Genomic DNA, 72,089 nt, shown 5'->3' on the forward strand with positions numbered 1-72,089 from the left:
CTGCCTAACACTATTCGTGCTTCATATGGTTCATGTTTCGTGGAGTACTGTAGCACCGTACTCTCCGTGCGCTGTAGACCTAGTTCTGTTAACATTGATCTCACCGTTCATTCTCGACCGGACAGTCGAGAAAGCGGTACTATGTTACTACATTACTATTCATATAGTTGACATGCGCACAACATCATTTGTCGTCGTCATATCTTACTACACTAGCAACGAGATTATGTAGTACTGACGTATGAACCACTACACATGCCTAGTAGTAGGAGCACTATGTATGTTCGAGTGGCTACCGTGTTTCGCACTCCTCCGTCGTAAGAGTGGGAACGCTTGCTGTAATCATTTTTTTTCTTCAGAAAAACAGTGGACACGCTCTACCGTGCGGATAATCCTCGAGCCATGCACTATTACTCACTTTCGCTGACGTGTGGGACAGCCAGCATCGGGGTCCACCAGCCATGCACTAAATTACTCTGTAGTAGAGTGACGGTAGACTACCCCGATCGAAACGCCGCAGTAATGCCCAATGAGCCGTCAAATCACAAAAACCCCTCCTTTCCAGCAGTAAGTTGGACGGACGAAGCAACCATCATTTCACTCTTCTCTCTCAGCTTCCTCTCTACCCAACCCTCGCTTCTCCCTCATCTTGTTCCTCATTTCTTCAAGAAAACCCCGACCTGCTTCTGCCATTGTTCTTCTCTCCCAAAGAAGGAAAGGTGAGTGCATCAATGGTGTTGATTCTGGCCAAGGCCCGGTCTTGCAACCCCGAGACTGATCCTATAACTCCCTCTCTTTTCTTCTTTTGGGTTTGTGATTATGGTTTCTTTTCTTTTATTTCTATTTGACAGTTTCTTGATGGACGCTGGAGCACCGGCCGAAGTGATGTCTATGGCTCTGGCCAAAACCGTCGAGGCTCATGGTACGAAGAAGCGCAAGCACCCCGCCGAGACTACCGTAGACAAGCTCAAAGCCATCGCGCTGTCCAAGCCCCCCTCTCCGGGATCCCTCATTAAGCAAGTCCAGGTAATATCTCTTCTTGACGATCTTTTCTCGATCTTGATCGTGTTTTTTCATCTAACACGCAGTACTAGTACTAGTAGTACAACTTTCTGGGTGATCTGGCATGTGATTTTTGTGTGCCAAATGACCGTTCTAAATTCCTCTTTTAACCAAAACATGCGAGAGGTTGACACTGATTTCTTATAGATTACTTTCAACTACTCCCTCTGTCCCAAATTTCTTGTCTTAGATTTGTCTAGATACGGATGTATCTAATACTAAAATGTGACTTGATACATCCGTATCTAGACAAATCTAAGACAAGAATATTGGGATGGAGGGAGTACTTTATGAAATCAATGCTACCTTTGAAGAGGGTGTATTTGCCTCAGTAACTTGTGTTATGGATATTGCAAGTAATCCCTCTGCTCTCATGCCTTTGAAGACATGTTCTAGTGTCTTTCTTCACTCATTTTTGTGCGCATATGTAGTCATATATGGAGTATAATATCGAAAATCATCTTATATTTCTGAACGGAGGTAGTAATAAAATATGGTTTCTGTTTGAATTAGAACCAGGTCCGCGGTGGAGATGAAGTTCTCAAAGTCATGCCGTCTGAACTGGAAGACCTGAGGATGAGTTCTACTGCTACACTATCCAGCTGCTGTGTCCTTGTCGCCACGTGTCCTGAACTAGTGTTTTCCTGTAGCATTGTTGTCAGGCGTGTTCTCGAGTCTGTACTTGACCACAACAATTTCCTGGATGTGCCTTCGATTACGAAGGGTGTGGTTCTTGTAAAGCTTCCCAACAAATCTGATGCGGCCTATCTTCATGATCATGTTTATGAGTAGAAAGACCACTCTGTTAGGTTCTCCAAGGTTGACAAGATGGTGATGGTGCATGTAGACATCTCTCATGAAGTCCATGGCCTAGTCAGTATGCGGGGTTCATCCCGTAGGTTGGTGGCAAGAATAGTCTGCAGAGTTTAATTAGTGCAACTTTGCTTGTCCGTAGTAAGTACTATTGTTCACTACTTGATTTGTGTTTGTGAACCCTGTATTGTTTATTAGTACTGCCGCTTTTGGTGTGTGGTCAGTCCTGAGAACGGTCTATGTTAATGTCTGTCCACTCAATTCAGTCTGTATATTTTGAAGTATCCAGATCATCTTTTTTGTGAGGACTGTTTATCAATTATGGTTACACTCCAATATTTGTATGCATTGCAGGGTTTATCGCACCCACCAGGATTTCCAGTCCCATGGATGTTCGGTCCATACGATTTGTCACGACCTTTGGACTGTCCTGCTTGTGGGAGTAGGCGGGGCCCCTGCATGCCACCCGTAGTTGGACGATCAATCTTCTGTTTAGTACTTCAACATAGTGATTTCCTGGTAAGGATTCACTCGTGTCACATCAAGTAAATCTTATTGATTTACTGTCTAAATCTTATTGATTTAATGTCATGTTTTCTTTCTTTTCCTGCAATTTTACGATGCAGGTTTTGCCATGTGACATTCTTCACAGAATAAACCGTTTGGTTTGCTCTACGATGGCTATTTTTGCAGGTTTCACTTCTTATGTCGTGTCAGTAACGAAGGCACTGTCCATCACTTATATTACTGGAAAAAATTGGATCAGTCTGTTGTCTGAGTACAAGCTGAATCCCTGTGATGAACTGCAGTTTGGTTTAACAAAAACGCCACAATTAGTCCTTCTCGCGTTTAAAAGAAATGAAGAAAAAAACTGGATCACAGTCACGAAGCCTAGTCAAGTTAGAAAGCTGATCATACCAGACCAGACACGATCGCCGCTGTCTCACACATCGGTACCATCTTCAGCAACAGATCAAGCACCGGCAGTTGCTCTAGCACTGACAGCGGCAGCAGCTCAGTCTGATCCAGCTGAGGATTGGGCACCGACTGCGTCAGCGGATCAGGCTGATCTACCGGAGGATCGGGCATCGACACCGGCACCAGCTCTACAAGGAGCACCATCTCCGGCAGCAGCAACGGCTTCGGCACCTGCACCAACACTTGCACTTGCATCTTCTCCGGCCCGTGCAGCGGCAACCGAACAAGCAGTTGCACCGGCAACAGACTGGGCTGCAGTTCGCACTTCATATACCAAAGTCCTTACAAGAACCGACATGTCCACCTTCTTGGTAAGCATTGGCCGCCCAAGTGTTTCGTTCTTTTTTATTTCCATGTTGTTTCGCATGATTCACTGTGTTGATCTAACTGTTTGGGTATGTCTTCTTGTTTGCAAACAGAGAATTCCTAGAGCAACGAGGGAGTCGTTCAACAATCCGGGCGACAGCGGCCAAGTTTCTCTTACCATGCGTAGCCTTGGTGTGAATGAACCTGCTCAATATACCGTAAGTACAAAGGATGGTCACATGATGATTGATGCTAAAGGATGGTCAAGGTTCAAATCTAAATCATATCTTGCGGTAGGGGATGATGTCAAAATCGAACTTTCTCGGCAAGGAGAGCTGGTCCAAATCAACTTTGAAATTCTTCAGTACTGCCGAACTGATCTATCCGCCGAGAGATTTTGATGTAATAATCTGGCATGGTGAAACAAGTGTCATGTGTGTATAAGTAGTACGACAGTATCATTGATAGAATTGCAACTCTGATTGCTGGTTAGGAACTGTCGTTTGATTTCATTCCAACAGCTGTTGTGCTTTATTCAATTTTGTGTATTCGCCTTGCGACAGCATCTAAAACCAGCGCCGTACCGACCGCTTGCAATATGAAAAGCGCTGAGGTAGAACACATGGGCCCCCAAACATGCAGGCCCACCGGCCTATGGCCCAAAGTCCAGAACCGTGAGCCTGTCTGAGTATTTCTCAGCTGAACCCCCATAATGCCCGTGCGTTGCACGTAACATCAAGATGCATTTGTATGAGTATTTTATCTTGTGAGAGAAAAGGATGAACGAGGGAAGGCCTTATTTGCAAATGCGGAGAGGTGTGTGGGTACCTTTTTGCAAAATTGCCATAGTTTCCTTCCTATCCGTCAGATATAAATCGGACGGCCTATATTGCAGGATGACAGGCACACCATCATCACCAACTCGTCTATACCATGTTAAAAAACTCTGTTTTTTATAATTATATATGTTATATATATTCCCCTTGATTTTTCTTATGTATAAAGTTGTGATATGAAAGATCTTTATATTTCCTTACAGAGGGAATATCACTGTGTCAAAAATATATTTATGTGAATAACTAGTTACTCCTGTCTTTCTACTTCCTTGCGCTGATATGTGGGGCATCCGGCAACGGGGTCCACATGCCATATGCACCAAATTAGAGTGCACAACTGCACGGTAGACACACCCCGGTCGTAGCGCCGCATTAATGCCCAATGATCCGTCAAATCACAAAAAAACCACCTTTCCAGCTTTAGCAGTAAGATGGACGGACGAAGCGGCAATATTTCACTCGGCCTGAATCCCTTCTCCCTTGTCTGCTTGTTCAGAGAAAACCCCCGCTCGGCGATTGCATAGGGTTTTCTCATGGAGAACCTGGTACGAATTCTTCATCCATCCCCGATAAATCCAAGTCCCTTGGTCGCGGGTACTCCTAGGATGGCAGCCGCCGCCGTTGATGCATTTTTCTTCCTACTGAATCTAGTGTGTTTCATTTGCAGTGCCCAAAGTGCGAGGACCCTACAGGTTTCTGCGCCCTCGGCGAGACGCCACACTTGTTCCTTCTCATCCTAACACAGGATTTTAAAACGCGCACAGTATGTTCCTAGAATCCTCTTTTCTATCCGGGAGGGTGGGGTTTTTTGAACATGATGTCGACTAATTTGGAAATTTGGATTGCTATATTTGGATAAAAGGTACTAGTACCATGGTCAACACTGACGTGAAGGAGGAAAGTATTTCTAGATTTGGATATAGGGAATACATTGTGTTCTCATATTATTTTTCCTGCAGTGCATTCCTTGCTCTGCCAGAACACATGTACTCAAGATGCTCGGCCTTGCCATAACTGAATACACCAGTTTAATGGTAACAGTGAAGACAAGCCATGGATATAAGTTTCGAGTTGGGTTCATGAACCAAGAAGATCGCTGCTTTTTTTATGGCCGAACTTGGATAAACTTTCTCAAGTGTTACGGACTGAAAGTTGGCGCACGAATGTTGATGGAAATAGCAGAACCTGGTCTCATCTTCACTGCGATCTTCCACCCCGACGTCGTTCCAATTGTTCATCCATGTTAGTTTTGTATCTGGTTCTTGCTTGTTGCCTTGATTACTTCTTAATCCACCTATTCTGTCTAACTGATCACAATTTAACTTTAGAAGTAGCAACGAATCTCTCACGAAGATGCTACTTCTAACTAATATTTTCTTATAATTGGTGGCACGTGTAGGTTTTTTCAGAGTTAAGCAGGCTGCTCGTTTGTTATTCTGTAACAACTCGGCTGTTACTGATGGCACTGAAGTTGACTGGGACGACATCCACAAGTTCCTACACTTTATTGATCGTCTTGAGGTCCTTGTGGGGCGTTTCAATGGTGGAAGGCCACGTGGGATATGTGTGCCACTGCTGCACTCGTTGAACAGGTCCAACTGTGTCGAGAAACTTATGGTACGAGCTATTTTCTGTTATATATGTTGTTCATAAACTATTGCTTATACACAGTTTTACAGCTGTGATCTTCTTGAAACAGAAACTGCCCAGTTCTATTGTTCCTATACAGATGCCTGACCATGGTCGGGTCAGACTTGCGCTTGGTCACAACATGATGTTTATGTCGACCTACTCCATTCCCCTTGGAGGTGAAAAGATACTTATTCATTGGTGGTCTCAAATAATGAAGACCCGTCCATCTTGGAGAATAGGACAGAAGATTATGTTCCTGCTTTTCCATGGATCTAAAGCGAATTTATTGACCACATTGCGAGATGAAGCCGCTTTCAGAAGGTTGTGGATGCGCGGGGTGGTGCCTGGGCCTTGTCCTGGGGCTTGGCGGCCTCACCCTTGGTTAACTGTAGGCAAAGTAGCACTGTTCGAGGCGTGCTTTGTACGGTCGAACCTGTATAAGTACTCATACTGCTTTCAGCTATGGTTGTTAAGTGCCCCTGCTGGTTTCAGTTAAGGTTGTTAAGTACTCCTGCTGCTTTTACGGTCTGTCGTGTTTCTTCAGTCCTGTCTTCCTCCAGCCGCCAAAACCAAACCAGCGCCGGCGAGGCCGCCTGCTTCCGCCTCCCACGGCTGGCTGTGCCTCAGCGCACGCATCGCCGCCCCACCGTCTCCTAAATCGTTAACGCCGACGTCCGAGGCCTCGACGTCGTCCTCCGTGCGCTTTGGTGCACTCGCCGCGGCGCCGCCCTCTCGCGTTGTCAACATGGTCAACAAACAACAGGAATCAGCAGAAGTACGTGGAGAGGATGACATTAGGGCCCACCATGTCAGCGTATGGAAAAATAAAATGCTTCCTCCTAGTGTTTTCCTGACATCTGGGACCCACGATATTGTGAGCGTATATAGTCAATAGACAAGAGAACAGCACAAGATTGGCCGACACCTGGGACGTGGCAGCTCGAGCAGTATTTTTTTTGTTATTGTTGAGACGGAGCAGGGTTTGAACTGGACTGTGGCCCGTCTAGCCCAGGTTTATATTTTATGTTCACCATGTGACCAGCCCAGCTATTTTTTCTTTGTGAAAATGAGCCCAGTTTATTTTTTCTGAAGAATACCCAATCCAGGCCTACTTATTTTTCTACGCCCTGATGGGCTGCAACTCTTTCAAGACGCCTGCAAATCTTGAAAGTAATATGAAATGGGTTGTAAATATAAAAACAGATGACAAATTGGCAATTACTTTATAATTTCTGAATTTTTTCACATTTTCAGATTCCTATTTCACTGGGCATTAACCTAATTTAAATATATCATCAAAGTACTTTAAATCTGGCTTGACATTTCGGTATTAAAAATAGTTTGGAACCCATAGAAATATGCGAAATTGGCCCTGGCCAACCAAAAAACGGACTGCAATAAATTGCATAAGAAGTCGCAATGAGCTATATATAAATTATTAAAAAAAGAGGGAATGGTCCGACTTATGGGCCTATTAAGTTGACGCGTATGCAAGATTTTTTTAGTTATTATATACGTCAACAAATGATTCTAGCAGACGTAACCGTTGGATTGACATCCAACGGTCGTCGTGTTTCTTCAATCTCTGATCTTCTTGCTACAGCCGCCAAATTAGCGCCGGCGGGACCGCCTGCTCCCGCCTCCCGTGCAGGCCTCACCGCCCCCTACTACTTCCACCGCTGGCCAGGGCATCCCTCTACTCACCCACACCCCCTGTTATTCTGCGGCGACGGCAGCCTCACACCGCAGCCGAACCAGTGAACCCTCATACTCCTCTCCGCGTGGGCATCCACTGCCACGTCTTCCCCGGCTCCGCGTCGTCCCCTTCCTAGGCCTCGCCGTCGTCCACCGCCCTGGTGCTCTCAGCGCGGCGTGGTCAACGTGGTCAAGGAACGACTTCCATCGAAAGAGTACTGTCGTGGAGAGGCTGACAGTTGGGTCCACGGCAGCCGCAAGGAAGTGCCTCCTTATTACGCGGAAAATAATTATTCCTCCACCTGACAGCAGGGACCCACCGGACGGGCAACTGTATTTTGCAAAAAAAATGTTTCCCCCTGACTGCTGGGACCTACCTGCTACATCTTCGCACGCAAGGAAGTGCGTCCGGGCAAAAAAACGATTCGCCCCCCTGACTGCTGGGACCCACCAGCTACATCTTCGCACGCAAGGAAGTGCCGGTAGTTGGGACCCACCTGGTCGAAGCGTACGTAGTGTTGTCAGTCTAGTCGCGAACGTGTACGTACATACTGGTTGATGTAGAGGCGCGCACGTGTCGTAGTAGAGGCGCGCACGTAGCATGTACACGTATGTACAGCGGCCAGTGTGCAAGAAAGAAAATACGGCCACGTACGTACATACGGGCAGGGTCTCAAACGCCTACTCGCGCATACGTACGGCCAGGGCTCGTGTACATGGCTGGGTCAGAACGGAGAAACAGCGTCGTCGTCGTGTTCATGGGGAGCCAACCGGCTGGGTCAGAACGGAATGCGTCGTCTTGTTCATCGGGAAGGCTTGGACGGAACAGCCGATGGAAACAAGGCCTGGCGTACCGCGGAACGGAGGAAACGACCTTGTGTTCGACCGGCCACATTCAAAACGGGATCCTGTTCATCGGGAGGGGTCGGGCGTACCGCAAAATGGAGGAAACGGACCTCCTACGGTCGAAACGGGGGACCTGTTGATCGGGAGGGGTGTGGCATACCGCAAAACGGAGGAAACGGACTTGTGTTGGAGCGCTACGGTCGAAACGGGGGTCCTGTTCATCGGGAGGGGTGTGGCGTACCACAAAACGGGACTCCACGGGATACTGTTCATCTCCACCATCGACCCCCTCCAGCCTCCACGGGCTACTGTTCATCCACCGTCGACCTCCTCCAGCCTCCACCTGCGACTGTTCATCCATGGGCTCCTGTTCATCCAGCCTCCACCGCGCGCTACTCCACCGGCTACTGTTCAACCAGCTCTCTCCATGGGCTCCTGTTCAACCACCCCTCCACGGGCTACTGTTCATCCTGCCCTCCACCATCTACTGTTCATCCTGCCCTCCACGGGATGGTCCTGTTCATCCTACCCTCCACGGGGTCCTGTTCATCCAGCCCCAACCGGCTCGAACGATCGGGGTCCTGTTCATCTAGAGGCAACGCCACGGGGTCCTGTTCATCCACCCCCACCGGGAACTGTTCATCCAAACCCCCCCCCCCAGCAATGCTCACTGTTCATCCAAAGGCAGCATCGATCGGCTTCAGTTAGCAGCAGTAGCGAAGGAATCGCTCGATCGGGTTCAGTTAACAGCCATCGATCGATCGCTCGGGTTCAATAACGCGTAGCCTGCAGTGCAATCGCTCGGGTTCAGTTAGAGCCCAACGCCTCGCTCGAGTTCAGCTAGAGCCCAAAGCCTCACACACACGCGCGTACGTACGAGAGAAACGCGCATCGCTCGGCCCCCGACCACCCACCGTAACCGGGGACTCCGCGATATTTTCCGCGCCCTCGCTTCTACCACGGTTTTTTCCGTCATGGGTGGCCCAAAGAATGCCATGCAGCTGCGTCTCCGGCCTGCCCAGGACGAAAAGCCCATTTTCTGTCATGATTTTTTTTCATAGAAGTAGGACCCCACCACATCTATGATGATACCGGGTTTTGTCACAATTATCGTCATAGAAGTGTCATAAGTATGACAGAAAAGATTTTCGTTCGCCCCAAAATGTCACGATGTGTCTTTTTTTGCAGTGTAGGCTTTGCTTGTCCACTACATGGATTATGACAAGTCAGTATAATTATCAGAACATAATAAGATGCAGAAGAAGAAGTGATTATTGTTACCTGGGGGCAGTCTTGAAAGCCGGCAGCTCAGTTTGTGATGAGTCGCCAGACGAAGAACGGGTAAGTTCCTGGTCAATTGAATCAACGGCGTTAGGAAAAAGACAAATAAGACCTGCAAATGAAAAGGAAAGGAGTTTAAATTAAAAGGCACCTCATTTCGACGTTTCCGAGGAACAGGGGTGTTCGGTAAGCCGAAGGATAATTCTTCCCCTTTACTGGTCCGGGTCTGACGACGGCTCTCATGTTGCTGTTGCTTCAAAAGAAAGTGAGGATCTAAATAAGCCAAGGGATGTGAAAACCTTACTTTCCGGGTTACTTGTCGAAGTTTCTGTCTTGGCAAAGAGTCTGAGCCGGAGGAAATAATAGTTACCTCTTCTTCAATTGCTTGGTTGGCTCCCGTGTCATCCTGAGAGTAATCAATGTCAATAAGGTAATTGAAAAAAGATCCAAGGGAGTCAAAGGCTACCTCCGACTCAGAGGTATCATCCAACTTGAGCAGGTCAGAGGCGCTTTGTTTCTTCTTCTTCTTGGTGGTCTTCTTGGCGGCTTTCCTAGCGGCCTTCTTGGCAGCCCAGGCTTTCTTAGCAGCCTCGTGATCATACTCCACTTTCCAGAATTCCGACTTAGCCTACAAAAGATGTCAAAAGTCGAGTTAATAAGATATTTAAATGTGACGTGAAGATAAGTGAAGTTCAGAAACTTACATCTGGCGGCGGGTTAAGCTTGCAGAAAGGGGCCAGACCCACTTTGACACAGTCTTCCGGGTCTTCGTTCAGGAGGGACTTAACCATCTCATTGATGGCTTCATTAGTTAATGATGCGGAGCTGTGGCGCAGTGAATCTTTCTCATCACCAGTGTAGGTACACATTAAGCCGGTACGACGGCTCAACGGGATGATCCGCCAAGAAACCCAACACCTGACTAAGTCGACACCCGTCAGTCCATTTCCTAGCAGAGCTTTGACTTCCACAATAGTAGGTGCAATCTTCTTCTGTTCAGCAGTAGTAAGTTTTTCAGGAAGATTGTGTTTTGGGTCCAGGCGGTCAACATGATAACCCGACAGCGGATTCTCATCAGCCGGAGACGTATCTTTGCAGTAAAACCATGTCTGGTTCCAGTCTTTGGGGTGACTCGGCAAGCAGGTGTAAGGAAAGATGGCATCCCTTCTATGTTGAATGGAAATTCCGCCGAGTTCCAAGCTAGGACCATTGGTGAATTCAATCTGGCGGTTTAGGTAAAAATACTCTCTGAAGAGTTCAACACTGGGTTCCTCTTGAAGGTACACCTCACAGAATACTTGAAAGTTGCAAATATTTGACACGGAATTGGGTCCAATGTCTTGAGGGTGGAGCTGGAAAAAGTGCAGAACATCTCGGAAGAACTTAGAGCCGGGCGGGGAGATGCCCCGGTTCATGTGATCAGTAAAAACGATGACTTCGTCGTCTTTCGGCTGAGGTTTATCCTCTCCCGGGTCAGGAGCACGGTAATGCATCACACTCTTGGTGGGTAGATACCCGACTTTGACAAAATCTTTGAAAGTGCCCTCGGTGACGATGGAAGGGACCCAATTGCATGTGTACACTATTTTTGGCGACATTGTGAAAGAAAGCCTAAGGGAAAGAAAAATTGCCGGTTCAAGTTAATTGGTGAAATCACAGTTTAAATGCTGACAGTATACATTCAGAGTTGCGACTTAAGAGAGGGCTAATGGTATATGAATAATGGTAAGCCGGATGTGTAAGCCGCCATGAAGGGTACAGGTATTCAAAATCAGACAGAGGGTAAAAAATTCTGCTAAGTGTTGGACGAACAGGTTTCACAGATTACATTTATGAATTCGGATCTGAAAACAGCGCAGGAAAGGGAATAAATTCGAGACCTACAGAGGCGACAGCGGAAAAACAGCAGTGCTCTGGAACGGATCTATAGCGATGAGGGTATGTTCTAATATTAAAAACAGGTGCGAAAGCTACTGGCCCACCAGATTCATGTGGCTTTTGGATCTAATCTGCGAATGTAGACAATGAACACTGACGAGCACCAATGAACACTGAAGAACACCGAAACCCTAATGCCAGATCTATGGCGGAGGAAAGAAGGACTTACCGGTGGTGATGAGATGGCGGGGAAGTGCCGCAGTTCTCTGGTCCGTTCAGGCTGATGCAGTGGCCGGAGTGGAAGACGGAGGCGGAGATCGACGGCAGCAGAGCTCGTGCAGGTCGGCGCGTCGCAAGGAGGAAGAAGAAAATGAGAAGGAAAGAGAGGGGAATGAGAGGAGAGCCCGAGGTCTTATTTATAAAGCCTGGAAGGACAAACGACAAGCGCGAAAATCGAGGAGGCAAAAAATGGATAAGTGACGATGCGGGCGCCTCGATTTCCGGAAAGACAGTAAAATAAGAGATTTATTGGGTTCTATGAAGCATTTAATGACACGTGGCGTCATGGCGGGTTACCGTAAATTCGGGTGATGACGTCATGGCGGGTTACAATATTTCACAGTCAAGATGAGGAAGGACTTTTCTAAATATTGAAGATTGACATGAACAAGTTCAAATCAACCTGGGGCCTAATGTTGGGGATATGACTATCAGGCATGACCCGCCAGGAGGGGCCGGGTCATCCTGATGACAATCCATCTCAATGAAGCCCAAGAGTGTAACCAGAAGGGCGGTTCATAGATAGGCTAAGTAGAGGGCCCAAGCCCAGAGGCGGCTTAAAGCCCATGGTTATAAACCGTCATGTATTTATAGACTTGTGTTGTAAGGCATATGAGATAAGTCACCGAGCCGGACACGTTGTATGAGCCGGCCGGGACTTTGTAGACCGTGGGGCAAGAAACAACAACTCGAGAGCCGGGCAAAGCGTATTTGCTCCCTGGTCATCGAAACCCTAGCAATACCACCTCAAACTGGATTAGGCCTTTACCTTCATCGCAAGGGGCCGAACCAGTATAAACTCCTCGTGTCCTTTGTCCCGTTTAACCCCTTTAAGCTAACCTCGTCGCAATGGCTCCACAACTAAGTCCTTCCATGAGGACATCTGCCGTGACACTTCCACGACACACGGGATCATGCGTTACGGAACGAGTAAAGAGACTTGCCGGTAACGAGATTGAACAAGGTATAGGGATACCGACGATCGAATCTCGGGCAAGTAACATACCGATAGACAAAGGGAATTGTATACAGGATTGATTGGATCCCCGACATTGTGGTTCATCCGCTGAGATCATCGTGGAACATGTGGGAGCCAATATGGGTATCCAGATCCTACTATTGGTTATTGGCCGGAGAGATGTCTCGGTCATGTCTGCATGGTTCCCGAACCCGTGGGGGTGCGGTGACGCTAGAGTTGTTATGGGAAATTGTATGTGGTTACCGAAGGTTGTTCGGAGTCCCGGATGAGATCCCGGATGTCACGAGGAGTTCCGGAATGGTCCGGAGGTAAAGATTTATGTATGGGAAGTCCAGTTTCAGTCACCGGAATGGTTTCGGGGGTTATCGGTACCGGGACCACCGAAAGGTGTCCGGGGGTCCACCGGGTGGGGCCACCTGCCCCGGGGGACTTAATGGGCTGAACAAGGGTGGGAACCACCCCCCTAGTGGGCTGGTGCGCCCCCCCAAGGGTCCAAGGCGCATAGGGTTGGAAACCCTAGGGGGTGGGGGCGCCTCCCACCAAACTTGGGGGGCAAGTTCCCCCCTTGACCTCCGCCCTCCCTTGTACATGGGATCTAGGGGGCCAGCCCTCTCTTCCCTTCCCCCTATAAATAGTGGGAGGGAGGGCTTCCATACCCTTCCCCTGGCGCAGCCCCTCCCTCCTCCAACACCTCCTCCTCCGTAGTGCTTGGCGAAGCCCTACAGGAGAACCGCAAGCTCCACCACCACGCCATCGTGCTGCCGGAGCTCTCCCTCAACTTCTCCTCTCCCTTTGCTGGTTCAAGAAGGAGGAGACGTCCCCGGGATGTACGTGTGTTGAACGCGGAGGCGCCGTCCGTTCGGTGCTAGATCAGATCTTCCGCGATTTGAATCGCCGCGAGTACGACTCCATCATCCGCGTTCCGTGTAACGCTTCCGCTTAGCGATCTTCAAGGGTATGAAGATGCACTCCCTCTCTCTGGTTGCTAGCATCTCCTAGATTGATCTTGGTGACACGTAGGAAAATTTTAAATTATTACTACGTTCCCCAACAACCTTCCATGGCGTGGTCATGGTGGGGAAGGAGCAAAGCAGGGTGAGACCATGGCGTCGTCCTGGCCGCTGGCCTCCTTCCTACAGAGACGAGACCGCGGGTGGGAGAGGGACATAAAGAGAGAGGAGAAATCCATGGAAGAAGGAGGAAGAGGAGAGGGATCCGGTGTAGTGCCTCATTCGAACATCCATGGCGGCTCGGTCCCCATGCTAGGATTTGGGGCGTCTCCGTCCATGGCTGCTGCCGGGTCGGACCCCCCCCCCCCTCCATGGCCGACCTCGAGGACGGTGGCGGCTCAGGTCGACGACGGCGCGCCGATGCCGCCGTGGATCTGGGCGCTGCCTCACCTCGTCCCTCGATCCTCGATCTGGGGCATTCCCTTCCCTCCCCTCCCCTCCCATGGGATAGAAGGTGAGGGACGCTGGAGAGGGTGGGGCGGCGGCGCTGGAGGGAGAGGAGGCCACCGAAGTTGGGGTTGGGGCGGCACAACAACGGGCGAGGGAGAAGATCTGGTCGCCGGAGGGACGCCGTCGGTTCCTGTGCTCCTCCTGCTCCTTCCGTCGATGGGGATGCTCCAGGTCCGTCGGTCGCTATCCTCCCGATGACGGCAACGGCGAGCTCGCTGCGCTTCATGGCCGTGAGAGGCTAGCACAAGGGAGGGCAGGGCGCGATCCTGTGTGGAGGAGGAGGGAGGCGGAGAGGAACGACGACTGCTCGTGCCAGAGAGAAGAAGGAGCGGCGGCTGCTCATGTGCGAGAGATGCGAGGGAGAGAGAGGGAAGTGAGACGGGGCGACAGAAACCCGAGGCGTCTCGCCGATTGGGGACGAGGCCACGAAAGGGCAAGCCGCACGGGCCAACCACCATCCACCACGCACAAAGCCTGGACGCGAAAAGACTGAAAATACCCTCGGCGTGGGCATGATATTACCTGCGGTGGCGCGGGATATTTACCCGCCGGTGCGCGCGACGGGACGCACAGGCCGCACTCACAGCCACAGTTGATGACAAAGGGGGCCCACACGCGAGCGACCCCACACGTCAGCGGGATCCGGTCGAAGCCATGGAGTGAGCGAGACCGAGGAAAAATGGTAACTATTCATTGCTACAGGAAGGGGCTTCGATCCGACGGCGCAGCTCCCTCCACCTCTAGATCCGACGCCCGGAATCCCATCAAGCATCTGGATCCGACGGCCGAAAATCCTTAATCGCTGAGAACGCCTCTAGCTCCCTTCCGTTCTTGTTTCTGGATACTCATCCCTAAAAAAAATAGTTTCTGGACCCGTTCGGCTTGGGCCCTCCGGGGAAACAGAACCAGGACCTGATTTGCTCTGTTTTTATGCTTTATTATGCTTTCGTTACTTCGTTTTTCTTCCGCCATCCGGATAATCTGCTCACCCGAACTACTGTCGGGCGTGTCCTTCAACTCATCCGGTGCTATAGCCATCATCATGCCTTCCAATACTAAAAGCGCCTTGTGTATATTTACCAGCATATCTGCACGCGTATGATTCTTCCTGCCACGAGACTCCATAGTCGTTTGGCCGGGAGGTAAAACGATAGACTGCAGCCCCGCGAGCTTCCCGGATGCCCCCTCCATCTCCGCCTCCACCCTCAAAGCTTCCGCGCTCGTCTTTTCCCCCGCCGCCACTATCCTCTTTTCTGTCGAGATCATTCTAACTGGGCGCCGCCGCCGACTGGTGCTTAGATTAGGGTTTCTCTTCTACCAAAGAGGCGACCGAGCGAGGTAGGACGGTTATATAAACTCTCAAGCTCACACTGGGACTGGGCTGGGCTGGGCCGGCCAGAGAACAGACTTGGATCGCGGTGGTTTTAGGCCCACCGTATCTGGTTTTCCTAGATATAGGGTCCGGTGGGGCTCCTTTTATATTAGAAAAAAAAAGGGTAGTGAGAAATTGGACAATTAAAGGGTACCTTGCATTCTTTTTGTCTTTGGCTAGAAAGCACACACTTTTTTTTAGATGCCTAATACCAAAGGTAAAATACCTAATAACAAAGGTAAAATAGGAATTGCACAAAACAATCTGCCATCAGCACAGGACGAAGCTATATGGATTTTTAGTTTGCTTTCTTTTTTGCGGAGAATGGATTTTTAGTTTGCTAACCACATGTCCCATGAGGTAGCAGAGGACGTAGCTCCCGAGGCACATCCGCAATCCAAGTCTGGTCTTTCTTGTTGTCTAACTCTAGCCGCTAGCTCGTGAGCCAAAGTGTTTCCTTTTATGTCGATATTTTTTTGAAACGGGGACAAAAGGCTTGCCTAGTATATTAATTAAGAGAGAAGAATAGTTTGCTTTGGTTATGTTACAAATAAACACCCCTTATCTCTACTATTAAAGGAATTACTCTCCCGACATGATCGTCCTTAGTTTCTTTGCTCCCACGACCACCCGAATCAAGGCCTCCTTCTTGATGTTGTCTAGTAAGATCGACGGTGGAACTCCATTTTTGCGGAAAACAAGTGTGTTTCTCTCATTCCATGTAGACCATGAGATGAGCATGGTTGAGGATGCCATGGCCTTGCTATTTGGTAAGGGGCTTCGAAAAGACCAATCCACCATTTTTTTATGGAGCATCGCAACTGTCAAGTGGAAGTATCCAAGTGGTGAAGTTTTAGCCAAGACTTGATCATTTACCAAATCCCAATGGCGTATCGACACTTGAAAAGGTGGTCGGTTGATTCTTCATCCTTTTTGCAACGGGTAATTACCACTACTGGGCCACCCTTGCTTGGCGGTCCGTTTTCTGCCGCTAGTGGAGATGTTGTAGGAAGCAAAGGTTGACAACACATATTTTATATCACTGGTGAGAGGAAACATAGCAGAGTGGTTTGACGTGCCATGTTTCAGCTCATCTATAGTATTAAAGTATAGTTGGCACGTCGTCATTTCACACGCAAACATTAATGCAAAAATAATTTGGAAAACAAACACTGAGTTAGTTTGGAAATCAAGTCATTAATGCACTTAATTAACTAGACAATTAATTACACATGCAATTAATTAGGTTTGTTTAAATAGGGATTTTTTGCACCAAATCGATTTAAGAACTGAGCCATTAATACATTTAATTAACTAGTGAAGCATTTAATTAGTAGTAGCAGGGGTTATTTCCAAACGTATTTATCCTAATAGTGGAGATTCTTTCTGAAACATCCCTTAATCTACCGCTTCGGATGCACCCAAAATAGTTAGGCACCAACTTCGTCACAACACAGGAATACGTTAGATCATGCAATGCATTAGAGTCATCACAAAGAAGAATTGCAGTTAAAGCTATGATCTTCTCAACGAACCAATTATTTCCCTGGTCGTCACGACCCACAGTCGATCTAAGTTTTCATGTGTCACAACTAACATAATCCATGAGAGGGAGAGGGAGAGGATTGACGGCGAAATAGTGGAGAAAATCAACTTATCATCGGTGCCTAAAATCCTAACCAAAATGAGGCAAAAGAAAAATAACTTTCAGAACAATTTCCTCTTTGTACTCCCTCCATATCCTTAGACTTCGCACATTAGGTTTATCTTAAGTCAATATTTTTTAAGTTTGGCCAAGTTTATAGGTAAACAAAAACATTCACAACACCAGATCAATATCATTAGATCCATCATGAAATACATTTGTGTATTGTAGATATTGATAATTTTTAATGTAGATTTGGTCAAACTTTACAAAATTACTCAGTGATCTAAGCGCTCTTATATTTCTTTACGGAGGGAGTAATTCGAATACCGAAGAGAAATAAAAAAAGACAGGAAGTGTGCACTGTCCAAAAAAACAGGAAGGGTGCACTGTCGGAAGAAGAAAAAAACACGAAGTGTGGCCTCCTGGGCTGGGCCGGCCCGGCCTTTTGCTTCCATTTACCCACCTACACTACGTGTTTCTTTTCCTTTCCCTAAAATAATCGTGTTTCTTTCTTAAGCCCCAGGAAGAAGAAGAGGCAGACGCACGGCCACCGCGCGGCCGCCGTCGACACAGAAAATCCGCCCGCCCACGGCGCACAGACCAAAGACGGCAGCGGCGCTCCTCGGTTTCGTCCAGGCAAGTAACCTCTCCTCCCTAGTCCCTTCAATCCCCGCATACACCTCTGTTTAGTCGCCGCGGTTGGGCGTACTTGTGGTGTGGGCTCTGCAAAGAGCAGCGTGAATCGACGGCTGATCCGATGCTGTTATGCGCGTTTAGGATTAAATTACTCGGTTTTCGTGGTTATCCTTGCTCATTCCAGCAGTGGAGCAAGATTTCCTCCATGATTTGGGCCTTCGGGAAAAGAAATTCAGATAGCCGCCTGCTCTGTCATAGATTTATCATAGTTGTCATCAAGATGTGACATTTAGTCTTGTGGTTCCACACTTGAACCTTGGTGCATGAGTTCGCGCTATCTCATATCCCTGCTTCATCTCGCGCAATTCCTATTGCTGCACCGAAATGATCAAAAAAAAAATTTGCGGGTAAACCTATCAGTTTTTGTTCGTCAGTAAGTTCAGAGAACACTGCACTGTTCCAATATAAGCTTGTCCTGTTATCCACTAGATTGTAATCAAAGAACGACATAATACTATTTGGTTATTACCGTTGTAATGTACAGATATCTCATGATCAACGGAGGCTGAAGTGCTTTGTATCGCGCGTCGTCTAAGCGAACCCCTCCTCCCCCTCCTTCCTCTCCTCCGAGGCGACCCGGGGGTAACCCTAGCCGCCACAGCCGCGCCCCCTCCTCCCCCTCCTTCCTCTCCGCCGCCGCCTGAGGTGTGCTCCAGCGCGCGCTCGACACCGATGAAGGTGTCGGCGGGGATTCGGCGGCTGCTCATCTCGGGCAGGGCCTCGGCACGCGGGGCGGCGGCCCCGGCAGGTGAGGGTGGGGTGGCCCTGGCGGCGGGCCGCCCTACCGATGCGAGCTAGGCGCCCCCTCGGTCTCGCGGGTGACGAGGTGGCGGCGGTCGGCGGTCGCTGGTGTGCATCCCTCCCCGTAGGTATGCCACTGATGAAGCCCATCCCCTCCGCCCCGATCTGCTCCTTCCTTCGCCAGATCTGGGTCCTGGTGGCTTAGGCCGCTACTCCCGGTTGCTGGTTGCGCGGATCTCGTCGGGCGGGGTTGGATCCGGGGGAAACCCCTGGCTGGCGCGGCGGTCACACCAAAGGCGACGCCTTGGGCGCCGTTCCCCTCCTTGGAGGCTGTGGTGTGGATCCTCCCCCCTCCTTCCGTCCCCTGCTAGGTGAAAGCCTAGGTCCCCTGCTTCGGGCGGCGACGGCACGTCCGTGTCGTGTTCCTTCTTGGAGGCACCGTCTGGGGATTGCAGGGGCGGCGAGAGAGTTTGGTTGTGGATGTGATGGTGGCGGGAGACAGCTTGGTTTCTTCATAGGTTGCTGGCTGGAGGGTCCCTGACGACGTCGCCGGTGGGTCGATGCCCACGAGCCTGGGCAAGAGGGGATTGGGTTCCCCTCTTCGGCGACAACGATATACCATTTGGTGGGAGCACTGTGCTCCGGCGAATCCAGCGCTACCCTTTGATCTACTTTATCGCTGCTTCCCTTGCTTCTGCGACTGTGGCCGGCAGCTCTCGCCCTTTGGTGCGGCTGAGCCGCAGACGACGATGGTGCTTGTTGGTAGTGTGCCCTGGGCTTGCGGTCCTGCTCTAGTCTCTTCTCCTTGCAGCTTGGAGGCCATCCATTTGGGTTCTGGGGTGAACCGAGCCGCCGTCTGCCGGTACGGCATCCTTCGAGCCAGGATGAAGGGGTAGGGGCCCTTTGCAGAGGCAGTAACAGATGGTGGTCTGGTCCATGGCTGGCTCCGAGGGTGGCTGTGATCACGAAGCTTGCGCGGTCGTGCATTCCTCCCAAGACCCTAGTTTTGTTCTGTTGGTGTAGGTCGTCCAGTAGGGTGTTGGTAGCAGCGTGGTGATGCCTTGGCTCACTCTGATGCTGCCTTGAGTTGTTTTGCTTGAGTTCCTTGTATCCGTCGCTCGGTTTCCTTTTCTTTGCGTTGTAAGCGGTTGTCCTTGTAATCCTGGCCGGTTGATATCTTTGTTAATTCAAAGCCGGGCTCTTCTTGAGCCTTCGTTCCAAAAAAAACGGAGGCTGAAGTGGATTTTCTCTTTTCCCCGCCCCCGTTTTGCAGATCATACCTGAGTTGCTGCTGCTGAAATGGGCAGCACGGAATCCCCAACGCCCGTGCAAGCACCTGTGTGCTCGATTGTGAACAGTGGCCCAGCAGCTCCTGCCACTGACTCGAAACCGAAGAAGAAGATATGCTGCGCTTGCCCTGACACCAAGAGGCTCAGAGATGAGTGCATCGTCGAGTACGGGGAGTCTGCGTGCACCAAGTGGATCGAGGCTCACAAGCAATGCCTCCGTGCCGAGGGCTTCAAGGTCTGATTCTTCTCTGAGGATGTTGCATTTGCTTTCATGGATGTTGCAGAACATGCTATTTGAGATTCAGTTAGAGTTGTTGTCTTGTTTTTCAATGCTGTGCCTGTATGGTTTAATGGTTAGCGAGCTTGATACCTGTTTCCATGGGAAATAAATTACTGATGACTGACTTTATGGGTTACCATATGAGAAATTTTCTTGGTGTTCATATTTTTTGCCCATCTCTGCTTTGTTTGGCATGGAAGATGCAATATTCTTGAAATGAAAATTTCATAGTGAAAACTGATAGTAAGACAACATCAAGAATAGAGCCTTCAAGTTTATTTGCTCGTTGCTGCAAATGCCCATGGTTTCCATGGCATAATCACCCTTATTCTCCTCTCATCCTTTTCCCCAGACCAAATCAATCACTCGTCACCTATGAACTAGTACTAGTTATTTTCTACTACTTGCAAGCACTCTACATCACTCTCTCCATCCATCTTACACAGTTTCAGACCTTTAGCTAGGCATCACGCTGCACATCAGCAGTCCATGGCAGGCACGAACCTTCAGGATTTGGGCAATGGCTTCCCAGCCAGGAATGATACGAACATCCTGAAGGCCCTCCTTGGCTGGAACAATGGTACCTCATGCCCTGCGCCTCTCACCGACGCAAATGTCAGTCCTTCATACACCTCAGACCACCCTCCTACCTGCAAATGCAAAGTGGTTTACAGTGCCGCTTTGTTGTATATACTGCAAGTGAAGAGTAGCAATGGCATCATGAGTACCTGACCGGCTGAGTACCATGGGTACCAGCGGATCTTAGTCTTGAGACCAAGGTGGCTGAGCGAAAACCTCGTCGCTGTCACCGGGACAACCGAATCCGTGTCGCCGCTGCATTCACCATTCAAAATAGGTTACATCCACTGAAACAATTTGTACTGCATTGAAGGAAAACTTTGCCTGTTTCAGACTCTTCAGCTTACCTGAACACCCATATCCTGATCCCAGCCTTGATCAGCATCCTGTAGGTCGGCAGCATCGACAACTCGGAGTCGTTCCATGTCTTGATGAGCACATCACTGTCAATGTCAAAACATCCCCTGCTTGTTAATCTTCAATTCAATAGCACGGTCATAGCAAGAACGGAGAAGAAAAGTATGTCTGAAACTGAACCTGCAGGCTGTCCATCTGTAGGGGATCCTGGTGGTGTTGGCGTGCATGGCCCTCTGCACGTCGAGCCGGTTGTAGTACTTCTCGGCGTAGGTCTCGGTGCAGGGGTCGTAGCTGTTGGACCTCCGGCGGATGAGGGTGTCCTTGAACCTGAGCACGGCACGGCGGTGCCTGCGGGGTGCAGTGGAGTTGCCGGATGCCGCAGACGAGTCGGAGGTGGCGTGGCAGGAGGGCGTGTAGATGCTGTACTGGTCGATGTCCCCGAACTCGTGGTTCATGGCGTAGCTCATGGCGCGGTTGCAGGCGTTCGAGACGTTGGCGCTGGTGAAGTTGCAGAGCTTGAGGATGGCCCGGTAGGTGCTGTCGGAGATCATGGCGTGCGTCCACCAGTAGGTCACCGTGCCGATGTTGTCGTAGTAGTTGTCGGTCACCGCGTTCCCCACCTGGGCACATCATCACGATCAGCAAAAGGATGGAAGATTCAGTGCGATCGATCCACCACTGGTGTAATGCTGTAGCTGCTTTTGAGTGTGACTGTGGTGCTCACAAGGATTCCCTTTAGGTTGATGAAGGGGCTCGGCGAAGCCTTGTTGTACTCGACGATCTTCCTCGCCAACTGGGGCACGTAGTGGCCTGGAGATAAAAGGAATTGATCCCAAGAATGAATGTAAGTACTTTTTCAGTTGGGTCATTATTCCTATCATGGTGCTGGTGTGACAGTTATTGGAATTTTTCTCCTGGTGCTGTGAAAGCCAGAGAACTATGGAAAGAAGGCTACCCCACTGAGATCACAAGTAACTCACCGGCGTAGCTTTCTCCGGCGATGTAGAAATCCCGGTGCCGGTACTGCGGGAACCGCGACATCCAGCTGATCAAGAACTGCAGCGAGTCTTGCGCTGCATCACATTCAGACAAGCACATCAAAACCTCTAGATTACAACAGTAAAAAATTTACATGACCCCAAGCCCCAAGGGCTATGCAATGGAGGATTACCGGTCCTCTCGTCGCCGGAGGTCTTGAGATCGGAGGAGGTGTTGGAGTAGGAGAAGCCGACGCCGGCCGGGGACTCGAGGAAGAGAAGGTTCGCCTCTGCATGCAGCAAGAAAATTCAGTTAGTTGAGTGAGTCACCTGTGCCGAACACATCTCCAGGCATAACAACAGCAGGGGTACTAGCGACTCACCTCTGTTCCATGAGTACTTGTTGAGGTAGAGCCCCGTCCCGTTGGGCTTGATCCGGAACGGGCCGATCTCCTCGGACGCGCCGTAAGCCACAGAGGAGCACCCAGGTCCTGAGTAGCAAAATTATTCAGAGAACTGCAAAAAGTAAATAAAAAAAATACAGTACTAGGTTTGCACTCCCGTTTGAAGATTCATCTTGTGTTGCCATGCAAGGAAGTTGTCATGATGCAGCAAGTGAAATGTGCGCGTCAAGTAGGGCCATGCACACTGTGGTTGACAGAGCATGAAGGCAAAAGCTAGGGCCAGACAGACAGACGGCATGGCAGAGATTCAGAGCAGACCACAATCATGATCGATCGGTGCCGACGGGCGACGGATGAACGAGCCAAAGTGACACTGGCAGTTCAACAGCAGTAAATGGTCTAGTGCTTACGGTGAACACTTGTCATTTTAAAACCACATCTACTACTACGGATAAGATATGCTTCTTCTTCTTCTTCAGACAAGCAAAGCGTATCCTAATCGCAAGGGAGAAGAAAAGGGGCGCAGCCAGCAGCAGAGGCGTGCGCCGGCCGTTTCCGCCTGCCCCCAATTCCCGAGGCAGGTCAAAGCAAAACAAACCACGGCCGGCGGCAGCGCGTCGATCGATCACTCTCACACTCGGCGCCAATGCCATGCCATGCGTCTGCGTTCAAGGAGGAAAAGGCCACCGCACACAGGGTCGCCATCTGCATGCACGCGACGCGGATGGATGCAGGCAAGGCAGATGCGCACAGCACGAACACGCAGATCTGCCGGCGCCGATGCAGATCGATCGTACGTAGTGGCCCAACTGCATACTACACAGTGCACAAACCCAATGACTACACATCGCACATCCTTGTGCCTTTGTAAATGCTTGGTGGTATGCGGCAGTGTGGGGCGAGGGTTCTGGTTTGGTGTCTAGCCCCTGGACGCGCCCGATCCGTCGGCGCGTGAGTGATAATGACCAGAGATGGAGCAGAAGGAATAAGCGGCCACTGTAGCATTAGCAACAAAAGGATTAGCATGCAGCGTAAAACAACACTGGAGGAAACAAAGGTGGTGGCCTGGCCTGCCGCTCGCCGGCGCAGCCTTTTTTCCTTTCCGGTGGTCACGCACGCACGCGCTCGCAACCAACCAAACACGTATCTGCCGGCTGGCTGCACGACGCCCACCACAACGTAGCTCATCATTTCGTCCATGGCTCCTGCTGTGGCCCTGGCTGGCCCCCGCCCTCCCTGCATCGCATCGCATGCACCAGTCACGTACGCTCACATGAGGAAGCAGCCAGCCCTGTGGCTAAGATCGCGCGGATCTCCAAGGACGGGGTTCATTCATCAGGGATCAGGCTCCGGCCCGATCGAGCTCTGGACGGCTCTGCATCGGCGACGGCTGGCCGGCTGGCCTCTGCGTCATCGAGGACGACGCCGCGCTGTCGCGCAGGTGTGGTGTGGTGTAGTGTAGTGTGGTACTCCGTTCAGCAGCGCAGGACAGCCGGGACTGCATTTGCAAGGCAGAGGCATGCATGCAGGCACGCAGCCGTCTGGAGAGCCATTTGGATTTTGTACGCAGTGGTGGCGGCGTGATTAGGAGAGGCTAAACACCATGTCCTTGCGTGCAGGTGCATAGGACAACTCTCTCTGCGGTAGCATGTGCAGGCAGTGGGTACTTACTTATGTAAGACGAGTTGTTTACGACTGATAATGGAACGTGCGTGTGACCAAGATACTGAAGACCACGTTCAGAAATGGCAGTAAGCTACTCTGAGGTGGGCTTATTTATTGCCTCATTCCTACGGCAAAAGCATCCAAGAATGGAGTTTAATTACAGCCATTGTCAGTCTGCCTGGCCTCTAATGCCTAATGGTCTATGTTCCTTCTCTCTCTGACTCTCTCCCCTCAAGCTTCATATCAAAAAAGCTAAGCAAAACGTAGTAGTACGATAGAACTTGTCATGCATGTTGCACGGGCAAAGGCCAAGCTGGCACCCTGCGTTCTGCGACTGCGATCCATGCTCGTGTTTCAGGCATCGGTCATGTCCTCGCTCGCACATTTACTACCCGCCTGCGCGCGCATTCACTACCACGTACGTGCCATCCCCATCATACGGATGTACAGCCGCCCCAAACTCCCAAAACGAAAAAAAAATCGCCAGTACGTTGTCCTTCACCAAGGAAGGAATGGGCCAAGCTAGCCTGGAACTATGTCAAGTTTCAGTTCGTACACTTGTGGCCGTTGGATCTTGCTTACATTAATCTGTGTGTGTGCAATGCAACTGTGCATTAAGGTTGGACTTGGAGTAGTATATTGTAATTTGTTGGAGAGGCAGAGGAGAATCATGGGGCTTTCCCTTGGTTACTGTGGCTACCCAGGCGTGTTGGCAACGAGTTTGAACAACTTTGAAGTTGGTGTCGAAAGCCCCGGAAAGTTTCATCCTTTTAAAAACTCCAAAAGGTGGCGAAAGTAAGCGTAGGATGCTCATCATGATCGGGAGACCGCAGGAACGGTTTCGGTCAACACGATCAGTGAGACTCTGAACCGACCGTGAGAGTGAGTGAAGAAAGGACTAAACTAAACAAGCACACAGTGATTTCCAGACGAAATCATGGGACAAGCATACGAAGGAATTAAGGAATGTGCTTGGTTTGCTTACCGCCGTTAAGCCAGAGGACGAGGGGCTTGCTGGCCTGGTCGCCGCCGGCGGCCTCGGTGAGCCAGTAGAAGAGCGCGCGCCCGTGCCGCTCGCTCACCGTCACGTACCCGGAGTACTGCGCGAACGCCACCGCCGGCTGCCCCGGCAGCGCCTCCACCCGGTCCCGCGCCCGCTGCTCCGCGCCAGGGTCGGCGGCGACCAGGCCGGCAGCGGCTCCAGCCGCCAGCCACAGCACGAGGACGCTCGCCACGGCGCCCACAACGCCGCCGCCGCCCGCCACTCCACGCCGGGTCGCCATTGACAAGACAGCTCTTGTCGGAATGTCGTGGTAGTGGTACTAGCTACGGGATGGAGCGCGTGCAGACGAGCTGGCCGCGGCCGCGGGGCGCAGTGGTATTTATCGTGGTGGCGCGAGCTCAGCTCAGCTCTGAGAGAGGTGGCTGGTGGGGGTGGTGGCGCGCATGCAGACGCAATAATGCGGCATCGGATCGGGCGAGAGCGACGGGCGGACGGGCATGGGCGGCTCTGCGGAGCATTTAAGCCCGGGAGCTCAGCAGCAGCTCGGTGTGAGCGTTCATGGCGTGGGCAGGGGAGAGGACGGAGGGCAGGTGAGTGAGGTGAGGGTGAGCTACGCTGCGGTGCGCTGCGGGCGGTAGCTGAGGGGAGCCTACGCCGCCATTAATACCCCTCCGTCCCGTCGACGACCTTGGGTATACCCCTACGTAGAGTGCGTCGCTTGAGACGGGGCGCGGGGGGAGGCTGGCTGGCTAGAGATTGACCACGGGAGGGCATTAATGCGGTGGCTTGCACACTCCAGCTACCATTGGGCACTGCACTGGTGCACTGCGGGCTCTCGGTCGCTTTCTACGGCGCCGGGTGATTCCTCACTGTTGATGAGTGCTTCTTGCATGCTCCATGCGCTATGAAACAGGGCAAAAGGTGGCCCGGCTGCAGATGGGATTTACGAGTGGAAAGGTTTTACGAGCTTTCTGTGGGGGACAAGCGAAATAAAAGTCACTGTGTCTGTGTGACACAGTGACACACTAACCCTTGTCTTACTAGTAGGACGAGTGCACAACATGATGGGTTCCGTTGATGGGTGGTAGGTACGTGGCGTCGGGTGGTTGGCCGGTCAATAATGCTAGAGCTACAAAAACCTACTACAAAGGTTTACTTAACCTTTCAAAGTAATTTTCTCTCCAAGAATGCTAGACGTACGGGGTCATACAGGCTTCTACAGACTCCTTTCTAACCAACTAAACATGCCCCTCCCCCCTCCCCTAATTTTCAGATGGGTGAGGCCCCTCCCATCCCTCTGTCCAATCACAATTTGCCACCTTGAACGAACACTGTAAAACCCTGTAAGGCTCTGTCGATGTAGCATCTCTGTTTTCCGTCTCCCCTGATTTTAAGTAGGGATGAGCCCCTTACCTCCCTATTGCCAATCACAATCCTCCACATTCATTTCTACATAAAATCTTAAAATAAACCTTTGTAGATGTAGCGTTACTCGTTGGCCAGGTGGCCCGTACGTACACAGGACAAATGAAGACAGCATCGGATCGTACGTGGCAAGCAACATGCTAACATTGACAGCACGAGGACAGCAGGGAAGCGTGTACCGGATGGGTTCGATCAGTCGCCTTGGTAAGGAGCAAGCAAGCGATAGAGTAGTCGAGGGTCTGACTGGGTTGGGTTCGTCCTGCTCGATCGTATACTGTGTATTATTGCACCTGCACCTGGCAAATTTGACCTATGAATGAAATCATTTCATAAAATAAACTGCCTCTAAATTTTTTTCACTCAGCTGACCTTTTTTATGGCGCCCGACATGAAGGCGCCACACTACACTGTGCAACGCCTCACAGATAGGCGCTACACGCCTGGCCAGCGTCGCACCTGTGTGATACGAAAATTACTAAGTCAGTGTGCCGCGCCGGAGAGCTAGGCGCCACACTATGCAGTGTAGCGCCTAGCCTCTAGGAGTTGCACTAGTGGTTGCTTAGGCAACCACTAGTGCAGCGCCTGAGAGCTAGGCGCCACACTGCAAGCAACCACTAGTGCAACGCCTAGAGGCTAGGCGCTACACTGTATAATGTGGCGCCTAGCTCTGAGGCGCTGCACATTGACTTAGTAATTTTTAGGCAGTCCGGGGTGCGACGCTGACCAGGCGTGTAGTGCCTAGCCACTAGGCGTTGCACTAGTGGTTGCCTACCCAATGAAGCAACCACTAGTGCAACGCCTAGAGGCTAGGCGCTACATTGTATAGTGTGGCGCCTAGCTCTTAGGCGCTGCACATTGACTTAGTAATTTTTAGGTAGTCCGGGGTGCGACGCTGGCCAGGCGTGTAGCGCCTATCTGGGAGGCGTTGCACAGTGTAGTGTGACGCCTTCGTGTCGGGCGCCACTAAAAAAGATCAGCTGAGTGATTCTTTTTAAGAACAATTCATTTCGTGAAATGATTTCATCCACAAGTTAAAATTGTCAAATTTGTCCCTGCACCTGCACCTGGAAATCAGCCGATCATTGCTTCCGACGTGCATTGTGCCGACGCATACGGACGGACCGATCGATGAGAACCAAGGAGCCCATACCATGCCATGCCATGCCCCCGTACTCCACGTCGTCGTGCTCACATGCATGCATGTAAACTGGACCGTCGAATTTCTTGGAAGATAATATCAAGAGGCTCACATGCGCGCGCGTTGGCGATGGCGTGCGTAGCCGGATTTGCAGTGACGACGACACACGGACACGGTCGAGCTCCGAGCTCGAATCTTCCCATTCCTGTGACTCCAACCACTGATTTGTCCACACTGCTCGTAGCTAGACAAACGCTACGACCCTGCTTATTATTCAATCACAACCCGTCAAATTTCTTCGTCAATGGCGCTTTGCAGGTAGCGGCCGGAGCGCGCAAAGGATCGGGAGGATGTTTGACACGTACGGCGCGCTGCATGCCTGCGCGCGGGAAATATTTAATTTCGCGTCACGTACATACAGCTCAGGGGAATCAGGGGCAGCAGCTAGCTAGCCATGATCTGACGTTTTGACAATTTTGACCGCCGGGTCGCTTAAACAAAGTTATTCCGTGTGTCCCGCGGCCATGAGGGCCCAATAATTTCGTCTGGCAGGATCATTTTCGCCTGTCCCCTGGCGAGAGGCAGGCGAGAATGATGCCCGTCACGTCTCGCTCTCCGTAAACGTACGATATCATTTGTTAAGCTCTCACGCTGTACTAACCCATAAATGGCAAGAAGAAAGCTCCCGTGGTGTGCCCGTACAATTATTGAGTTTTACCATTTGTCCCGCGCCATGATTCATCCTGAAAAGAGAGCATAATTATTGGAGTTGATAACGAATGAAACCGCGCACCCAGCAGATGAGCCGTACTTTTTTTTTTGGCGATGAGATGAACCACACTACCTTGTACACGTAGCTAGGAAGATGATGGCCTCTTCTAAGACTTGGGGTTCAGGTCAGATGCACCTCCTATTGACGAAGCGTTTCCATTCCCACTCTCCTCCAGCGAAACCCTAGGATGTAGGGCGGCGGTGGGGGGCGAGGACCCTCGCTGTTTTGAACCGATGATGGTAGGGTGAGATTTCTAATTTAGGTTTAGGTGTCCATCTGCTGATGTGCGTCTTGGTCCTCATTGCTTTGACGACGCTTCTTCAGGCTTGTCTATATGATGTTGTCCTAGGAAGTGAATGGCGCGGTTGTGTGCATCTTGGTCTGAGACCAGCTTCGACCAATGAAGATTGGTTAGTTTCGACCTCGTCATGGAGCATGTGGGAGTTGCATTCTTCGACTCCTTGTGGCCGGATCTAGGGCGTTATACAAGCCCTCTTCGACATTTTCTTCTCCGGGACGGCGATTTGCTACACAGATCATGGTCCCCAGCATCTTTTCGTCTACATCGACAACTTTCCTGTTATTCCTTTTACAAGCTCATGGGTTATTTTGTTCGCCGGAGCCAAAACCCCCCAAAACGACGACGAACTTCACTCACGGACGCATCGCCAATGGTTGCACGAGGAAGAATACTTCGGCACCTCGAATAAATTTGAATGTTTTTCTATAACGGTGTTTTTCCATGGATGCTAACATTCCTAATTTATTGCCTAGACTAAGCTTACGCAGTCCGTTGCGTGGAAGTACGCACCTAGTAGGCGCGCGGCATCTCTGTTCTGTTGCGGAGTCTTGTCGGGATGCATGCCCAGCTCCTTTACGCATGCATGCATGCTTGATTAACCGCGCCTGCCTGGCTACAAACAGAGCAGTCCCCGCCCAACATGACCCCGCTACACTTTTATTGCACCTAGTATATCTCCTCGCTAGGGTAGAGCCGTAGAGGATTATCTCCGAGCAAGCAAGCAAGCACCACGCATTTCCGTTTGTGTAACTGTACGTACCCTCTATGCATGCAGAGTTGCGGACCCGGGCCTCTCTCTCACTGTCGCACGGCTCCAAGAAGCCTCTGGCCCTGGCCCCCGTTACCATGTTTGTGTTGCGTTGCTCTCTGTAAACAGTGCTATCTACACACGGCGTGTCTGCATTCGCAAGCAACAGAGATCGGGAAAGCATATAGTTATAGCCAGCAGTGCCACCTTCCTTCCTTCCTTGATACACACGCCGGTGCCTGGCCTCACTCGCCGCACTTGGAAATTATGTCCCTGCCATTTCGATGATCCACAGAACACAGAAGATGCCCCTGCGCGCTGCTGCACCGGCCATGGGGTATGGTGCATTATTTCTATAACAGCGCAGAGCCAAAACTAGCAATCCCGAGTTAGTATAGCAAGCTAGGTACTAATCAAATGTGCTCAGCTCTTGTGGGTGCGACGAATTAGCACAACAGGGCCGGCAACGGTGTCAGGCTGATAAGACGGATCGCTGTACGAAGGCCGTAGTAATAGTTTATCAGCCGTGAGCTACTGTGGTAGCTAGAGTGATACTACTCGTAGCACGTAGCTGCCCGGCGGAATTGAAGTCGTTGCATGGCAATGGGAATTGATGGTTTGTGTGATCCCGACCTGTGAAGGAGGAGGACCGGGCAGCCGCTGCGGCTTGGCCGGCCTAGCTAGGAAGATAGGATAGGACCCTGCAGTACAGATATCGCGCTGAAACTTTTCCGATTAGCTGAGACCTTTTTGTGGTAGGCTTTCCGGTTGGGAGGGCCGAGGGAGCAGTAATGGCGGTTCCATTTCCGGTGGCGCAGGGTGGGAGCCGCACCTCCCTCCCGGTCGTATGAACAAATCGGCAGGCGTTTGGCGCACGGATTAATGCCGGTTTATTACTGCTCTGCCAATGTTTTCCTCTTTCTCATGGCAAGAAGATGCAGCTTGCGAGGAATTGGCATAGCTGACTGACACGAGGACCATTCTATAACTTGCGTTCAGGCCCACCTGTCAACTGGTATGGGTATAGCTGTCAGGTAGGGCCGGGTGATCTGCTGTACCTCTTAATTGAAGGGCTAGAAACGTGGGATAATTCAAAAAATCGCAACCATGTTACATGAAACTCTTGTCGGTGGGAATGCATTGCATCTTATATCGTGGACTTACGGATTTCGGTTTGTTGTTGTCAACATTTTTACCCTTTATTTATTTATTTATTTATTTTTGACATATCCCCATAGATGGGCGCCCCCGCGTCGCCCTCCCGCTAGGGCGGCTCGGGTGAAAACCCTAGCCCCCGCCACCGGGCACGTCCATCCTCCCCCTCCCCTCCGCCGCCGCTAGAGGAGGTCGTCGGGCGAAGCCCCAGGCGGCTGATGGTGGCGGCGGAGGCTCTCTTCCCCCCGCGCCAGATCAGGTGAGGCGGGTCACCCATGGCGCCGGGGCGCTTTTCTCCCCCGATCTGCGTCGCGGCAGCGCGGCTGTTCGTCCTGGGCGATGGCGCAAGGTGGCGGCGCGATGCTGGGCAGGGGCGGCAGAGCTGCTAGGCTTCGAGGAGGATCTGGTGGCGCCGGGCGTTCGATGGGCTCGCAGGTTCATGGCGGCCTTGGTCGCGGTGGCCGGCGGCGCGGCCTGTCGGCGACGGCTGGATCCCGGGGCGGCGGCCCTGGAAGGTGACGGCGGGTGAAGCTCGGGCTTCCCGCGGCGGCATGGCGTGGTGCTGTCCCTATCCAAGGCGGATCTGCATCACCGATCTCGTGGTTTTGCCGCGGATTGGTTCAGGTCAGAAACGGTGGTGAGCGTGCGGGATCCATCTCGGCGGCTCTCGCAGTTTGGCGAGGTGGGGTGGGAGCCCTCCTCCCAGGTTCCAGTGGTGGCGCATTCAGGCAGTGGCCGGTGCGCCAGGGCTCCTATGGTGGCACTGCTGTTGCGGTTGGTCGCCGGATCTAGGCGGCTAGATCTAGGGCTTTGAAGGCGGTCGAGACAGTGCACAGGTTGTCGGGTGGTTTCCTTGGGACGGATCCGGGTGAAACCTTGGTCTTCGGTCGTTGGCCAGAGCCGGTGATGACGATGCCCTTATCATCATTTCTTTCATGAAGGCATCATCGAGGTGAAGCTCCCAACCCCACCCAATACCTCCGGGGGAAACCCTAGATCAGCTGATCGGATGACGGCGGCATTCATGTGTCGTTGCCCCCTTGGGGGCGGCATTCTTGGAGATGCACTCGTGCTCGAGGGACCAGCGGATGGCTTCTTCGGTGGAGCGGTGTTTATTTCTACATATTCGTGGCGGCGGTTCTCGGCGGCATGGTGCAGTGGAGGCTTGGCGTCAGATGTGTGGCGATGCACACGCGCAGGAGGTCGACGTTGTCTGGTGTCGTGGTGCTCATTGAGAGTGCAGTGGAGGCCTGACAAGGTCGATGTGTCAGTGCATGCTTTGAGGATGGACCGAGGGAAGACGGAGGTGACGGCCCTTTGCAGCGTGTGCCTGTGGTACTCATTGAGAGTGCGCCAGACCGGAGTGTTACTCAGTCCCGTCTATGTGGCTTGGATGGGGCATCCGGCGTTAGATGTTAGACTTTTGTGCGATGTCTGTTTGGTATTTGGCCCAGACATTCGGCACCCCTTCATCAAGAGGATAGAAGTAGCGACAGGTGTCGTCTAGATGGTGGCCTCGGGCCTACTATTGTATTACTTTGTAAGATCTTTATGAATAATATATAATATGACCGCATGCATCTCCCAGATGTAGAGGCCGGGGGTGATTCCTCCTTTTTTTTTTAAACACGCAAAGTTGTTGGCATGTCGGAGAGGGATCCAGCTTGCACTGGAGGTGGGCGCCCGGAAGATCTTCATCGAGATGGACAACCAGGGTGCGATGCAAGATTTGTCGAGGTCAGAGCTGTTGAGATCCCGGCATGGCCCTCTCGTCGAAGAGATCAAAGAACTACTCGCCTCTCAGGATGATTTCCGTGCGGTTTGGGCTAGACGCTCCCTCAACCGTGGGGCGCCTAATCTAGCTAGATACGGCTACCTTAATAAATTATGTAAGACTTGATTTTCTGTTCCTCCGGATTGTATTTGCGGCGTTATAGTGCCTGAGGCCACCTAGTTAATAAAAGGCAGCAACGTTGACCCTAAAAAACGCTTTTATATTATGGGACGGAAGGAGTAGTTACAAATACAAATAATGTATCACAATCTACGTTAGTGATTTTTTTTTTCATACCATGCAAACCTGCATTTTAGAAATGTGATCTACGTAACGAGTACCTGCGAGGCCCCACATATATATAAACCAAAAGAAAAGAAAAAGTAGCTCATGAAGGAGCCCTGAGATAATGAGCAACACTGTTTGCAGATCTATGCATCTTGCACGATACGCCCATATTTCCCATGATCATTGATCATTATTGGATGACATAAACGAAAGAGAGGGGCCGAGGTTGGGTGGTTGACATAAGTAGATCGTGCATGCATGCACTTGGAAATATAGGTTTGATTAGCACTGCCACGCCGAAGCGTCAATCTTCAGCCGTACGTACCACCAACCATGCGTGAAGTTTCACCGATGAGCATTTCTTCAGAGGAAGGACGACATGCCTGGCCACGGAACGGAAGTACGCATGGCGTACGTACCATTGCCGTTCAAAATGAAGCGGGCCAGCAGGTGTGCGGCACGCGCGTTCGACCGGATGCACGCACCGCGCGCACAGGAGCGCGCGCCCCAGCTAATAAGCAGTGCGGGCTGTGCCCACAAACACACATGGCTCAGATCGACAGGACCATCCACATGACATGCGACTGTGCAAGCAGAGCACGCACCCGGGCTAGCCAGATCCTGAAAAAGAGGCTTTCTCCGAGTATGCCAACTGAACTCGCCGGTGAATAATGGCCGTGTGGTGACCATGTCGGAGGTGCTAGGGACTGTTGGAGTACTTGTTTTGTTCGGATGCGGCATCATTTCGGACGTCGAAACGGGACGGAACTCGGCTCCAAGTTGCATTGATCGGCCGGTCGTGAGGTTCACACGAGGGCACGCATGCATGCATGGGAGACAGCAACTAGCGCTGTTGGGGGTGTGGGGGTTGACGGGGACGGGGACGGGACGGCCACCCGATGATCGATCTGATCGTCCGTCTGGACCTCGTGGTGGTGGTCTATGTCGGCGATCCGGCATGTACGCATGCCCGACGACCGGCTGGTAGAACTTATTCTAGCACGTAGCCAACTTGCCATGCCCCGGATCGAGCGGTGGACGTACGTACGGTGTGGGTGAACGGACGGTACTGCCTGACATGTCGTCGCGTATGGACGGCCGCCAAGGACTCACGGAGAAGAAACCATGATGGCGAGGGCCAGTGGCGAGGCCGGCCGTGTGCGCCCCTCGCTGGCTCGCACCGCCACTAGTGTCTTTCTGCTCGGCCCTGCACGCCGCGACCATGCAAAGCACGTACGTTTCAAATCAAAAGTCTCGAACCCTCTCGTCGTCCGGTCCCAACGTAGCAAAAGGCCGGCCGGCCGGCACCGCTCGTGGTGCCTGCATGCCTGGATCTGGATGCCATTTTGGAGATAAAAGATACGTCTTCTTTTTTAGATAGCGAACCGCTCGTGCCACGCGGATAAAGATATCGTGTTCGTGGTGCGCATCCGTTCAAGGACACTTTGCCGCCATTCCAATTTCGATGACGACAATGCGACTGACCGATGGCGCGACAAGGTCTTCTCTCCTTTTTTTTCGCGTCATAACACGGTGCCGTAGCTGCTGCTCATGCTTGCTTCTCGAGTGCCAGTCGCAACTTGCACGCAGTATAAGGAGATGTGAATCGACGTAGGTCTAGAACGGTAAGGGCATATCTAACGGCGATCCACAAATTTCCTCGCGGAGCCGTCCGTGGATAAGGTGAGACCAGTCCGCGGAAATGGATGCAAGAAACCGGCATTCAATGTTGGTCGCTTACATTTTAACCCACATTTAAACTAAACTAACGAAATTTATGCAAACCGACTGATATTCATCGAAGTTTGAATCGAAAATAGTATGAATCTTTCATACATAGCATGCAAACTAAGTCTAGTACAACAATGCCTCAAATTCGACTAGATTAACCGGATGTTCAACAAGTTTTTCATTAACGGATCATGCCCTTCCATACATACTCCTCCTTCACCTTCATCCAACAGTGTGTCTACGTAAATGGTCGTCCCTCTGTCCCGTGATACACCACGACAGTACGTGCGGACTACGTAATGTGTAGACCGGCATTGAGTGAATGAATCAATCGACAAGTTGACCAAAAGGAAGCAAAACTTACAATCTTGTCCTCTGCCACGTGCAATGGTCACCTTGCCTCTAGCTGACGAACCACGTCACAAAACTTGGTGACACTGATATGGATTGCGTACCAGTGATGCGACAACAACCTGACGTTGTGTTGTTGAATGATGTACACATTCATGCACTTGCAGCCAGAAGCCCCCCCCCCCCCCCCCCCCCGCTCGTACCTACGAAATCCACGGATACGACCAACCATGCATCAAACAAGAACTCATCCTCCATGTTCGAGTAGCTCGCCATCCTTCGTACTCTGAAGAACGACATAGCGATCGAAAATAAGCTCAATGGTGTTTGACCAAATACCCGCTAAGCGTGGTGTCCACCATGGAGGTCGTCGACAGGGGGGCGTTGTGTACCTGGGTACAAACAGCTCTAGGGCGGACAATGCCGTCGTAGAGGCGAGCGGGCGCGTCGTTGCTGGTTGCGGACGTCTGACAATGCCTATGTGGCGGCCAGAGGCGCACAGCAATTGCGACGCATGTGGACGGTGCAGATGCAAAGTAAGGGGAAGAATGGGCGGAGTGAAAGGAAATATGACGGGGAGGGGGATTGGGTGGACCGGGTATGTCAGAGTTCTATGTGTCTGATCTCTGGATTCCCGCAGAACTCCCCACATTGTCTTCAATTTACGGGAGAAAGTGCGTCTGGACCGCGCTGCTGACTGACACAGGACCGTATTGGATGGCTTCCGCGATCCGGACAACAGGGTCTGAATGGATGCCGGCGGTTTGAGGGTCAACGTTGGAGATGCCCTAACAAGACTCGGCGCTTCTCGGCAAGCTAGTGCACTGTAACTTATTTTTTTCGAGAATCGCTAGTGCACTAAAGCTATTTTTTTTAGAACTTAGTGCACTACAGCTGTGCAGGATGGACTGGCTCCAGTAGCCACTACCCAGTAGGGTCGGGGCTCGCGCTCTGTCATCGTCATTAGCTCGGTAATGGAATTAACTCTTTACTTACTACTTTGTGTGCTTTTTTATTATTTCTAGATCGTTCACGGGCTCCAGTGACTCGATGGATGTCACACTGAAGGCAGCCGTCGGATTGGGCCAGCCCAGCGCGGACACGGGGCTCCAACGTTTTTCCTTTCTTTATTTTTTCCTTTTTTATTCTTTTTTGTTGTATTCTTTCTACAATTACTTACATTTCGAAATATAATGAGTATGTCTACTATAAATTCACTTTATATAAAAAAGTTGAAAAAGTTAGTCAGACATACAAAAAAACTGTACAATGCGTATGGAAAAAATATAAATAAAAAAACTAGGTTTGCATTATTTTAAAACATGTTAATCATGCATTTAAAAACTGTTACTTGTGTATAGAAAAGATGCCTCCAATGATACGAAAAATGTATAAAAAAATGGACAATGTGCATGGATAAAAGTAGACATCAAAAATATATAAGTTTTTTAAACTGTTAATCATGTATTAGACAATGTTAATGTGTATATAAAAATGTCCTAATGTATAGAAAAAATAATGGAATGTGTACAAACAAAGTAGAGATAAAAATAAGTTTCAGAAATTTAATCATGAATTTTGAAAATGATAAACATGTATATATAAAATATTTCTGATGTATACAAATAATGTACAATGTTTACGGAAGACATAACAATATATGTTTGAAAAATTGCAATCATGTAAGTTCAAAATATAAACCTGGTGCATACAACAAATGTACAAAGAAAACCTATAAATCCCAAAAAGGAAACACAAAAAAAAATACAAAGTAAACAAAAAGGACTATAAAAAACTACAGTAAACCAAATAAGAAAGAAAAATGAGATAATAGAAAAAATGGTAAATGTGAAAAAAAGATGAAAATAGAAACTAAAGTAAACAACTAAAGAGAAAAAGATTGAAAGCAAAAGGAAAAGAAAACAAAAATAGAAAAACGAAGGAAATAAACGGACGAGACCATACATTAAACAAGCACGAGTGCTATATCTCGCATTAAGTGAGACCGAAGCACCTCTCGCGTTGAGGCTATGGTATCAGGCTATCCCGCTAGCGTATATTTACCGGAAAACGGAGTTGAAAAAGGAGCCCACAAGGGACCGATCCTAGGATCTACTCGTTGCATAGCGGCACAATTAGCGCTGACTTCGAGTTCCTTACAATTAATAGGGCACGGTCTACTACAATAAAAAGAGACGACTTTTGCACATTTTGTTATAATTATTTTCTTCGGTTTTTATTTCCTTCTTGGTTTTCAATGCTTTTATCTTTTCTTTCTCCATTTCTTCTCTTTTATTTTGTTTGCTTTTTACTTTTTCTATTCTTTTTTCCTTCATTTTTTTCATTCTTTTTACATTTTTTTTGTTTTTTTTCGCTTTGATCTATTTAGTTTATTTTTTTTATTTTTTTCGTGTCTTTGTTTTTGGTTTTTGTTCTACATTTTAGCATATGTCAACAACATTTTTCGACAACATGTTTAATATTTTTCCAATATGAATGTAGCATTTTTTATTACATAGTGAACGTTTATTCCACATACATTTTCAAATGCTTAATTAACATTTTTTAATACACTGTCAACATTTTTTCTATACACGTTTCAAACCTTTTCAAATGCTTCATTAATAGTTTTCTAATACATGGTCAACATTGGTTCTATTTAAATTTAAGTTTTCAAATGATTGATTAATATTTTCAAATTTAATATTAATATGTTTGAACACATGATCAACATTTTCTCTAAACACACGTAACATTTTCAAATGCTTGATCAACATTTTTCAAACACTTGTTCAAGTTTTTTTTTTGAAATTCATGATTAATATTTTTATATACATCGATAAAAAAATACCACCTTTTTTTAATAAATGATCATAATTTTTACTATACACATTTAACATTTTTCAAGTACTTGTTCAACATTTTTTTAAATGCTTCATTAACATTTTTATATACATGATCAAATTTGTTTTATCATTTTTTAATACACGGTCAACTTGCAGCACGTTTTTAACAAGGGTTCCCTCTGTGTGTTAATGCGAGACATAGGGGCGCCCAAAAACAAGCGAGCGAACGGCTAAACTAGCGACCGAGCAACACTGCTAATGGGCGGCCCATATGCGTGAGCCCTTGACGCGAGACATATGGTAGGCTCATAGGCGAGGGTATTTCCTGTTCGGCGTCCGTTGCGCCGGTTAAAGGAATCGGCGGCAACGGGAGCACACCCCCATCTCCATCGGTGCTGCGTGGGCTGGCCCATTTGAAAGGTATATTAGATAGTTCGATCACCGGCTTTGGGAAGCTTCCAGAAGTTTGCCAACCGTTTTTATTCTTTTACTAGCAAAAAGGCCCGTGCGTTGCAACGGAAGAAAAAGATAGCAAACGCTCTTCTTCTACACCCACTCTCGGTGCACCCACGGTGCACCCACGCAAGAATACATATCAAAACGTTTTGAAAAATATGAAACTTTGTGAAAATGATCATCGACAAATGTTAGAGATGCTTGCAAAATTTGGTGGTCAAATAACATTCGAGGAGCTCTCTACAAAAAAGACAAATTCACTGAAAATTAGTCAAAATGTAAGTGCACTGTTTGAGCAGATTTTGTAATTTTGTCTTTTTTGTAGAGAGCTTCTCGAATGTTATTTGACCACCAAACTTGGCAAGCCCGCATAACATTTTTTGATGATCATTCTCATAAAGTTTCAGAATTTTTTGATATTTTTTGCTATGTTCTCTTGCGTGGGTGCATCATGGGTGCATCGAAGGTGGTGCAGCCACTACTTTCCCTTTACAAAAAATGGTTTATAATCTGAGAATTTGTAGCTACGGCCCAAACAAAAATGGTCTTAACCTATAAAAGCGCAATTTAAGATTCTAAAGGTGTTCTATTTCAGCATGGCGTGCATGTAGATTTAATCCGTACAAAGAAACAGGCAAGTGATCATGCATTTATTTATGTCATGTTCGGAATGGAGTGTTGTTACGGGTGAGTAAAGAAAAACGACAAAAACAAACGATGACACATTAGCACACAACGGAGACATGTGTGCATCAATGGCAGTTTTCAGTTTAAGAATCACCAACTTAGGGTAACTCTTGAACACTTTTTTCACATGCATATTTCTTAAATACTTGAAGAGTTGTTAGAAAGGTTGTTAAAAAGATACATGATTTTTTTAATCATCAAAAGAGTTTTTTTTGTCTGGAAAAAACATTTCTGTATGGTCTCCTGTGGACGCAGGTATTTGCGCCCCTATTTCATCACTATTTCTTGCCATACATGTCATAGGTATTGGTCGCTGTTTTATCACTATTTATATCTTATCAAATTTGTCTTTTCATTTTATTTTTTGTCATCCATGCCCCCTTTTTACTTCTTTTTTCATGCATGTCCTCTCCTTTTTCTTCTTATATATAGGAGAATAGCGCAACATCTCACCTTTATCAGATCTTCTCTGCATTTTCTCAACATCTCACCTTTATCAGATCTTCTCTGCATTTTCTCTTTTATTTGTTTTATAGTGGACATCCCATCTTTATTGGGTCCTTTTTTTTATTTCTTGTCATGCATGTCCTTATTTATTGGGTGTCTCTAGCAAATTTATCTTCAATTTCATGTCCAATCCTGATTTTGCTGAGGCGTTCATCCCCAATCTGAATCAGTACCAGTATGAAGGAAAGACGGATAATACATTGTTGATTAACATTGCAGCCTAGATAGTATTTTTTAATTTTAATAGGTAAAATAACATCATATTCAGATTCTACACATATTCTAATCAAATTTCATATGTAACATGTTAAATTAGGAGTTACGATTTAGAAGATATGAGTATTTTAAAAAAACATTTGATATGTACTGCAGGTTTAATGTCGGAAACATTAGGGGGTTTTCTATAAAATAGCAAAACGGACTAAGAATACCTATTTCTTTTATTAGTAGGTATAGATATAGATTTTTTGTTTTCTTGGACCGGGTTTGTTTAGTGTTTTCGTTCTTGTTCATTTTATTTAATTTATCTCCATTTTACTTTTATTTTATATTTTTCCTTTTAATTTCATTTTCAATCTTTATTTTTTATTTTTTATTTTTCTTCGCCTTTTCTTTAATTTTTCATTTTGCCTTTATTAAAAATTTACGAACTTTTTCAGTGTCCATGAATTTTTTTAAAATCGATTAACTTTTTCCAGAATTGATGAACACTTTCCAAATTTGAGAATTTTTTTCAAAATTTGATGAACCTTTTTCCAAATTCAGTAAACCTTTTTGCAAATTGGATGAACATTTTTTAAAAATATCTGTATTTTATCAAATTTTGGAAAAGTCAATGGTTAAGGGTCATGTGCTTAACAAACGACTGAACCTGTAAAAGAATCGAGCGAGCAAGGGAACCTGCTTGTCAACAGAGGGATCGAGTGAGCGTTCGTGTTAATGGGCTATACCAACTCACGAAGCATGTGAACGCCAGCAGGACAACCACCACTTAAGGCGCATAGGAGGTCCGATAGGAGAGATATGGCATTCGCGGTTCCATCCAGTATGGCCTCGAGAGTTTCATAATTTTGGGCCGATTGGGCTCTGTTTCAGGACTAGTTCTAATGACATCTTTGCGGATGGGTTATTACGCCCAACAGTTGATCCAAAATCACGAGAACCTATGCTACTACTATTAACGGCCTAGTTCTAGATACATGAATTCGAATGAGTTGGCATGGATTAGTTGGTAAATGCAACGAGAATGGTAGTGTTTCCTTGTGTCTAGTTTCCTTTTGACTTCGTTTCCCTCTGTCTAGTTCATCTTGCAGAAAAAGTAAGGAAGCAATATATGGACAGTTATCTTCAGCCACATCTGATTCACCACCTACATTTGCTAGCCATGGGAGATTATATAGCCGTCAGCTGCATAGCGATGACCGTGGAGGTGCTTTGTCTTGCTTATTGTGAGATGAAATAACCCCTAGCCTTAGGCGCCCCTAAATGGGTCGGCCCATCATGGGAGGGAGCTCTGGCTCCTAGCGCATGTTTTGTTTGATTTTTATATATTTTTTAATATTTCTCAAATGGAAACATATCTTATTTCAATCTTAAAAAATATTAATCGCTCATATATAAAATATTCATTCAGTGTTTAAAAATGTTCGCACAACCTTAGAAAAAATGGAGATAGCACTTCCGAAACAATATTCACATACTTCCCACTTTTCTTTGGGAAATACAAATATTTCTATATAGTGTAAACATATGTTCGCATAACTCAGAAGAAAGTACCATGACCCTCTAAAGAGTATATATGACATTAAAAAAATCAAGTGTTTGAAAAATATGTATGCGATTTAAAAATATATTATATAATGTAAAAACTGTTCACACATTTCAAAAACGTTTCATACAACTCAAAAGAGTGTATGTGGCATTAAAAAAATATCATTACATGTTTCAACAATATGTACGTGAGTTTTTCCAAATTAATAAATTGTTAAGAAAATGTTTTGATTGTACAAAAACTGTTTCGTACCACTCAAAAAATTCTTAACAAAATATACAACGTCAAAAACTGTTCATGCGGATTTTAAAATTGTTTCGTGCGACTAAAAAATTTTCAATGTGTACTTGAAAAAAGTTTAACATATATTGTAAAAAAAGTATATCCTTTATTTTGAAAATTATACATGTTGTATTTGAAAATGTTCAGTGTGCGTCATTTTTTTCCCTCGTGTGTCCTAAGAATGCACAATACATGTGTTGAAAAAAAATAGAATAAGGAAAAGGAAAAAAACAAATAGAACCGATGAAGAAACACAGAAAAATAAAAATCAAATAAAACAATTAAAGAAAGAAAGAAAAACAGAAAACAAAGAAAACCGGTTGAAAACTATTAGAAGCAACACAACAAAACAAAAGAAAGAAAAAGACAGGTGAAACCAGCTCAGATGAGCTAGAGTGTTAGGCCTAGCCTGTTAATCAATCGGCGGAGGAGACACCATGTTATATCTCGCAATAAGCGAGATATAGCCCCGACGGGCGCTACATGCGAGAGTTTCATGATTTGGGTGGACTGGACTCCATTTCATTCTCATTACAGAACTAGGTGTAAGGCATATCCACCATCGACTCTCGGAACGCCGCAACCGTCCGGATCAAGCTGTCCGGTCGTAATTTGCCATCCAACGCGGTACCCCATTGGTCCGTTAACTGTCCAGATGTCCGGATTCCCGCAAACCGGACGCGAAACTGAGGAGGGTTTTGCGGGAGTCTGGACCGCCGCCACGTAGGAGTCCGACGCCTCCATCCCAGTCAAATACCCCTCTGCCCCTGCCCCCTTGCTTTGCATTCGCACCCTCCTCGTGTGATGTCGCATGTGCGGTCATGAAGGTTTGCGTTGCGACTGCACGAGTGGATGCAATGTGACCATCAGTCTCCTCTACCATGAAAATCTTAAGTTTTGCTTCTTGTTGCTCGACATGTTGGTCAATTCATTAATTCACTCAGTGTTCCAACTTGATAATCATTACATTGTATAGCCCGAGCGCACAGTACTACAGGACCGAGGACAGGTCATTTACGCTCATACATTGTTGGATGAAGCTCAAGGGCAACAGTGTGTGGGAGGACCTTTGTCGACTGACTAGAGTATCATTAAATTCAAAAAACTTGGTGAACATCCGGTTATCTCGAATGTAATATTTACATTTGAACTATTGGTGTGCTAGGAATATTTGCAAAAACATGCTGGATGAATTGTGTTATTTTCTTCTACTACCAAACATGCTCGTGCGCTGCAATGGGATAAAAAAATCACCACTCATTCACACACTGAACGACATCAACAAATCCCTTGAAATCTTTCACGATGCCACATAACAAATAACAGGTAAGTGGTGTTGCGCAAAAACATAAAGGTGGGATGCTTTTTTGAAGTGTAATAAAGGTGTTTCCAATTTTTTTCTGTTCACAATTTTAATATGAAATTAAAGTTAAGACAATTGTTTACCTAAAGCTCGTATCAGCAGTTTAATGTACATCATCGTATGGGTTGGTTATTATGCACTGTGCAAATAAAGAGATTCTTATGTACCTAATATAACCAGCATATGGTAGCTGGTAGGAATAAACATCCCTTATGATGCCAATAATATCTTATGAGAGGATCAAATATCATATATATCTACTCAACTTAAATGGGTCTGGAAACATATATAATAGGCATTTTCAAAATACCCCATATAAGAAGGTATTAATTAAGGTTACACCCTAAACATAATTTTATAAATGAGTAACATGCAGGATAATAACATATTTGAAATCTACACATTTTTCCGAGGGATTTTCATAAACGAAATGTTAGATTTGGATTTAGGATTTGAAAGATATGATTAATTAAAAATAATTAAATCTGACCAATACAAAATGAGCAAGATTAAACAGAGTTACTAGGGCGAAAATGCCATTGTGCACTCCATCTGCTAAGAATTCAGACAGAAAATGGAGAAAAAGAAAAGGCACACACACGACGACATCAACAAATCTCTTGAAATCTTACACGATGCCACATAATAAACAACATGATAAATGATGTTGCGCAAAAACATAAAGGAGGGATGATTTTTGAAGTGTACTCAAGGTGTTTCTCAAAAAATTATGGTCATAATTTCGAACAATACGAAAATCAATGTTGAGCCACTTGTTTACATAAAGCTTTTATCATCAGTTTAGTGTACATCATTGTATATAGGTAGGTTATTGTGCACAGTGCGAAATAGAGAGTATGATTGTTCAGAGTGAATGCCCGTCAGCTAAGAGGGTCCTATATCGGTGGGACCCATCCAAAGCAGTTGTTCATGTGTTAAAAAACAGTTTTTTCAAAAATATGTAGACAAGGTTGCTGCATGGTGCACTTCATGCGTCGTGTTTGTATCTCTCTACATTTTCTCAAAAATATGTACGCTATCTTTGTGCATTCGCAATACATGCAGGTCAGTCGCCTGACTTTCGAATTCGGGTCAATCGAATTTAATTGAAGGGAGAAACAACCAGAGGGGAGGAAGAAGCTCGCTGGCAGGCTATCCCACGATCTATCTTAGGATTGGGGTTGGGGGAGGCAACATGGCGGTGGTGGGGATTCGCCGAAGAAAAAAAATCCGGTCATCCCAGGAGCTAGAGGGATGGCCGGGGGCGACGACAGCACGATGGTGGGAGGAGGTTCAAGAAATGGCGGGGCGGCGAGGCAGTCGCGGGAGCGCCGCGGGCCGCGGGCCACGGGGGCCGGCGGATCGGGGATAGATCGAGGTTGAAGATGAAGTTGTGCACGTTGAATCAAGGTCTAACGGTTGAGATTGACCGCTTAAATTTTTTCAGTGGACTGTTTTATAGCCATTCCTTCGTGTTTGTATCTCTCTGCATTTTTTGAAATCAAATGTACGCTACCGACAAGGTGCACTTTGTCTACTGCATCCAAAGCGCCAGGAGCTTGCCGCATTGAAAATTAATGGCAGTAAAATTATTGAGGTGGCGCCAAGAAAACAAACATAACGTCAATTTCGTACAGTCTGCGCGTCCACGCCTCCTGCTCTGCTGGCCTTCTCGTGAACCTCGTGTCCCGCCTCGCGCTGCAGCACTAGCCACCCCAGTACGATTCGAGGTAGCAGACCACGAGGCACCGATGGCGCCGGCGCCGGCGCCGCTGCAGCACGTGACCGTCCTGGACCGGTGCGAGGTCTCTCCGTCGCCGCCGGCAGCGCCCGGGCAGCCGCGCGCGCTGCCGCTCACGTACTTCGACCTCGTCTTCTGGGACTTCCCGCCCGTGCAGCGCGTCCTCTTCTACGGCAGCGCGGAGCGGGACCTCCTCGACGTCCCGGGCTTCCTCCGCCGCGAGCTGCCGCTGTTCAAGGCGTCCCTGGCCGCCGCGCTGCACCACTTCTACCCGCTGGCCGGGAGGCTGCCGTGCGAGCTGCCCGCCGAGCCCGAGGTCGCGTGCTCCGACGGCGACTCTGTTCGTCTCACGGTGGCTGTCGGAGGCGATGACTTTGGAGATCTCGCCGGCGACCACCCGCGCGACACAGCGAGGCTCCGGCCGCTGCTGCCACCGCTGCCGAGCCGCGGCCGGGGGTCTTGGGGAGTGTTTGCCGTGCAGGTCACCGTGTTCCCTCGCGCCGGCATCTGCGTCGGCACCACGCTGCACCACGCCGTCGCCGACGGCTCCAGCTACGTGCATTTCCTCAGGACGTGGGCGGCCATCCACCGCCGGCTCATCGGCGCTGACAAGAAGGTGGTGGACGTTGTTCCGCCGCTGTTCGACCGCGGCGTCGTGCGCGACGACTCCGGTCTCCGGGAGGTGTTCGTCCGTGAGCTCGCGGAGGCCGGCGACGAGCGGTTGGATGACTGGGACCTGAGCAGGCGACCGGGCAGCGGCGGCGTCGTCCTCGCGACGTTCCGGTTCACGGAGGAGCTGCTAGGCCGGTTGGGGAAGCGCGTCGAGTCGGAGACCTCGGCGCGGCGGTGTTCGCCGTACGCGGTGGCGTGCGGCGCCGCGTGGGCCGGTATCGTGCATGCGCGCGGTGGCAACGGCAGCAACTGCAATGCACGGCATCAGTTTGGGTTCGTGACCGGGTGCAAGCCCCGCGCGAGCCCGCCGGTGCCGGGGAACTACTTCGGCAACTGCCTGGGTCTCTGCTGCGTGGAGGAGGCGGAGGATGGTCACGGCGTCGGCCTCACGCCGTCGGCGGCATCGGCAGCCATCTGGCACGCGATCGAGGAGCTCGCGGAGCAGGGGCGGGCGCTGCGGGACGCGCGCGGGTGGGTGCGGCTCGTGCGGGAGTGCGCGGCGGCGCGGGCGGTGACCGTGGCCGGGTCGCCGAAGCTTGGGATTTACGCGGCAGCAGACATGGGCGCCCCCTGGGGCCGGCCGCGAAAGGTGGAGATCGTCTCCGTGGAACGGACGGGCGCGCTGGCCCTGGCGGAGAACCACGACGGCCGCGGCGGCATCGAGGTCGGGGTGGCGCTGCCGCGAGGGGAGATGGAGGCATTCCGCGCGTTCTACGGCGACCTCGTCGCCGGCCTCCGGTGAAGCGTACGAGAACCGCGCGGGCACGTACTACGCGAAAGCGACACGGTGGGCGGGGCGGCGACGTCGAGTGCAACGGTAGACCGCTCGCCACCTTTTCGACGCGGGACACAAAACAAAAGACATGACGAGTTGGAGCAGGTGGATGGACGCGACGTCTCCTGCGCGCTCCACTAGCTCCTGCTCCGCGGGGACACTCCTGTCTGTGTGGTGCAGAGCGTACGAACTGCTGTGTCGATTGTGAATATCAATCATGTACTGCCATAGCACTTATCGTACACAATATGGTTGCAAGGCGTTTTGCTAGTGTAGATCGTTTCTCCTTTCGTCTCTGAACTTTTCATGAATGCACGACCGGGTGTACTTGCAGGAAGCACTTCGAAACTCCAAGATTACTGTCAAATGGTTCAAGCATCTAAGTCTAAGTCCATCTTCAACCCCGCCTTCGAATCGGACTCACTATGCGTTCGCAGACACGAATACGAAAGTCGGACATGTATCCTATCCATCAAACTTTCGCCCATGTTTGTCTCTGTTTTTTTGTTAAGTCCGCGGCACTTCAAAATAACTATACATGAGCATAATTCTTGAAGCAACAAATATTTAAGTACAAAACTAGTTCAAATTTAAATATTACAAACCAAACATTAAGTTCCAAATAAAATAACTAAACTTGAATCCAACTTATGTTCTAGTTGTCCCCTTTAATCGTCCACAAATGCTCATCTATTCATTTCTTAAACTGCTCATGAGTTGCTCGACGTCAAATCTGTTGATTTATCTGGACAAACTCCTCAAACGTTAACTGCAAAAAGAAAAAGCAACTCCTCAAACATTGCCGGACTTTGAATTGCAAGTTGGATATGATCACTCGTGTTCTTAAATTCCAGACCAGGGATCTCAAATTTCAGACCTCCTACAGCTCCTTCACCGTCGTCCTCCACAATCATGTTATACATGATGAAACAACATATCTTTGCAGGTCCTCGAACAACTACAAAACATGCTTGGAGCACTCCAAATGCCTATCCACATCATTTCTACCTCCTTATCAGTGAGCTTTTTCTAACCAACTGGCTTAGAGATGGTCTTGATAAAGGTCGCGCATAGAGGACAAATATCATTAAAATAGCCTATGTTGTAGTCATGACCATTGACAGTATAATTGTATAGGTAAGCTTGTCCTTCAGTCAACCTAACAAACACCGGATACCACTGTGATTGTGAGACCCGGACATGCCAAAGAAAGCGTGCCAAATCTAGAGCTTTTGTGATGTAACTGCTTCAAGAATGATGATGGGCTTGTTAACACACTTTGGAAGAGAGTTGCACTTTCACCTTTTCTCTCCATCACCGTCATCTTCCTAGGCGTCATCCAAATCAAGAGAGAAATTGCTCTACTACTTCCTATGATTGGAGGAGCCTCATCATTCCTTGATTTCCACTTCTCATTCTTCCAACACATTCCAACAATGTTGGAGGACAAATGATTTGCCCTTCGACTTGGCCATTTGCCACCACCTCTCTTGCGATATATTACCATACAACATACAAATGCTAAATAAAATAAAATATTCAAAGTGATGCAAATGTGGCGATCAAAATAGTGAGTGCTAACATATTGGTCAATGGTGACACCGCTAGGAGGAGCGTGCTTCACCTGGTCCAAACAACCCGCCAAATGGTTGTACATCACTTCAATCATACCCCATTGGTTTGTGCGAGATTTAAGGGTACAATTCGAGTTATGCCCAAGGCGTTGATGGAAATGCTCCTCGATGTACCCCCAATAGTTTGCACCATTTGATCTCTCAAGAGTGATGCCTTGCCATGCCCTCACAAGAGAAATTTCTACTTCCGTGGCGTAGTTTGCGACCCAAATTTCTTCTTCCTTGACAAACTAGAGGGCTGGGATTGATCCAATTTGGTGTCTTTGCCCTCGACATCTTATTGTTCAAAGTGCTACACCATTGGGCCATCAAGATAGACATCATTAGTCGCAAAAAAATAGCGCATCATACTATCAGGAATGACTCGTTATCCGCCACCGATACTCCAAAATGCGTGAAATCATCGTTAAACACAAGCATTCTTACATGGTCACATTGCATTCAATCAAACCAATCGAAACAAAAGACAATGGTGGATGTTTTTCATAACCTCATCAGCAAATCTTCGAGTGCGTCCGGCTGGGTAGGCGCCTGAGTTTCGCCCTCCACCGAGATGAAGGATGGAGGAGGCGGATGTGGGACGCCGCCATCTTCTACCTATGTTTCTTCGTTGTGGGGCATTGCGGCGCTGGCGGGGGAGGCCATCGCCCTAAGTTGACGACATCGGTGATAACACATACTACAAGTTAGGCAGTGGTGGCCTGCCCTTGAGGCCCATGGAGGAGCAAGAGGCGCGACAGACGAGGAAGTCGTGAGATCCACCTCCAAACCAAGGGAATGAGTTGCGGGGGTCGATGCGATGTCCATGGCGTCATCGGCGGGGACAGGGGACGGCCGGACGCGGTGCTACAATGAGTTGTGGAAATCGTCAGTGATTGGCGACTTGGATGGATCAACCTTTTAAACCGAAATCGGTATGCGCGTGGTTATTATCCAACACATACGACCACTCTGCTAAACTTGCTCCAAGTATTTAAACAATTTTTGTAATGAATAGATCAAGGCCTTTGACCTTTATTTTGGAAGGAAAATAGTAGCAAGACCGCATATTGTCTTTGTGGCATCCTACTCGGCGTACGGCAAGTACAAGCCGCAGTGGATGTGGCTGCAGGACGCACGCTGACCGGGAAACTGACTCCGTGGACCGTCGTACTCATTCACTCGCCGTGATACAAGAGCTACAGCTTCCACTACCTGGCGATGCGCGCGCAGTTTGAGCAGTGGACCGTCCACCGGGTGTCCAACGTCAGGTACAACATTATGGACGGTGAGATGCGTGACACCCAGGACCGCCGCGCGTCCGTGTACATCACCATCGGCGACGGCGGCGACATGGACGGTCTCGCCGACAGCTTGAATGTAACCGGATGAAATGAGCCATACTTTTTTGCCTTGAGTCAGCCATGCTCAGAAACACGCCACCACTTCAATCCTGTGCCTGACCTGGCCAACACTCTGAATCTTCTGCAAACTTGCATTCGCCGCCTGAAGAGCACTTACAACGGCCGCAATGCCCACTGCTTCTCGGCATGGTTTCCCCTGATTTTGCGTTGAGAGCCTGACGGTCATGTATGTATCTCAATTGCTAATTCAGTTAGTCAGCGAACAGAGAACACTCGTGGGAGACGCTAGCTACTATAGTAGCTTCCAGTAATCGTTACTCGTCACTCGACCGCTCGATCGACTTTCTATCCCATCCTTGTTAGTGATGAGCTGCACAGTGCAGAGACATCTTATTGACGAGGTAAGTGCAGACATCAATGTGCAGTAAGTAATCAGTAGGCAGGTGACAGCTTGTTAGCTTTAGCACAAGTGGAAGATATAAAAACAGAAACTAAGACTGGAAAATAATCAGACTCAAATCACTTTCAGGCTTTTCAAAGACCAGTTCTAAGGTTGTCCGTGCAAATTAGGCCCTGTTTGGTTCATAAGTTCTAGGTCTTTTTTTAGTCCCAACTTATAAGTCCCAAGTCCCTAAAAAGTCCCTACCTGTTTGGTTCCTGGGACTTAACATAGACTAAAATACCATATTACAACTATAAGTCCCTATAAGACTCTTCTTGAGAGTCTTATTTCATAAGTCCCAAATGCTCACTTTAAGTCCCTATAAGTCCCTCCTGTTTGGTTTAGATGGGACTTATAGGGACTTTTTTAAGTCCCTAAACCAATAAGTCCCTGGAAACAAACACCCTCTATAGCTAGTAGTAACAAACTAACCGTTTTGCCGGCCATTTCTCAAACAGTTGATGCTTCACTCAGTAGCAGCCACAGTTAATATCCAAGGAATGACGCCTTGGGTGCAGTTGCACGGCGTTCCTCAACGCAGACTGGACCTTGAGCTTCACTTGTTCACGAGATTCCTTCTCGTTGCCAAATACAAATAAACTGATTTGCTGGAGGGCTAAGAGGTGCTCCATGCCAACTGGTGCAGCTCCACCCCACGACCGCTCATTATGTTGCAGAATGAGCTTCTGTAGCTTGGGCATAGCTCCTGCCTCGAACCCCAGATATGCTGTAACATCTTCTTTAGAGTAGAATCTAAGGTGCTCCAGAACTGGGAATAATCCCTTGCTGACGATTACAGCCCCTTCTTTAGGGCATGTCACAACTGTAAGATCGAGGGAGACGAGGGATGGCAGTCCTCCAAGAATAGTAATCGCATCATTTCTGGTCTCCCAAACAGATAATTCCAGGCTATGCAGGCAATGGAGATCACCGATCCATTTAGGAACTCCCAACATCTTCCAGCTACCAAGGTACATTTCCTCGATAAGGGCAGGAGGATCTGAAACTGAGCCTAAAATGTCGTCCTTATCATCATGATAGCCTATCATCCGGAGATATTTGAGGTTTCGTAGCTTACAAATAGAAGAGACCCAAGCATCAAACTTCGCCTTCTCTAGCAGATTGGAATCATCACCATCAAAGTTAGAAAGCTTCAGACTCCTCAGATTAGTCAGCTTACCAAGGCCCTCAATAGCCTCCAGCGAACTGCTCTGCAGTTGGAAACCATGGAGTGTGCGAAGTGATTCCATGATCCCGATCCTTTCAGGTAGCCCTATCTTCCCATTCAAACCCATTGTCAGATTAGACAAGCGGGGCTAGTGCTCTATGTCTGACGGGATGCTTCCATATCCTACATCCAACGTATCCAAATGCACAAGCCCCTGAATTTCAGTGGGAAGCTTTGCATAGCAATCATCTGAAACCTTCAAATACCTCAGTTGAAATAATTGGCTGATAGCAGTGAGGTCCAGATGTGAACCCCAAGGTAAATATGAATTTTCAAAGGATAACACACGGATATACTTCAACTGAATGAGACGAGATATGGACCGGCAATCTCCAAACCACACCAATGACCGAAGTTGTGATGTGCTATCCGAAACTGTCCATGATAATGTCTCACTTGTTCTATCAATAGCTGAGATCAGCGATAATCGACGGATCATGTATGTGCAGTTAGTCGGTCTTGTCATCTCTTCAGAAGTACTCCCTCCGTTCCTAAATATTTGTTTTTCTAGAGATTTCAAATGGTCACCACATACAGATGTATATAGACATATTTTAGAGTGTAGATTCACTCATTTTGCTCCGTATGTAGTCACCATTTAAAACCTCTAGAAAGACAACTATTTAGGAACGGAGGGAGTATATGCCACACTATTAAAATTGTCTTCTGCACACTTGCTTAATATCAAATCCAGCATCATATCGTGTACTTTGTAACACACCCGCCCTAATCTGTCAATTGCAGGCTGAATCAGGCTTCTATTGACTAGCTCGTTGAAATAACTTATCCCAACATCCTCCAAATTTTTTCCATGTGAATTACTGACAAAGCCTTCGGCTATCCATTTTCGTACTAGATCATCCCTCATAATCTCATAGTCCTCTGGATACATACCAAGGTAAAGAAAACAAGTGCGGAGATGAAGAGGAAGATTCATATAGCTGAGGTTTAATATATTCCTCATCCCTTTCAGAGTGGGGTTTATGGCAAACTGGGCACCTAGAGAATTCTGTATGTTCTCCCAATCATTCCTTGATCTCTCTCGACGGGAAGCCAATAGGCTAGCTATAGTAATGATTGCAAGTGGCAATCCGCCACACTTCTTTAGAATTTCATTTGAAACTTCCTCAAAATTAGATGGACATTTGTTCTCAGACCCAAATACTCTGCCCGTGAATAACTTTCTTGAATCTTCAGCTGAGGGGCTTCATTTTGTAGATGTGCTCATAGTGATAAGAACATGCTGAGATTGCAACGGCTTCCACTCGTGTGGTTACTATTACTCTACTCCCATTACCATTTTCTGGAAAGGCACATCTTATAATGTCCCATGCTTCTTCATCCCACAAGTCATCGACTATAATAAAATACCTGTTGAATATGGTGTTATAAATTGCATTAGAAGGCATCTAAAAATATTGCAGGTTAAAGAATCAATAAAATCAAATAACCTTGGGAAAAACATGCCACACAAATGCCATTCTTATGGATAAGTTAGACATATCTGTGTGCGTGTTAAAAATTGACTTTCAAAATAGCAGGTCTTACATGGCATATGACTAGGCTTGACCGGTCAAAACCAGTTAGAAAAAGTCAAAAACCACCTCAGGGTTGTTTCCTGTCCGGTTTTGGAAGTAGAGGGTTGTAAATTAGATGGTTTCGTAGTTCAGGGTTGTCTTTTAGACTTTGGTGGTAGTTAAGGTTGTAATATGGACTTCTCTCTGTATAAATGACCAAATTCTTTATAGACAATTAAGTATATTTGGTAAGGCATTCTTGCACTCCTCCCTTGGTTTCTCCGTATGTCAGGTACATTTTGACTTCTCAAATTCTTATAGACAATTAATCTAATATTATGTGAGTAATGATACAACCAATTGATACTGTTGGATCAGTGTTGAAACACACTTTCCAATTCTGATGATTTTGTAATGATTTGTCTTTCGTTGTAAAAAAAAATCATAGTAAAGTCATATGTGAACAACCAAAATACGTTTGGAAACACAGGGTGTAAACTTAACTCCAGTTAAACTATTACTCAAAACTATCCTGCAGAAATGCAAGAATGCTTGTAGAACTAAAGATGTAACTGTACCTCTTGTTTGCAAGGTGTTCTCTAAGTTGATCGATGATGCCTTGGACCTCACAAATACCAGAGGAATCATTTATCCCAAGCTTTAATCTTAGGCTATTGAGAAGACGTGGCATGTCTGGTTTTTGAGAGACGGGAATAAATGCCTTACAGTCAAATTGCCCATCGAGATCATTATACACCTGATTAGAAAGGGTAGTTTTCCCCAGTCCCCCGAATCCCACGATGGACACCACCTTGAGCTTCTTCTCGGTGACTGTTAACAAACTGACAACCTCCATCTTTGGTCCATCAGTACCCACAAGTGCAGCAGCGTCTTTGTAGATCACTGAAATCCGTGGATCAATATCCACAGAGCCACAACTAGTATTGCAATCGTCAATCTTGTACCTGAAATTGATTAGAATATCAAAGGAGGAAGTTGCAATTGTATATGTTTCTCACAAAAGCATTGCGCCTTAAACCATGTTCTTAGTTGAGGCGTTTCTTGAGGTGCACCGCTAGATTTGCGAGATGAAGATTTGTCCGCAACTTCGAGATTATCTAGGGGCACACATGTGGCAATGCCATGGCGCATCATAGTTTCCCATGAATGCCTTTAAACTATTTTGGCATGTCTATGTTTGATGACTACCATGCTTTCTGTTTTGAATCTATATGCGGATTGATCCACAATATGTATGTTTGGCATATGTTACGGTAGAATGTGGTTTATGAATATAGTTTGCATATATATAAATGTGAAATATAGAAAAATAGAATAGGGATTTGGGGGCTATGATTGGAGTACCATGCAAGACATGAAGAACTTCAAAATAGTGAGACCTCCTACATGGTGTTTGGTAGTAAAATTTGGAGGCTATGCCTGAAGTTAGTCTTAGGCAAAACCTTTTCTGATTTATTGTCGGATAAGAAAAAGCATAACTATGATGTCATCTATGTTGTGTTCACAACATGGGAGGGAAATTAATGAAAATAGTCCACCTTTTAATACAAAAAACATACAACAATTTGTGGACGAAGAGCGAGCAGCGAATCTTGTGGTACCTTATTCGCCTTTCATTCGCCTCTACTGCACGAGCCTTAAGCTCCTCGATCTGGCCGGCAATCCGGTGACGCACCCTTAGCGTCTTCAGGCGCCGAGACATCCTTTTCACGAAACCTGCACTGGCGTTGGCGTTGGCACCTCCAATATCCTGCATGAAGTCATCGATGCAATTCTCCATGTCGTAGGCCATCTCCCTGACATGATCCCTCCAGTTCTTGGTATTTGGCTCGAGCTTTTCCATAAACTCCAGCTTCTCAAGGGAAGCGTTCATGGCGCTGAGCTCGTCCTTGAGAAAAGCCACCTCCTTCCTCACTCCTTTGAGCTTCTTGTACTCATCTCCCATCAGCGTGGTGAGCTTGCCGATGAGGGGGTTCATCACCCCCGTCGCCGCGCTCACGATTTCCGCTGCCATCTCGAGCTTAGTCTCCTGTCCTCTCTCGGTTGACCAGCGAGCTAGTTGTTGTGTTTGTGTGTAGTGTGCGTGTGAGAAGCAAGCAAAGGCTGGTGAAGAGAGCTGCCTAACTTGATGGTGCCATCTACTCTCTCCGTTTCTAAATATAAGTCTTTTTAAAGGTTACACTATGGACTACATACGGAGCAAAATGAATGAACCTACACTCTAAAATATGTCTATATACATCCGTATGTAGTTTGTAGTGGAATCTCTAAAAAGACATGTATTTAGGAACAGATGGAGTATATGCTACTGCAATCCTTTAGATTCATATTATTTCCCCCCTCGAGATCCACGCTCATTAGTTAATGTAAATAGTCTGCACACTGCACTAGAAATTAATTATTTGCGCTGCATCATCGGGGGAGCATTTCTATGTCTGGAGTGTGGAGTTGTTTAAGCCAAGACGATGCTTATTGTCTGGCTCTTACAAAGTATAGATCCTGTCCAGTACAACGTTATTGGAAGGAAAAGCAAAGTAATAATGTAGGAGTATAGTCCACTTGTATGTGCATGGCCACCCTGCAAACTCTGAAAATTAATTTTAGTTTTTGACGTAGTATGCAACTAGCCACTAAGATCTCAAGGTTAGTCTCGCTCACTAGCCACTAAGCTACATTTGTCTGCCGCGAGCTGTAAGCAGAGAGTAGAACGATACTTAACAAATTACATGGTAAAAATCTACAGTTCTACCCTGCTGTAATCCTTGGTTCGACCACCACTAGCGGTATTATACTACCCCAAGATTTGCGGCAGCTTTTTATTTGTTCTTGAGAGATTCGCGGCAGTACACTCCAAGGAGAGCTGCGTGCTGTACCTTTTACAACTGGTTTAGTTAATTAATTGTCACCTATAGATCCACGCCAGGGTTAACCTAATCCAACCATATATGAGCAAGATATGTTCATGTGTCGGGTGGTTTGATAAAGCGTACGTACACAGATACGTTTTGCTGGCTCTTTGTTAGTGCGTACCATGCTTTCTCGTCCTTACAAATTAAAATCAAGTTAAATTTGTAGACTCTAACCCCTCTCACAGTGCAGTATCATATATAAGAGTATTATATGCACACAAAAAATGACGTGCAGTGCCACCTAAGTAAATATAAGTGTAAATAGAAGAAAAACTACCACAATTGGCGTTAGGGTTACAACCAGTTTTCTCCGTTGATACCTATCAATTTTCGGGCAAAATTTAGCAAAAAATACTGATGACACAATTGGTTAAAACTGGGCGTGATTATGATAGGGATGGCCCACATGTCAGTGCTGACATGGCATAAAAGTCAACGTTCTTTGTTTGACTATTACGTTGAATGTTATGACAGGGAGCCCATATGTCGTCAGTTCTATCTCTCTCCATCAATAAAATCCCCCCTTGGAAAAAAATGGTCAACACTATCCCCCGGAGTTGATCTGCCTCGCCATGTGCCCCGTCACCACCGCCAGGAACCAGCGGCACCCCGCCTGCTTCTTCCTCGCGCAGAGCAACGACTTACGTCCCCCCTCCCCAGCCTCAGATGTCTTCTCAGGGCTCCTTCACAGCCGTCTCCTCTGCCCTATTCCGGGGCACTAGGCAACGTGATTTTGATCTGATTTTTTCTACATGTGATAGATATACAAATTATCTAGGTTGTCCTAATTTTTCAGAATTTTTGGAGTAGTAGAAGTATGGTTGGAGTAGAGATTACTTCAGACTGTTCTGTTTTTGACAGATTCTGTTTTCAATGCATAGTTTGCCTGTTTCCTAGTTTTTGTGGCTTATATTGCTCAATATAAATTGTGGAAATGATATGCTACAGTAGGCATTGTGTGGAAAAAATTATGAATCTTGTCTTTGACAGTACCAAAGTGAAATAGTTTGCTCTTTATCATACTAACCTATCTCACGAAGTTCCGTTAAGTTTTGTGTGATTGAAGTTTTCAAGTTCTGGATGAGATGTCGATATGAGGAGAATAAGGAGTGACAAGACCCTAAGCTTGGGGATGCCCAAGGCACCCCAAGATAATATTCAAGAAAGATCCAAGCAACTAAGCTTGGGGATGCCCCGGAAGGCATCCCCTCTTTCGTCTCCAACATTGTCGGTAACCTTACTTGAGGCTATATTTTTATTCGTCACATGATATGTGTTTTGCTTGGAGCGTCATTTTCTTTTATTAGGATTTGCTTGCTGTTATTTAGGATAATGTTTGCATATTTTACTTCAATAAAAATGTCAAGGATAGCCTTTGTCATGCTTATTTTGCAAGTCTACATGTTGCTGTTTCAAAACAGAAAGTTTATCGCTGTTGCAAAAATTCCCTAGAAAAGTCAGAATGTGATAAAATGTTGAAACATTTTGCACAGTAAACTATGATAAATTTTCTACAGTGTGGTAAATTTTTGAGTTAAATAAGTATTGATACTCCTGCATTCTTTATAGACTGTATGTTTTAGCGGATTGCTGTTATGTTTGCATTGTTTGCATATGTTTGCTTGTTTAATGATTCTATTTGAGGATAGGAGTATTAAATATGCAGAGGCATTTAGTATGCAATGTTGAATAATAATTTTAGTAATTTGCTACAGTAGAGAATGATAAGGTTTTTGCATTGATTTATACTAACTTATCTGACGAGTTCTTCTTGAGTTTTGTGTGGACGAAGTTTTTGAGATTTAGGAAAACCGTGATATTGGAGGAATGAAGAAGACACAAGAGCTCAAGCTTGGGGATGCCCAAGGCATCCCACCTTTCTTCATCAACAATTATCGGTTAGTATCGGTTGAGCCTAAGTTTTTGCTTCTTCACATGATGTGTGCTATTCTTGGAATGTTATTTTGTTTTATTTTGCTTGATGTTTTAATAAAATACTTAGATCTGAAATTTTTAAATAAGAGAGAGTCCTCAAATAGCTACCCATTTACTTAACTACTCGTTTGATCTTCACTTATATCTTTTTGGGAGTAGTTTGTCATTTACTCTTTTGCTTCACTTATATCCTATGAGTAAATTGTTGAATGAATTGAATATCATGAAGTTGAAAGTATATGTTCATATCATGCCTAGTGGTAGCTTCACATTGGGTTTAGAAAGTGAAATATTTTGAAGCTTGACAATCACAATATTGGCCATACAAGCAATTCCTGAATGATTACTATAAGGAAGAGAACTTTCAAATGCAAATATACTATCTTGAAAATCTTTTGTGATCGTGAGCCCCCATCAAAATATTATATGCCAAAATTGTTGACGTTGGACAAGGAAGACAATGTAATGATTTATGTTTGTTCATATTCACATAGAAGTTATATTGTCATAGATCCTTCAACATGTGGTTCTTGCCCCCCATCTTTGCTAGCCAAAAATTCCGCACCAAGTAGAGATACTACTTGTGCATCCAAAAACCCTTAAACCCAAATCTTATTTTCAAGTGTCCACCATACCTACCTAAGGATTGAGTCAGATCCTTGAAGTAAGTTGTCATCGGTGCAATAGGGCAATAAAAATTGCTTCTAAAAGTGTAAGATCATTTAGTGTAAGAGAAAATTGAGCGTTGTACGAACTTGTGATGGTGAAGAATAAAAGCGACAGACTGCATAATAAAGGTTGCCATCACAAGGGGCAATACAACGTGACGTTCTTTTGCACTAAGGGGTTGAGCATACAAACAAATAAGCGCATGGCAACCTCTGCTTCCCTCTGCGAAGGGCCTATCTTTTACTTTTATGCAAGAGTCAAAGTTTTTCTCTCTATTCCTTTTTATTTTTCTCTTTGGCAAGCATCATGTGGCGAGGAAAGATCTAGGCACATATATCCAGTTGTATATGGGTAGCATGAGTTATTATTGTTGACATCACCCTTGAGGTGAATACGTTGGGAGGCGAAATTATAAGCCCCTATCTTTCTATGTGTCCGGTTGAAACGTTTTGCTCATGTGTATGCGGTGAGTGTTAGCAATCATAGAAGACTATATGATGGTTGAGTATGTGGAGCTCTTACTTAGACTCTGTTGAATAAGTTGAATTGCAATTGCTTGGTGACTGAGAACATAGGTTGTTGAGTTTCAAGAGAATTCATTGTTTGAACCTTAACATGTGAATTGGTTGCTACTTTAAACATGAGAAGCTTTATAGGAAAGAATTGCTGTTATGATGCTAGGAAAAGTGATTGAAATTGTCATTGATCAAACTTGTGCACTTTGCTAGCATTCACACTTCATAAATTATTTCTTTTATCATTTACCTACTCGAGGACGAGTAGGAATTAAGCTTGGGGATGCTGATACGTCTCCAACGTATCTATAATTAATTTATGAAATATTCATGCCATTGTATTATCATTCTTGGATGTTTTACAATCATTTTATATCAACTTTATATCATTTTTTGGGACTAACCTATTGACCCAGTGCCCAGTGCTAGTTGCTGTTTTTTGCTTGTTTTTTACATCGCAAGAAATCAATATCAAACGGAGTCCAAACACCGCGAAATTTTTTGTCGATTTTTTATGGACCAGAAGACATCCAATGGGCCAGAGCAGCACCTGGGGGGTGCATCGAGGGGGGCACAACCCACCAGGGCGCGCCTGGGGGCCCAGGCGCGCCCAGGTGGGTTGTGCCCACCTCGGTGGCCTCCCGCACCCCTTCTTCGTCCTATAAATTCCCAAATATTCCAAAACCCTCGGGGGTAACCCTAGATGAGAAGTTCCGCCGCCACAAGCCTCTGTAGCCACCGAAAACCAATCTAGACCCCGTTCCGACACTCCGCCGGATGGGGAAATCATCACCGGTGGCCATCTTCATCATCCCGGCGGCCACGATGATGAGGAGGGAGTAGTCCACCTTCGGGGCTGAGGGTTTGTACCAGTAGCTATGTGTTTAATATCTCTCTCTCTCTCTCGTGTTCTTGAGATGTCACGATCTTAATGTATCGCGGGCTTTGTTAATATAGTCGGATCATATGATGTTTTCCCCTCTCTATCTTGTGATGAATTGAGTTTTCCCTTTGAGATTTCGTTTTATAGGATTGAATACTTTTATGAATTTGAGAGCACTTGATATATGTCTTGCAAATGGATACTCGTGGTGACAATGGGGTATCATATTGATTCATTTGATATATGTTTTGGCACTCAAATCACGGATTCCCGAGGTGACATTGGGGTAATCTATGCATAGGGGTTGATGCACGTTCTTGTCTTTGTTTCTCCGGTAGAAATCTTGGGGCACTCTTTGAGGTTCTTTGTGTTGGATTGAGTATTATGAGTCTGAATTTGCTTTGGTGTTATTTTAGTAGGAACTCTAGGATAGATCGAACTAAAGAATAGCTTTCTGTTATTTTAGTACGAACTCTTGAATAGATTGAATGAAAAGAATAGCTTTTAGGTGGTTTCGTACCCTACAAACAATTTCTTCTTATGTACTCCTCTAGATAGGAACTTTGGAGTGATTCTTCATCACACTTTGAGGGATGGTTATATGATCCAATTATATTAGCATTGTTGAGAGATTGCACTAGCGAAAGTACGGACCCTAGGCCTCATTTTCAAGCATTGCAATACCGTTTGTGCTCCGTTTTATCAATTGCTACCTTGTTGTTTTTATTTATTCAGATTATAAAAATATATTTCTACCATCCACATGACACTTTTATCACCATCTCTTCGTCGAACTAGTGCACCTATACAATTTGCCATTGTATTGGGTGTGTTGGGGACACCAGAGATTTCTTGTATTTGGTTGCAGGGTTGTTTGAGAGAGACCATCTTCATCCTACACCTCCCACGGATTGATAAACCTTAGGTCATCCACTTGAGGGAAAATTGCTACTGTCCTACAAAACTCTGCGCTTGGAGGCCCAACACAAGTCTACAAGAATAAAGTTGCGTAGTAGACATCACCTCGCGCTGTCTCATGGCTGCTACTTCGCCGGATCAAAAACCAAGGAGTGAGGTGGTGGAGAGACTGTCGTCTAGCCATGCTGGATCCACATGTTGCCGGACGCCACGACCAACCACATCGCGTCGCCAATCCCAGCCGTGCCACTCAAGCATCTTTGACAAGGGGTCCTTGCCGGAGGAGGCGATGAGCATCCTCATAGCGCAGACCCTGGCCACAGTGGCCACTACAGCAAGCATGCGAACCGGACCATTGATGGGTGCCGGCTCCTCCCTGGCAGGTGACGACCCCCGTGGTCCCAAGGCATGACAGGGACTGCTTACCGGTGATGAGGGCGATTGTCGGTGGGTGAAGGGAGGTGCCGCCGATGGAGGGAGGTTGTTGTTGACGGAGAAGAATTGGGGATTTGGGGGAAAATTAGAGACTAAAATGTGGCTGCACCTATCATAACGTCTGACTTAAATGTTTTGTTTAATTAAGTTGACTTTTGTGCCAAGTCAGCCCCGACAAGTGGGCCACAACTATCATAATCACACTTAGTTTTAACTAATTGTGACATCAGTACTTTTTGCTAAATTTGCCCCAAAACTGGTAGTAGTTTTTCTGCCAATTGTGATGGTTTTTGCTATTTACTCATGAAAAAGATGATGTGATAGTAGTATCATGCTATGATATTGTATCAAATACGCAAATGAGAAAAATTTAATGCTAGATAAGTGTTGTATGCTCGATGAGATTCTACAAATTTATAAATAAGATGTCAATACGATGTTATGATATTATACCATGCAATGAGAAGGTAGTTAATGGTGACATCATACACTACGATACTAGTTTATGATCGATACCATCCACTATGAAAGGCCTTAGAGCTCCATAGTATACCTTCTTTAAGTGATTTGTTATCTTTTCCACCCTGTATATCCACGCTAGAGTTAAGCTAGGTATTACGACCATATGCAAGAATATGTATGCATGTTCATGTGTTGTATGGTTTGATAAAGCCCAACTAGACCATGCTTTTTGTTGGTTCCTCGTCTTTGCACACCTTTTTTATCCTTGCAAACTATTAACTTTATATACCCTCTAGTTATACCTTTTGTGATTGGGTTAGTGGATTAATTGTGATCCTATAGATCTAGGCCAGGGTTAACTTGGCTACCTCAACCATATGCAAGAATCTGTATGCATGTTCATGTGTAGGGTGGTTTGATAAATCCTAGGTAGAGGATACTTTTCGTTAGCTCCTCGTTTTTACACACTGGTTTATCTTCTTTGCAACTAAGATTAGCCTAAATGTGTACACTCCAACAAGAGCTTTGTACTACAAACCTTTTATAAATTATTTAGTTCATTAATTGTCATCCTAAAGATCCACGCCAGGGTTAAATAGAATATTGCAACTGTATGCAAAGATCTTTATGTATGTTGAGGTGTCATGTGGTTTTACTAAAGCTTAGGTAGACAAAAAAATCATGGCTCCTTGTTTTGTGTCATATGCTTTCTCATCCTTGCAAATTAAGAAGTGATATTTGCCCCCCCCCTTTTAACAAAGGGTTTTTATCACTTTTGCCACTAGTTGTGTCACACTACTCACTTTTGCCATTAAAATGTTTCACTGCTCAAAAATGCCACTCTTCCGTTAGAGACACACTCAAAAATGCCATTTTCTCACGTTACCGTCAGTCAAAGGCTCATTGACCACGTGATATGACCGTAATACCCCTGATTCCATTACATGTGGGCTCATTTGTAAGAGCAGGAAAAGAAAAGCAATAGGGGAGAGTAGGGGATCGAACCTCGCACATTCAATCAGGGCGGCTAATACACGTGCCCGTAATAACCATCCAGGAAGACGCACTTATCTGTCAATTATAGAGATCTTTAACTTGTAGTCCAATCGGGTTGACCTGACTAAGCTATCGATTATACTAATCTTATCCCCAAACTACTCGTACCTTTCCCTATCCATTAGCAGCCGCAGCCACAAACCGCCGCCGCCGCCGCCCGCTAAACTCCTCCATTCGGGTACGGCCGGTCGCCGGCGTGCCTCCACTCGCCGCAGCACCGACGCCTCCCGCCCTGCGCCCCTCCCGCCCCGCAGCTCCGACGCCTCCCGCCCCGCGCACCTCCACTCGTCGCAGCTCCGGCTTCCCTCCCGAGCAGCATCGCCACATGACTCCCATCTGACTCCTCTGTTCTTCCTCCGCCTGTGATTTCTTGAACAGAGGTTGTTCCACGGCAATGGCGACGGACAACAGGTCCGAATCAGAGGCTTGCCTCGGCCACCAGATGGCGCTAAGTGTACAGGTCACAACCTCTGATATTCCAGCAGGGTGAGTATGCTAATTACTAGGATGATGCATATGTATTCATAGTAGTATGTAGCGGTCGAATTTTTTGTGTATAATTCATAGTGACTAACTGCACACAATTTGGTTATGTGTTCATGATGATTTAGGATGGATGAGGAAACTGCTTGTATGCTATCCGTTAGGATGGAAACAAGTCGCCTTAGTAGCGATGGCCGCAAGCGATATGTTGGCGGCTTTGATTATCCTCTGTTTGTTGAATCCAGTATCACATACAAAACATTGTTGTGCAAGTTGTGTGATACCTATCCCTGGGGGTGCCGTGATTCTGTGGAGTTGAAGTACTACGAGAGGGAACAGAATATATGGGTTGATGTTGCATGTGATGATGATGCAGCTTTGATGTTTGGAAAGCATCAAGATTCAAAGAAAATATCTATGCTAATTGAGGTTCTTCAGACATCTCCAACTCCCAACACACCAAACCGCAATCCACCTACACAGCCTTCTTATAGTGAGAGTCAACATACAGGGAGTCAGGCAATTGATGTTGATATAGTCAACATACAGGGAGTCAGGCAGTCTACTAGTATTGATGATCCTAACAGAGACATAACCGATGATGCTATTCCTGATGATGCTATACTCTCAGATAATGATGATGAGAGGGAGTATCCTGACTTAGTCAAGAAGTCTACGAAAGAAGATGATTCAAAAGACATAGAAGAGGAAGATGATCCTCCAGCATATGAATCCACTGACACTGAAGAGGAAGAAGAGAATAGAGACATGGGTTTAGTAGATGAGGAGGAAGAGGAGGAGGAGGAGGACAGACCTATTGTAGTGTATAATAAGGAGGATCCATCATTTGTAGAAGGATCGCATTCCCCTCTTTGTTGGATTGCAAGAATGCACTTTCGACTTTTGCAATTAAAAGTGAATTTGACTATACAGTCCAAAAGAGTGATCCTAATAGGCTGAGAGTTTGTTGTGCATATAAGAGGTGTAAGTGGAGGATACATGGCTCTTATATGAGGAATAGCACAATATTTCAGGTATAACTTGGTAATATCTAATTGATTTGATTGTTGTACCCTTTCTTCTATGCAATTGGTAGCAATACAATTTGATTTTGCTGTTTTTTGAATGCAGATCAAGGTGTGTCCTTTCTCTCATACATGCCCAACTAAGCTGAGAAGTGAGAAGTTCAAGCCGGCTAAGAGTAGGTGGGTTGCTGATGTTATCCTAGATTGGGTCAGAAAGAACCCAGACATTGGCCCTACTGCTCTTCAAGAGAAGATCGAGGAGAAGTATCACTTCACGGTGCCGTACATGCGTGTATCTCGTGGTAAGGAGAAAGCAATGGATATGATTAGTGGAAAATGGAAAGATAGCTTCCATCTTCTCTATAGTTTCAAGGCTGAGGTGGAGAAGTGTTCTCCTGGTAGTGTAGTGGAAATAGACAAAGAGACTGTGAAGTACTCAATCAAAGGAAAAGTCAGGGAGAAGGAATGCTTTAGGAGAGTGTTCGTTTCATTCAAGGCATGTTGGCAAGGGTTTTTAGATGGGTGTCGACCATACTTGGCCGTGGATTCAACTGCACTAAACGGGAGATTCAAAGGGCAGCTAGCTTCTGCTTGTGCCATTGATGGCCGTAATTGGCTTTACCCGGTTGCCTACGGGGTGATAGAGACAGAATCATCAGATAGTTGGGCTTGGTTTCTTCAAAATCTATGTAATCTTATTGGGCATCCTGAAGGACTAGTCATACACACCGACGCTTGTAAAGGTTTAGAGACAGCAGTAGAACAAGTGTGGCCTGGAGTGGAGCATAGGGAGTGTATGAGGCATCTTGTTGCAAATTTTGGGAAAAAATTCAAGGGCAAGGTCTATGATGATAATCTTTGGCCAGCAAGCTTGACTTACAGTTCTAGGAAGCACAATTGGCATATGAAGCAGATCCTTGCTAAGAAGAGTGTTCAAAAATATATGGCTGAACACCACACAAAGATATGGTATAGAAGCAAGTTCAATGAAATCTGCAAGGTTGACTACGTCAATAACAACCTCGCAGAGTCATTTAATAGCAAAGTCAGGAAAATTAAGGCTCTTCTTATTGTTGACATGTTGGACAAGATTAGGCAGATGATAATGGAGAAGTTTGATTTGCGGATGAGGATAGCATTAGAAAAATGGCTTGGCCATCTCATAATACCAAGTGTGATAAAGGCACTACATGCCAAATCCAAAGGTAAACAAACATCTTCTGCTCTTTCAACCGACTAATGTCATAACGAACTAAATTAAATGTTTAATATTTGGTGTTCTTTCCAGGACTAAAGATGAAGGTAGTTAGACGCAGTGATGTCGAGGCAGAAATTACTGCAGTCGACAAAGAAAATAGGGAATGGAGGTACCCTGTTGACATAGCCAAGGAAACATGTAGCTGCAGGCAATGGCAAGTCAAGGGTTTGCCATGTATCCATGCTCTATATTTCATTACTTCACTAAGAGGTCCGGTATCAGAAATTGAACCTTATGTACATGAGTTCTACTCTGTAGCAAAATTCAAGGCTGCGTATGCAGACAACATACCTGCAATGGTAGGCAAGCAACAATGGGACATTGTTGACCCTGGCTTCAAACTACAAGCTCCAGTGTTGAGGAGGCCAAAAGGACGACCGCGGAAGACTAGAATCAGATCTAGTGCTGAAGGTGCTGGCCTTGGCCCTAGGAAAAGGAAGTGCAAGCGTTGCGGAGGCTTCGGCCACATAGCGAGAATTTGCAAAAATCCAGTTGACCCAGCATTTGGAGAAGATGAGGCTGACCTACATGCTGGAGATGCCCCTTTTGTGGCCGGAGAAGGCGACCCTGAGCCATCCGTGGTTGCAAGTTCTGTGGGGTAACTCCAAAACCTGTGCTTTCTATATTTCAACATCCATGGCTACATCGCTACATTCATGCATTTTCAACATTCTGTCCTATAATCTGAGTCGTCAAAGACTAATTTTACTTTCCACTTCCAAAGAATTTGAATACATGTAAGCTATGACTATATTCTGTACAAAATTGATGCTTTATATTTCCATTTTTTGCAACATGACAAACTTCTATACAGCTCAAGGAAAAGCGTGAAGAAGAAAACAGAGAAGAAAACCAATAAAAGGAAGAACAAGGAAGATGAACATTCAACCAGAACTGAAGGTTCCACAAGTGGATCTGTTGCATCTCCCATGCATACCCGAGTTGCACACAAATCGCCAGACAGCCCTGCGCAAAACACAAGAAGCAAAAAGAGGCTGCACATGTGAACATTTGTGTGATTGTGACCTTATAAGATTGTGAACCTGGACCTGTTTATTTTGAACCTTATGTTGAGAATTTGGACCTTTTACTTCAAACTAGCAAGTGGATGTTATTCGACCTTAATGTATGTTTGTGAACCTGAGACACTTTGTGTGGTGAAAACCCAGGAAATGGACATTATGTTTGCTTGTGTGCTGGATGTTTTCATCCTTATGTACATTCGTCATGGTAAATTTATTTTTTAGAGAAATTTAGAGAACCATTTGTTGCTGCTGTTGCGTGTACAACTTGAGTTTACTTGGTTTTTTAATAGCTATGCCAAGATATCAGGTAAGGATATGTAGCATATCTCCATTCATTAGTCAATAAATGACCTTGGGTGTAGTGGCTAGCTCGTGCGAGCGCATGCCCAGAGGTCTGGGGTTCGAACCCCTCTACAGCCTATTTTTACATCCTAAAAATTATTTCCCTGCCCCTGACATGCGGGCCCACAGTTCAGGAAGAAATGGAGCCAGGGGCATTTCGGTCATCTAGCGCGGTCAACGAGCCTTTGACTGACGGTAACGTGAGAAAATGGCATTTTTGAGTATCGCTCTAACGGAACAGTGGCATTTTTGAGTACTGAAACATTTTAATGGAAAAAGTGAGTAGTGTGGCACAACTAGTGGCAAAAGTGATAAAAACCCTTTAACAAAAACTAAGAGTTGGTAATCTAGTTTGGCATATAAACCTTAGGTCAGACTACCATGTAAATATACAAATGAAACTATCAGGTCACAATTTTGTCTCTCTACATATGTGATATAAAGTGTGCAATAAAATTGTTGTTTTCTAATGCAACAATTTTCAAATGGTAAATATTTTGATGTGATGGAAAATGAATTTAACTAGATGCTAGAATCATGATACTTATGTACAAAAATATTTTTAGCAAGAAAAATGCAACCATCGAAAATGAAGAATAAAAAACCTCATACAGGAAGCCACTATAAAGTTACACAATAGTAAAAAAGATCATAAGAAAATGACCTATGTTTGTGTGCATGTGTGTGCTAGATGATATGATGGGTGGTTCAGTGTCCAAGTATGGTTCTACTTATATGCTATGCGCATGCCTACTATACTATCTTTTAGTTTGTAAAGATATTATACTATCTTGGGTAATCAATATAATGCAATAAAATAATCAATTTCTTTTAAACAGTGACACATATTTTTAAGAGTAGTTTTAACCGCTATCTAGTTCATGTTGCATGCATATGTATAAAAAATCAAACTATGTACAATATCAAAACATACCGTATTGAGGTATCAAACATAAATATTTGACAAGGTTTCGGTAGTCGTCAATACATATCTCAAACTTTAATGAGCAACTATCTAATATGCAGCATGTCAAAGAACCAATGGGTGCTTGTATTCGAGCGAGCATATCATTGTTTACATAATCCCAATTAAAAAGTTGTTATGAATTTCATCGCAAAAGATGTGGTTGTGGGCTAATACTCGTAATTAAAACATTGTTGGTGTGTTGAGTGACTATATTAAAACAATACATATTTATCATGCCCAAACAAAGATGAATCACCCCCCCCCCCCCTCCGCACCTCCCCAGAAAAGAGTGATGTGGTCACACCAAGGGCAACACATGAGACATTCATATAATCAATACTTTAGAAGAATAGGCTAGGGCGTATGTTCTGCTGTCGCTGGTGGTGCATGAGTGCCCGATAGTGGAGAAACAAAGGACGTGGGGTAGTAGAAATGTAAATAAAATTTAAGGATGCCATTAATCCTTTCATACATAATCGTGAAATTTGCAATTTTAAGGTTATCTGAGAAATATATTGTGTAGGATAGAAAACAAACACTAAAAATTGTCAACTTAGTAGGAATAATTCATCAATCAACTTACAAAGAGAAACTCCCCACAAATAAATATTTACCTACATAGAATCACATAGGAGAGAAGAAAGCGACACGATTGAATGTATAAAGTAAAAACTACATCATGTTACATTCACCATCTCTGACTTAGTTTTTAAGCCGGAGCCCTTTGGGCTCTATCCATTAATTAAGAAGAGAATTGTCCGGTTTGTCAGCGGAAAACCAGGCAAACACCGTTACAGCACCCCGAACATACACAGGGCACCCCTGGCCGATTTGATGTGTATTTGATAACTATGTAATACATCTAAAAAAGAACACGTGTGAGTATGTTGTGCAAACATATGATGAATTGGAACAATCTAGACACACCAATGCACATGTCAACAATATTAAAACTTAAAATAAACTTATACAAAATTGGCATGTTTATACATGAATTCTAACACAGACTAAAATAAACCAAATTAACAAACTGATTTTCAATTGATAAATGTCAACCGATGTGAAATTAATATATGTCAAATGTATCAGCACACATTGATTATTTTTGGATATGTAATAAGTACATTAATTTGGTGTTAGTAAAAGCGGTCGAAGAAGTAACACAATGCGGCCAATCATAAGTGATGTGGCAGTAGCTACTCATGGGCGGTGCATCTTGCATCAGGCGAGACATAGGCGCGCCCGCATGGACAAGCCTTAGGTAGTAGGTAGTTGATGTGCGAGCAATCATGATTAAGCAGTTGGGTTGGGCCTGGGTTTTTTCCTTTCCTTTCTTATATATATATATATATATATATATATATATATATATATATATATATATATATATATATATATATATATATACATCTGGGTTATTCTGTTTCGCGTAACAGAATATTATTCTGTTATCCTACTTGAACTGATAGTTTCAGACGGTTGTACTGATGATTTTTATCTCGTCGAACTGATCGTCTTTTCGTTGGAATGTGGCGTGTAATATATCGTTGGAAAGCACTTGACATCTACATTACAAATATATAGGAACTTTTTTGCAAAATCATCACGGTTTAAGAGCAGTTTTGAAAAAACTGTTTGTTTTCAAAACCGAAAACGCGAATCGTATTTTGGACTTAATTTTCAAACGGTTTGTCGGAATTGAGAAAATAAGATGGCGTTGGAAAGCTGGTAAAAATCCGCATCTTCCATATATCTACTGTTTTTTCAAATTATATATGATTTAAAAGTAATTTGAAAACAGTGAAATTCTGAGTGAAACGTATTTTCGCTTTTTTTGCAAACGCTTGCTCGGATTGACGCAAATGATACGGTGTTGGAAAGCTATGGAAAATGCGCAACTTTTTTGTATAGAAATGTTTTTCTAATTCCTTACAGTTTAAACTCGAATTCGAATGCGGTCAAATTTGATTTCGAACGCGATTTTTTTTTAAGTTTGTCGAAATGGGGCAAATAATATACCGTTGGAAAGATATTGAAAATGTGAAACTTAGTCATGTTGAATATTTTCTCAAATGCGCAAACGTTGAAGACTAATTTTTTGAATATAGTGAGACCCATCGTGTTGTTTTCCGATCAAAAAACAGAGTACTCGTACTGATATATTTGTGTGTTTGTACTGAGGTATTTTTCACGGTAGTTTTGAATGGTTCAAAAAAAGAGTACTTGAACGGGTGTCTGTATGGTTTTGTATTGAGCATGTTTCCACATACTAGACTTTACTCTGTATTTTCGGTATAATTTTTCTCGTGACTTCTCAATGGTATCATCATGCCCGAACTTGCATATTTTATAACGTTGAACTGAATGATATTTTTAATAAAACGAAAATGTTTTGTGTTTTCTTTTGAACTCAACATTGTTTTGCGACGATATTATGGACTTCTCCCATTTTACCACTTGAACTTTTGCCATTTTGAATTTCCATGGTTTTTTTTGTTTGAGCCTTTTTTCCAAACTTATCTGGGACGTTGGGTTCAACTTTTTTCTGTACTTATATGCTAGTAATAATAGAACATTTCACATATATGATTTTTGTCCATTCGTGGACATCAACCAAAATAGGCAGGAGAGAGCAGTATCGAACTGATCATTGTTTTCGACTGAACTATTGTGATCTTCTTTTCCAAGAACTGATCATGTAAGAACTGATCCCATGTTTCTCAACTTCAAACTTTACTTTTTGTTTTCTCCAAACTTGTTGTATATTTGAGTATGAACTGATGGAAATATAATGTTTGCCGAATTGCTTCAAATATTTTGTGTAGCACACGCACAACCCTGACAAGCATATGTACAAGTACATATGAAAAATTCTGCGCTTTTCATTTAAAATTAAATCAAAGTTTCAAATAAATCTACATATAATGGATCATTAAATGTTTTGTACTATGTTAGAAAAACAAAAAGAACCAAATTTGGATACATAGTTTGCAGATCACATCACTACGACAAATAATTATTCCTGTAAAAACAGCAAATGTTTATTCTATAAAAGAAGGATCCAGCAGGAAAGGTACATCAATACACATCCCTCCGATCAGCAACCACTAGGGAAAATCTGAAATCTTTGAACTTATGTATTGAGATGAATAGAACTATTCAACACATAATTGGTGACACAGTAGGTACCACTCCAAATCCCAAGTTAATTACTTCCCTCCAGAACATTGACAAATCCTAGAGCAACCTGAACTGAATGAAGAAACACTTTTCTTCCTCTGACGGCCTGCGTGGACCAAACGTGCCGATGATCTTTTTCTTCCTCCGAACTTATGGTCTTTTTGAGTTCTAACTGATGTAGACATTTTCCGTTGAACTATTGCGGACTTTTGGGTAGTAGACGCACAACCTGACAAGGCAACGTACAAGTTCATGTAAAAAGAACAACCAAGTTAATGTACAGTAACATCATAAGTTCAAATAAAAATAAAAAGAGTTCTATACTGTTTTTGCTATAACAACTAAGTTAACGTATGCCATGGGGCTGGACTAGGACAACGCTGCAGATCCTGGAGTGGTGGAGAGGGAGCTCATGTCACTACCAAATCTATTAGGGTACTAGAAATTCATGGAACATAAGTCAAACCAAACTATTTCATTACAAGCACTCCTATGAACTGAACTTAAATTAGAAATTGAGCTGATGAACTTAAACAGTGGAAACTTAGAGTAAACCAGTCAGTAATTTTTTTCTTTGTTGTTATTATACTTATTTATTGTTCATCTCTGAACTTTCTCAGATTCAATATATGACCTGCTAGAACCTTTTTATTTTGAAACTCTTTCCTGAACATCTTAGGTTCTTTGAACATACAACACATATTTTTGTTGTCCTTTATATAGACAAAAATGAATATATTTCTAACAGAACGAAGATACTGGCACTTCTTTGATGGTTGTAGTTCTAGACTTTTGCACTAACTGGTTTTCAGTTCAATGTACAAAAGAACAACATACTCCTAGGATATATGTAGTACCTTCTCTGATGTAATGTAACAAAGTAATTGTGACACAAAGGCAAATAGGAAATAGCATGACACTTGAGCTAGTAAAATTCAGGGCGTAGTGAAGGTACTTCTGGGAGGTCAACAACGTGGAGCCACAACTGCACAAGAAAATGGAATATCTGGTGCCTCATAAGTCATAAAAGCTACTACATCCATTCCATAACATTTTATATCTATACGGGTATGTCTCTATGCGAACAAAATGGATGGTACTACTGATTCAGTGACTGTAGTAAGTCTTTTGCATTTTACGTGGTTTCAATTCAATCAAAAATGGAACAGCATACTGCATATTCTGCCTGTACATGTAAACATTAGAAATTGGTTTTATAGAAAACATTTTCATTAAATGACCACTACTTTCAGCGGCTACTTGGAAGCGAAGTCATCTTATCAGTGGCTAATGGGTTAGCAGAGCTTTTGAAGAAAATGGAAGCAGAGGCTAGCTAGCACCTTCGCGCCCCCCACAGCGAGATCCTTGGCGCTGAACCTGGAAATGGGGTCGAAAAGGCTCATGCTGCGCTCGGCGGCCGTCTAGCGCCCTGCCCGGCGGCATTGCCTTGTGGTTGGCCCAGCGCCCGGCTCGCCGACAAGCTTCAGTTCGGGCTAGATTCATCAAAGATGTCAAGCTTGTAAGCACTGCAAGACAATCAAGATTGAGAAAATACAGTGAGCACCATGTCTAATTCTCAGGTCAGTGGTTGGTCCAAAAAAATTATGAGGTGAGTGCCTACACAGAAGTAACAACATGCAAGCTTAGTTCTTAGGTACAAATTTGTAAATACTAGTACTGCTACCAGCATTTATAAATACTAGTGAACTTGAACTTGTGGTCTCTCGAGATCTGAACTGATTGTGTTACAACTTACAAGCACACACACAAAATCTAAGAAGTTGACAAAAGTACATGTTAAAAAGATAATCAAGTTCATGCATATTAATTGGGAGAAGTTCAAAAAGAAACTCTTAAAAAGTTTGTATTAAAAAGATGCGTACTGCATAACATATGTACTCACTATGACGATGTGTTTGTACTGCCCAAGGTGCCACATGTGTACTCACTATGACGATGTGTTTGTACTGCCCATGCATCTGTACCCACTATAAAGATGTGTT

At 46.0% G+C, this 72,089-nt stretch overlaps 3 protein-coding genes and 1 pseudogene across 3 annotated transcripts; 2 read left to right on the plus strand and 2 right to left on the minus strand.

Annotated features, from left to right (window-relative positions):
• Positions 1-19,778: 19,778 nt before the first annotated feature.
• LOC123145896 (cytochrome c oxidase copper chaperone 2-like) lies at positions 19,779-20,234 on the plus strand. Its single transcript, XM_044565409.1, has one exon. It carries the CDS (start codon positions 19,802-19,804, stop codon positions 20,030-20,032), a length of 231 nt encoding a protein of 76 aa, XP_044421344.1. The 5' UTR covers positions 19,779-19,801; the 3' UTR covers positions 20,033-20,234.
• Positions 20,235-20,325: 91 nt separating this feature from the next.
• On the minus strand, positions 20,326-25,872 carry LOC123145895 (serine carboxypeptidase 24). The gene is made up of 9 exons (XM_044565408.1): positions 25,039-25,872; positions 22,368-22,475; positions 22,179-22,274; positions 21,988-22,080; positions 21,732-21,817; positions 21,188-21,627; positions 20,998-21,093; positions 20,800-20,905; positions 20,326-20,721 (listed from the first exon to the last, which is right to left on the minus strand). The coding sequence occupies exons 1-9, from the start codon at positions 25,334-25,336 to the stop codon at positions 20,578-20,580; spliced, it is 1,467 nt and encodes a 488-aa protein (XP_044421343.1). The 5' UTR covers positions 25,337-25,872; the 3' UTR covers positions 20,326-20,577.
• An 18,393-nt stretch (positions 25,873-44,265) lies between these two features.
• Positions 44,266-46,225, plus strand: LOC123141997 (malonyl-CoA:anthocyanidin 5-O-glucoside-6''-O-malonyltransferase-like). Its single transcript, XM_044561035.1, has one exon. It carries the CDS (start codon positions 44,403-44,405, stop codon positions 45,804-45,806), a length of 1,404 nt encoding a protein of 467 aa, XP_044416970.1. The 5' UTR covers positions 44,266-44,402; the 3' UTR covers positions 45,807-46,225.
• Positions 46,226-49,357: 3,132 nt separating this feature from the next.
• On the minus strand, positions 49,358-54,091 carry LOC123145897 (disease resistance protein RGA5-like; annotated as a pseudogene).
• Between the last annotated feature and the right edge of the window lie 17,998 nt (positions 54,092-72,089).

The sequence above is a fragment of the Triticum aestivum genome, chromosome 6D (assembly GCF_018294505.1).
Source record: "Triticum aestivum cultivar Chinese Spring chromosome 6D, IWGSC CS RefSeq v2.1, whole genome shotgun sequence".
Taxonomy (NCBI): domain Eukaryota; kingdom Viridiplantae; phylum Streptophyta; class Magnoliopsida; order Poales; family Poaceae; genus Triticum; species Triticum aestivum.

Excerpts from the sequence above, each read along its gene's own strand:
- LOC123145896 (XM_044565409.1), top strand. The coding sequence starts at position 19,802 with ATGGGCAGCACGGAATCCCCAACGCCCGTGCAAGCACCTGTGTGCTCG.
- LOC123145895 (XM_044565408.1), bottom strand. The coding sequence starts at position 25,336 with ATGGCGACCCGGCGTGGAGTGGCGGGCGGCGGCGGCGTTGTGGGCGCC. Across the intron at positions 22,476-25,038 it reads CGTCCTCTGGCTTAACGGCG|GACCTGGGTGCTCCTCTGTG; the intron begins GTAAGCAAACCA and ends TTTGCTACTCAG. Across the intron at positions 22,275-22,367 it reads CAAGTACTCATGGAACAGAG|AGGCGAACCTTCTCTTCCTC; the intron begins GTGAGTCGCTAG and ends TGCTGCATGCAG.
- LOC123141997 (XM_044561035.1), top strand. The coding sequence starts at position 44,403 with ATGGCGCCGGCGCCGGCGCCGCTGCAGCACGTGACCGTCCTGGACCGG.